The following is a 71,922-nucleotide window of genomic DNA, read 5'->3' on the forward strand; positions in this document are numbered from 1 at the left end:
TTTGAGAGTGTCAACAAGCATATAGATAGAGGTGATCCAGTGGACATAGTGTACTTAGACTTTCAAAAAGCGTTTGACAAGGTACCTCACCAAAGGCTTCTGAGGAAGCTTAGCAGTCATGGAATAAGAGGAGAGGTCCTCTTGTGGATAAGAAATTGGTTAAGAAGCAGAAAGCAGAGAGTAGGAATAAACGGACAGTTCTCCCAATGGAGGGCTGTATTTATTTATTTATTTATTTATTTTATTACATTTTTAGAGCGCCCTATAGCAATAAGCTCCCAGGGCTCCCAGGGCTGTAGAAAGTGGAGTCCCTCAAGGATCGGTATTGGGACCTGTACTTTTCAACTTGTTCATTAATGACCTAGAATTAGGAGTGAGCAGTGAAGTGGCCAAGTTTGCTGATGACACTAAATTGTTCAGGGTTGTTAAAACAAAAAGGGATTGCGAAGAGCTCCAAAAAGACCTCTCCAAACTGAGTGAATGGGCAGAAAAATGGCAAATGCAATTCAATATAAACAAGTGTAAAGTTATGCATATTGGAGCAAAAAATCTTAATTTCACATATACGCTCATGGGGTCTGAACTGGCGGTGACCGACCAGGAGAGAGACCTCGGGGTTGTAGTGGACAGCACGATGAAAATGTCGACCCAGTGTGCGGCAACTGTGAAAAAGGCAGATTCCATGCTAGCGATAATTAGGAAAGGTATTGAAAATAAAACAGCCAATATAATGCCATTGTATAAATCTATGGTGCGGCCGCATTTGGAATACTGTGTACAGTTCTGGTCGCCTCATCTCAAAAAGGATATTATAGAGTTGGAAAGGGTTCAGAGGAGGGCAACCGGAGTGATCGGGGGGATGGAGCGACTCCCTTATGAGGAAAGGTTGCAGCATTTGGGGCTTTTTAGTTTGGAGAAAAGGCGGGTCAGAGGAGACATGATAGAAGTGTATAAAATTATGCATGGCATTGAGAAAGTGAATAGAGAAAAGTTCTTCTCCCTCTCTCATAATACTAGAACTCGTGGACATTCAAAGAAGCTGAATGTTGGAAGATTCAGGACAGACAAAAGGAAGTACTTCTTTACTCAGCGCATAGTTAAACTATGGAATTTGCTCCCACAAGATGCAGTAACGGCCACCAGCTTGGACGGCTTTAAAAGATTAGACAAATTCATGGAGGACAGGGCTATCAATGGCTACTAGCCATGATGGCTGTGCTCTGCCACCCTAGTCAGAGGTAGCATGCTTCTGAAAACCAGTTGCCGGAAGCCTCAGGAGGGGAGAGTGTTCTTGCACTCGGGTCCTGCTTGCGGGCTTCCCCCAGGCACCTGGTTGGCCACTGTGAGAACAGGATGCTGGACTAGATGGGCCACTGGCCTGATCTAGCAGGCTCTTCTTATGTTCTTATGTTCTTAAATCAGATTAAATACAGTACACACCATCAGCACAAAAATAATGAATAATTAGTTAATTTAATGAAGTTATTTAATGAAATTATTGACGATTTTCTTCAAAATAAATTTAAATAATAAATGTTTATTTATTTTTAAAAGAATAATGATGACTATCTTTAAACCCCCCTTCGTCTACATCAATCGTTCCTACAATTAATATGCGGGAATAGGGGGAAACGCCCCCTCCACTCTTCTCCTAACAACGAGAAATCAACCGCGCACGCGCTCTGAGACGGGCTGGCAACTACCCAAACCCTTCCCCCTCCGCTTTCCTCCGTCCGTCCATCCATCCTTTTTCTTTTTTTGCCAACGCATGCGCACTCGTCCCTCTACCAGGCCGAAAGATGGTAGAACCATCTTCTTCTTTTCTTACTGCCCCTCCCCTTCTGCCCATGAAGGGCTTCCGTTCCTCACGCATGCGTAACAAGACGCTCAAACGCTTTACCCCCTCTTTCTCATCCTCCGCCCATCGGTTGGGAGGTCTCGTCGCTGGACAGTGACGTACAGGCGCTGGGCCGGTCGTGCTGTGTAGGTTGTGGGAGCCTGACCCACGTGAGGTGTCGCCGAGTGGGTGCCGTCGCCGTCGTGCTCGTTGAGTTGGGAGGGGGGGCTCGCGCGCGCCAGTGAGAGGGTGGGAAGGGGGAGAGGCCCCTTTTTGCGGCCGGGATGCGCCGAGCGATAAAGGTACGGGCTTCAAGGGAGGGAGAGAGGGACGGAAGGGGGGGCGGGGTTCGTGTGTTTTGTTTCCCTTCTTTTTTCCTCTTCGCCTCATGGGGTGGGCCTTATTGGTTCCGAGGGGGTCGTGCTGAGGGCAGTGCCTTGGGGAGCTTGTGGCCTAGTCAGCCCCCCTATCCTGACGGTGGGTGCCTGTCGGGTGGGTGCCTCCCGTGGAAACCTTGTTGCCTTGTTAAAATGTTTTTGGGGATTTTTTTTTTTACTTTGGAAAGAAGGCAGGCAAGGGAGGAGGACGTGATGATGGAAGTTTCTTACACTGTGCAAGGCGTGTGGAGAACGTGGGCAAGGAAGAAGCCTTTCTCTTATTGTTAATGCTAGAACTTGTGGGACATCCAATGAAGATGCCTGTCGGGAGATTCAGGACAGACAAAAGAAAGTATTTCTTCACACAGTGCATAGTTAAGACTGTGGAATCCGTTTACTCAAGAGGCAGCAATGGCCGCCAACATGGATGGCTTCAAAAAAAGGCAAATTCATGGAGGCTATCAGTGGCTACTAGCCACAATGACTATGTTCTGCCTGTGCTGTCAGAGAGGCAGTATGCATTCTGAATGCCAATTGCTTTCAATTGCAAGTGGGGAAAGTGCTGCTGTGCTCAAGCCCTGCTTGCCGGCTTCCCATAGGCATCTGATTGGCCCCTGTGAGAACAGGATGCTGGACTAGATGGGCCACTGGCCTGATCCAGCAGGCTCTTCTTATGTTCTTATGTTTTTATTATGCCTGTTCCTTCAACAGAGACTGATGCAAAGTAAGACCACTCTGAACACCATGAAGATCTGTAGAACGTCTCTTGATGATGTAGTTGAGGCAGTCATCAAAATAACAAGGCACTATGAGGAGTGTTCAATTATTTATGGTGGGGTGGTAACACGCAGCCCTCCTATGACTCAAAAAGGTTTCTGTGGCTATAAAGTAATGCCACCCCCCTTCTAAAAAAAGTAGGCTTTATGGTTGTGTACGAAAATGTGAAAATGATTCTGTTTGGTAAAGCCTTATCCCCTGCCCCCCATGTACGGTTAAATTTTTGGAGATGTTATGCTATCCAACCCATTTTGATTGTTTTTGGCTTGAATTAATCCAGAGTTTCTTGTGCTTAATTATATAGTGGCCATTGTAGAGTGAGGATAAAAATATCCAGGGGTGAAGGCCATATATGTGGAGAAGTGGTTAGAGTGTTGGTCTGTGACCTGGGAGACCAGGGTTCAAATCCCCACTTGGCCATGAACCCTCACTGGGTGACTTTGGGCCAGTCAACCTACCTCACAGGGTGGTTGTGAGGTTAAAACAGAGAGAGGAAGAAACATGTACACCAACCTTGAGCTCCTTGGAGGAAAGGCAGTATATAAATGTAATAAAATAAATAAATAGCACCCTCTTACCCATTGTTGCCTAAGAAACAATCAGTGTAGTTTTTAAATGTTCTGCCCGTCATCTTGATTCAAAATGGTGTCCAGTTGTATCCAATCATATATGAAAACCTGCTGCTTCATCTTAGGAACCATCAGGCAAAATTTGGGTATGACAACTTAAGAGAAAAGCATAGCGAACAAACAACTTTCCACAATACATAACAGTTTATAGTGATTAACTTCTCCAAAATGTTCTGCTGCAAGTATACATGTTTCAATACTTTCTCATTTTCCTGATGATTAAGCTGCTCTGTGTAGCAAAAATGCTTAGATTTTCAACTGTTTTCTGGGAACATTTTTTCCAGTATGCCTCCTGGCACTGAGTAAGCTGTCCACTTCTGCTTTTGGAGTTTGCCTATGTTGCTTTTGTTACTTGCCAATGATGTGGTCAGTCAGTAAATGTTAGTACTAGAATAAAACGTTTCATTTGCAAAAATGTGCTGTGTATCACATCTTCTAAAAAGAAATCACTAACGTAATATCGTTTAATGTTTAAATGTGTGAAATGAAGAAATTGTGCAATTCATGGTGTCAGCTAGACCTCCTAATGCTTTGCTCTTTTGTGGAAAGCGTACTACAGCTTTTATTGTCCTGAAAGCTTAAAAAATGTGGGTAAAACTTTAGGAAGGCTTCAACAGGCTGTGGAACATAATTTCCATGCGTAAGAATTTATGTTGCTTGCTTTTGTCTGGACAATGAAAGTAGAGGCTAATGAGTTGAACTTTCTGTTCTGTTTGTGCCACCATGTTCATGCTTTGATGTAGTTCTTGATAATGGGCATTTGGGAATGGTGAAAACAGTAACCATTTTAACATTAATAGCATGTGTGTACTTGAAACGTAATTGTTTGTTTGCTTAAAGCAGGGGTAGCCAATCCTGTCTCATTTCCAGATGACGTTGCCTATTGTCCCTGACCATTAGTTATACCAGCTGGGGCTGATGGGAGTTGGGAATCCAAAACAATTGGAGGGTACCAGGCAGACCCTGGGCTGAAGAATCTTGTCCTGCCAGCCTGCAGCACATTCTCTCTGCATTATTTGAACTATGTAGAAATAGTCCCATGGGTCAAATTGGAGGTCTTTATGGTCCAGGAACCTTGTCCACCCAAATTTTATTTATTAAAAATGATATGCTGCTTTTCAAGGCAGAGCCTTCCCCAAACCATTATGCATAGTAGTTAGGATCCAGACTTAGGCTGCAATCCAATACATACTTACCTGGGAGCAAGCAGTGGAGCTTACTCTTGAGTAGACATGTATTGGATTGCAGTCTTAGTCACACTTAGAGTAGACCCATTGAAGTAAGTAGGGCTCAACTAACTTAATTCCCATTGATTTTGGTGGTCCTACTCTTGAGTATGACTGACAGAGCAATCCTACATCAAGGAAGCCGGTGTAACTTAAGCTGGCTGAAGTTACGGCAGTTTAAAGTACGTCAGATCCTGACTCCATTCAGGAGCCCTTGGGAGGGGAGAGTGCTGGCTGAGCTGGCAGAACCCAGTGGAAAGAAAATAAAAGCAGCGAAAAAACAGCTATTGTTTGTTTTTACTTAGACCACCCTTTTCCCTGGCTTAATTTATGCTGAGACTGGAGGTCACATGACTTTGCTGAATGAGTGTATGCTACAGTGTAAGTTCCCCTCCCTTTGGTCCAGTCCCCACCACACCCCGTTTTTGGGAGTTACACTGGCCTAATTTACACTTGTCTCAGTTTAGCCTGGTTGAGCTGAGAGGGGCAAGGTTTTGCTGGCTGAGCCAACCTGAGGGACTTACGCCAGCATAACCTGGTTGATCCTGGACCCAGCTGGCTCAGCTGGATATTTGTTCCTTTTATTACATTTATACCCTGCCTTTCGTCAAGGAACCCAAGGTGGCATACAAACGATCTCCCATCCAGACACTGACCAGACCCAGACCTGCTTCGCTTCAGCAAGGTGGCGGCCTCATGTGCCTTCAGGTGTACCCTGTGGCCACCATATTGTAACTTCCCTCGCCCTGGCGTAAATACCTATAGCATTGGGCCCTTAGTTTGGACCCTACGAAATATAACAAAACCAGATTAGACAACAAAGTTCATTCAGTGTTCGTCATTCTCTTATTTTCTGATTTTTATCATTTTTTGATTTTATGCTTTTATGATGATTTAATGATTTTATTGTTCACTGTCTTGGTATTTCTTATGAGGTCATGGTTTATAAATATTCTATACAACATTAAAACGGCAGTCATTAAAACAAAATAATATTTATACAATAATAAAAAGTAGTTAAAATAAACACATTTCAAAAAGCGGTTTGAAATATTTTTCCAGGGTCCATTTTAAAAATGAGTTGTGTAGGGAGCCATTTATAACTCTGTAGAGAGGAATTTATTGGATCATGGAAATTTACATGGAGACGGGGACAGGAATTTAAAGGAAAGAAGAGGAGGTTTATTTTTAATAAAAAAAACCTTTTATCCTTCTGTTTAACCTGGTTATTGAAAATGGAAATGGACTGCCTTCAAGTCGATCCCGACATATGGCGACCCTATGAATGGGGTTTTCATGGTAAGCGGTGTTCAGAGGGGGTTTACCATTGCCTCCCTCTGAGGCTAGTCCTCCCCAGCTGGCTAGGGCCTGCTCAGCTTGCCACAGCTGCACAAGCCAGCCCCTTCCTTGTCCGCAACTGCCAGCTGGAGTGCATCTGGGCTCCTTGGGACTCTGCAGCTTGCCCACAGCTGCACAGGTGGCAGGGCACGTAACCCCTGAGCCGCTCACACCCAGGAGACACAAGCAGGGACTTGAACTTGCAGACTCTGGACTCCCAGCTAGGCTCTCTTCTCCACTGTGGTATACCAGTTTTTAACCTGGTTATTAAGAACTCTGAAATCCTGACTTGGCAGTCTTCGAACAGAAGCAAGGACTGTGTAGCAGTTGGAGATCTTCCTTATTCCCATGGGAATGGAAAATGCGGGGACGGGGAACCAGCTGAAGGAGTAGATAAGTTGTAAAACAGGCTTCGCTACAGTTGTGCTTCTAATTTGCCATATGAATCCAAATATACCCCCTTGTTTATACTAGTATTATAGAATAATGTCCAGGTGTGTCCTTTTAACTCTTCTTTGAATTAACTTTTTGTAAAAAAGTAAAAGTAAACAAAAAGGGCTCCTACTGGGAGAAATTGATTCAAGAGATGGATTGATTCCATAAAGGAAGCCACAGACCTGAACGTACAAGATCTGAACAGGGTGGTTCACGACAGATGCTCTTGGAGGTCGCTGATTCATAGGGTCGCCATAAGTCATGACCAACTTGAAGGCACATAACAACACTTGGAGGATGGGTGGGGTATAAATCAAATAATAAATAAATAAAATCTAGTTATATATTTAGTAGCTGCTACTATAAAGAGTTGTGTGACAAGACTGGTAATTTTATTTGGGATTGATTACAGTGTTATGAAGAGATGCTTCTGTTGGAATGGTTGCTTGTCTAACATGTATTGGCTTCTACTTTGTGCTGTAAAATACTTTACAGTGATATTTTTTTCTTCCCAATATTTTCTGCAGCTAGGGAAGCTCTCTTCTCTTTTGGTTTGTTCCCTACAAGAGGACTACGGTCTTCATATCTTCCATCTTGGGGTTCTTGTCTTCAGTTGAGTTCTGGAGCAATTTATAGTCATGACAGGTATATGCTATTTCCAGGCTTGAACAGTATACCTCTTATTACCTGTTGCTGGGGAAGAACAGTGGGAGGAGGCTCTTGTGTCCATGCCCTACTTGTGGGCTTCCCACAGGCACCTGGTTTGCCATTGTGGGAAACAGGATCGTGGACTAGATTAAGTGTTTGCTCTGATCCAGCATGGTTCCTATATTCTTGTTCATAATACTCCTAATATTGCTACAGCAACTCCTGAAGAGAGACCCTAGTCCCACTAAATAGTGAGTTTTAAGAGCACAGGTCGAGTAATGGATCACATTAAGTCTCATGGCAATCTTGTAAGGTAGCTTAATGGAGCCTGGGAAAATGTATCTAGCTGTGAGAGGGAAGAAGATGTTCAGGATTATTGGATGTTTCTTGTTTGGTCTGAAGGATGCTGCTGCTTCTTCCCTGGCTTTGTATTCTTTCCTTGCTTTCTCTTGCTCCCAACTATGTTCTCAAGTGTACAACAGAAACTACTTTTGATCCTCGGTTGCACTTTCATCATCAGCTGCACATTTTGGGAAGCACTGGTATTCTCCAAACATACTTTTCAACTCCCTTCAGAGATTTTAAAAGGAATATTTTTCACATTTTCTATTCATCAAGCCACCTGTTTGCCTACCAGTCCCACCTCTTCAGCAAGCAGGCATGGATGATTCCTGAAAGCATGACTCTTGCACTTTCTGTAGTCAGTTATGCTTCCCTTCCCTCATCCTTGCTTTTTTGTTATCTTCCCCTCCTTTTCTTCCACCCTTTACCTTCATTCTGTCTTGTCTTGTATTGTCAGCTGTCTGGGCAGGAGCTATGCACTGATTAAAAAATGCCCTCTTACTGTTTGCTGATTGCTCCTGTGTCTTAACTGTAACAAAAGAAGCCTTCATCTTTGCTCAGGCTCTTGCATTACACGTCTCCATGGTATCTGTACAGGTGGTTAGCAGGTAGTAGGATTGATTGAGGCTTGAGGGCAAGGTCTGTAATGACCCCAGATGGTTAAAGGCAAGGTAAACTAAAGTGGCAAGGAATGAACAATTTGGGATGCAGATTGTTGTAGGCACCCAGTTTGATATTATGATGGAAACTATTTACTTCCTGGCAGAACTGCTAGTTCTGCTTTTGTCTTCCTGATGGTGGGCAAAAGTGTGGCATTGTTCTTGAAAGCTCAGTACGTGGCCAGAAAGTGATGGCATGTTTGGAGATCCTTTCCAGGGTAGTGTAGCCCTTCAGGAGTTCTAATCTCTCATGCGATGAGGGAAAATAGGAGTGAGTGGGCTAGCTCACATCACATTGCTTTCCATTTCTTTGGAGACAATCACATTGCTCTCCGTTACTTGGGAGACAGAGAAGAGCCTTTTCTATTTGTGCAGCCTCCCTGTGCGACTTGGATTCCTGACTTTCTCAGAGTTCTAAATGGCACAAAGGGCCTGTGTGTCTATTCCTTGCTGCAGACATTTGCCTCCAACTTAAGTGATCTTGCAGGTCTATATGGGGGCAGGCGGTCTTTCAGGTAACCTGGTCCAGTATTGTTCAGGTCTTTGTTAATAAGAAGACTTGCAACCCGTTTCTAGTGATTTAACTTCCCCTAACAAAATTGGAATATTCTCTTTTGTGTTCTTTTCTGTTTCTTTCCCTCATTCTACTCAAGTGTACACAGATTAGGCCAGTGATTCTCAGTCCCCCACCCCCAGCCTACTTGAAAATTCCTGATGGTCTTGGGGGACCACTTCATGGTTTTTCTGCCTGTTGTAGCAATTGTAAGGTGCTGTGCTGGATGCCGGTATCGCTTTGTAATTGTATTTTGAATGTTTTTTATTTCTTATATTGTATTTTATTGTATTATAGTTTAAATTACATTCTATTTTATTGTGAATTCTAGGAAATAAAGGAAGCAATAAAAATACAATTAAAAATCAATATGAATAGTTCATGCCATGGACCACTGGTGGTCCACAGACAGGTTGGGGACCTCTGGATTAGGGCATCTTTCCTTTACGTTTCCTGTTCCCTCTGCTTCAGTTACTCTTTCTTCCTGCCTTCCGTCATGAAACTCAAGTTGGTGTATATGGGGTCCTTAGCTTAGGTCGTCTCCCATCCAGACACAGACCAGCCTCACAGCTACTTAGTTGGCTGCCTTGCGTGCCTTCAGACTATGCCATGGGACTTAATGTAGGACATCGAATATCCTGCCTTATTTGTGGGTGTTGGAGTAGTTTATGCATTTATCCATTGCATGCCACAGCTTTATGATTTAATGGTAGTCACTTCAGACTTATAGACTGGTAAGATGAGAGGACTGGGCCAAATCTCACATGTTTTTGTGTTGGTTTTGGAGGATGATTGTTAACAATCTCATTCCAGCCACAGTGTTTCCTCCATATAGCTCTTGATACTTTTGCATTGGAGAATGACCCAATTTTTTATTGACTGAAAGTCATTCAATTATTTTGGGGTGTGGCTGAGCAGTGTTGAAAAGGAAACTCAAGGATTAATTATAGTTAAAGCCGCTCCGTATGTGACTGGCCAAACTAACTAATTGGGCAGATTGTCTTTTGCTGAGTGTTTGTGACTGCATATGGGGTGAAAGTTCTCTTTATGGTTTGTATGGCCTTCCAAAACCTTTTGGAAATTGAAAAACTTCACAACTCCCCATTTATCTCTTATATGACCCGAGATCAGTGTAAAGAAAATTACAGTTGATTGAAAAGCTACCTTATCTGGTGCTGACATCTATAAATCTGACTTACTAATTATTTTAAAAAGCACTTTTTAATTTTAATTGGGTTATTTAACCAGACTGTAGATTTCAATTAAACCAATCCCATTATAGTTGATGCTTCCTAATTCTGTTTATATATTAGCTTGTTACTGAACCAACTACATAGTTTAATTTAAAAAACCTGGTCCAATGCAATCTCATACCCTATAATTCTTATTATTGAGCTCTTTTTTCCTTTTTGTATGTCCACAAATTGTCATGCCCACCACATATGATTTCCATTCTATTTCTGGCCACTAGTTCTGGTCGTCTTCTCTTACTTTAATAAAACTGGTCACAAGTGGACTTCAGTACTGTGCAATTTTTCATTACACTGAAAAAAAAAAGGCTGCTCAAACTGACTAGGAGTGAGATCATAAACTGACTAATAGATACTTGCATAATGTAGCCTGGTGCCCTTCAGAAATTTTGGACTGCAACTCCCAGTCATGCTTGTTGAGTCTGATGGGAGTTGTAGTCCAAAACATCTAGAGGGCATTATTATCATTATCATTATTTTATTATTATTATTTCAATTTGTATGCCTCTTTTCCACATAAACATGCCCAAAGGGGCTCACAACACAAGAGCAAAAAAAGCATATCAGTACATCATTACAGTTAAGCCTAATGCCAATTCATTTCAAAACAGAAAATGACAATCCAAATAAATAAGTTCATTTTGACAATATGGACATTTTAACATTTTAAATTAATTGTAAAATAAACATAATTAAAACCCATCAATTTGTACCAGTTGGTTAAAATATATAAAACCAAGTCAGATGTACTTTTTCTGTCAAGATTGTGTGTTGATCGTGGTGCGCTGATCTCCCCACGTAAAACAAAACCACGCACAGGCATCTTCCATAACAAAAGTCCCGTGGAAAGACTTTATTTTGGAAGACAATCTTAGTCACGAGTGATCGCCAAGCTATATGCCTTTGCAGTCGTCCACAAACCTGATCGAGCCATGACTGCTGTGGTTGGGGGTGTGAAGTTGTTCATATCTCCTAAGAAGTATGTGGAGAAGGATGGTATAATGCCTCAAGTGTTGACAGCATTTAACAAACACTACCTCAGTAATCCTTACAGTAACCCTATAAGGTAGGCCAATGTTGTTCCCATATTGCTGATGAGGCCATGACCCCGAGCATGGTGGCTTGTCTGTGGCTAAGATGGAAAATGAATGGTTTTGCATGAACTGGCTGAAAGGCTTGTCTGTGGCCACCCAGGAAGAAGAGTAGGCGGTTGCTTTTAGAAGCCTTTAATTGTTTTAAGAAAGTATTCTAAAGTTTTTTTTAAAGAAGTTTTAATTGCCTTGTTTTAGTATTGATATGTTTGCTGCCCTGGACTCCTTTGGTGGAAGGGTGGGATAGAAATTCAATAAAGAAATACCTACATAAATAATTGTACTGTTAATAACTTTGCTTCATCAGATCTTCAAAGTAAGGTTTATTTCCCAACATGCCTTTTTCAAATTGTCCTAGAATCCCTTTCCAGTGGGATGCTAGTAAGCATGCAGGACTGGAAGAGCACTGGTAGCTGCGTGAATAAAGAATGGGTCATCCAATTGGGGCAGAAATCAAACCTTAAATCTCCTCAAGTATAGTTAGGGTGAAACTGGGAATCTTTAACAGAAATCGGTGGAAAGGAAGATCCTGTGTTTTTCTGCATTGCACTGATAAATGAGGTTGAAGAGATACTGAAAGAACTGGGCATGTTTAGCCTTGAGAGAAGACAGAGGAGAGATATGATAGCACTCTATACGTCCTTGAAAGGTTGTCACACAGATCTCTTCTCAGATGTCCCAGAGTGCAGGACACGGAATAATGGACTCAAGTTGCAGGAAACCAGATTTTGACTGAACATCGGAAAAACTTCCTAATTGTTAGAGTAGAATGCCAGTGGAGCCAGTGACCTAGGGAAGTGGTGGGCTCTCCAACATTGGAGGCCTTCAAGAGGCAGCTAGACATCCACCATGCTTTTAAGTTGGATTTCTGCCTTGAGCAGGGGGTTGGACGTTGATGGCCTTACAGGCCTCTTCCAACTGGCATGATTCTATGATTATCTGGCCCAATTAAACAGCTGCCATTGAAATAGCATGATCAGGAAAGAAGCCGTAGATCCCCTAGTATCTGTCTGCAGCCTTCCTCAGGAAGCCCATCTCTGGCCTCATCTGCATTATACTTTTAGGCAGTATCATACCACTTTAAACTGTCATGGCTTCCCCCAATGAATCGTGGGCAATGTAGTTTCTTAGGGGTGCTGAGGGTTGTTAGGAGGCCCCCTATTCCTCTCACAGAGCTTCCAATTCCCTGGGATCCCTGGGATAAGGGATTGATTATATAAACTATTCTGAGAATTATAGCTCTGTGAGGGGAATAGGGGGGTCTCCTAAAAACTCTCTGCGCTCTTAACAAACTGCAATTCCCAGGTTTCTTTGGGGAAAGCTGTGTCTGTCTAAAGTGGTATGATACTGCATTTAATTGCATAGTGCAGATGGAGCCTCTCAGAAAGGTTCTAAACAGTTGTGTTACTGGAGAGCTGTAAACGGTAAAACTCTTTAAGTTTTCTGAGATGTAACTTATTTGTTTTTTCTGTTTCTTTTGCTGTTGCAGGTGCACTTCAAGATCATAATGCAGCAGAAAAATGAAAGAGCATAGGAGAAAAATACAACGGAGAAGTCGGTTGCTGGCCGGTTGTCGAAAATGGACTCTGGGATTTTGGGGGCTGAGGCAATACTGCTTCCAAAGGAAGCGCCTTTCTCTACTTAAAAGAGAGAGGAAAGGCACTTGGACATCTCTGAGCCTGAAACGAACTAAACCATGCAGAAGGAAGGTTCTTTGGCTCCAGAGGAAGTGGGTTCCCGAAGTATTCCTAAGTGCAAATCCCAAGCAAATTGTATCTTTTGATAGCAGCACTTCTCCACAAAAGATACCCAGAAGCTCTTTTCCTAGGTGCAGAAGTGGAGGACCTGCTACAGAGGCAGAGCAGCTGGGTGGCCCATCCTTTCGGAATGAAGAACTGCTGAATAAATTTTGCGGTTTAGCAGTTGACTCAACGGTTTGTCAAAGCAAACAGTACTGCACTGAGGCCAGCAATGCTGCCTTCCCAGTAAAAGAGGATGGTCTCGCTCGTAATAGGGGGGAGAGCTGTAACAGTGAATACAGTGGAATTATAGTTCTAAATAACTCTAGAAGGAATCTCTGCTGCCGAGATCTAAAGCAAAATGGAACTTCTGACCACTTGATGGTTAGGAGGCCTAGATTTAAAAGGTGTACTTTAAAACGCAGATCTTTATTTATGATGTATAAGAAACTTTCTATGGTTAAGTTTCGAATTAGAATTGCAAAATTTCGTCCCAAGTTTTGGAGAGGCAAAAAGTGTAAGTTGAGCAAAAGCAGGCCAAGTTGGGTGGAGAAAGTAACCAGAGATCAGCAGGAGGACTTCTACCAAGGAGTCTTCACGGATGGTTCCGAAACCTTGTTTTCCTGTTGGAAATTGAAAAGTAACTCTCTCCAGAACCTGTTCAGCTTGTCAGATATGAACAATCACCTGCCTGGACCATTGATTGAGGATAGTCAAACTGATGTACCTGATGCCTGCCTTACACAGGATGCGCTCTTGCAGTGTAGGGAGCGCCATTATAAGGACCTTGCATCCAGAGACCAAAATGGCATTGCTGAGACCTGCATGCCAGAGTTGCGTGGAACAGCTGCTTGTGGAGCACAGGCTGTGCACGAGGAGACGGGAGAGGCACCCACATTGGACAGCTGCCCTGATATTTTCATCTCTGTAATGGAAAAAGAAATCTCGGTTTCAGGTCGAGATGATGGCGAATCTAATCAGGTTATGGGTACTGAGAAATTAGTGCTGGTGCCCTGCAAGGTGGATTTGGGCATAAATGATGACTTTGCTAATGGGCCTATTCGTGGTGAGCTGGCACAGAATGAAGACGGTCGTAGTCAGATGGAAGTGGAAGGGCCCATAAGCATGGACGTCTTTGGTGTAGAGCTCTTAGATCACCCGTACTGTAAAAGCCCTCTTGATGAGCCTCTGAGAGGAAGCACAGGACAAAAATCAGGGACCCAAAAAAGTGGGAAAAGAAGCAGTCAGAGAGCTTCTTGCGTCAGTGATGAGCAGCTGGCTGTGTGGCTCTGTGGTAGATACATACACTTTTCATGCTTATTACCAGTTTTGCTTGAATATTCTATGAATTTGGGAATTCTGCCTGTCAGATTATGACGACATGATTGCAGTTGCATTGTCTTAGCTTCAACTATTGTACTCCTTGCTATGTTTGTTATGGGTAGAAATTGGGTTGTTGCCTATAGGAGCAGTTCAGCTGGCCTGTCCTCATTGTCCTTATGATCGATCTCTAGAAATTGTGATCAAGCTGTGTACTGTGGCCCACCAAGAAGGCAATAAAGCTCTGGCTTTTGCTTGCCTGCCTTGGATTTGCAAGTGCAGTCAAGCACCGGATGGACCATGATTGTGGCTGCTGGGCTGTCTTATACTTGATGGGTTACAGATTATACAGGCCTGCCCTTTGACAGTGCAAAGTGGGTTGCAATTGCATGATACATCAGTGCTGGTGTTTCATCTGGTGTGCTGTGTATGGGAAGAAATTGAGACTGGAGCAATTGAGGATTGGAACCAGAATCAAAAGGCAGTTCTCTTCAGAACGCTTTCTCTGCTTCTTGTGCCCCCAGATATTTAGGAGAACCTAGACTGGAGACGTATACTTCATGAGTGCTACAGTTGTCTGTCTTCATTCTGAAATAAGAAGCTGAGTGTATGAGATGGGTTATAAAAGGAATGAAGTGACCTTTCTGTCACTGTGAGCTTGCTCTTTTGAGCCTTCTGAAATGCATTGATGCATACAGGTTTGCTGACAAATGTGCAAAAATATGTCAGTGTCGTTGCAAGTCAGTTCTATGTAATCTTTTGCATTTATGGGATTTCTGTGGGCACAAGTGCACGAAAGTGTTCTTTCAGAGTGGGCCTGTTGAAGGAATGTTCCCCTAGCAGATGCTCCATTCCTACATAGATGTGGTTGGTAGTAAGCTGCATGGATGATCCATGTGCACTCCTAGGAATGTTGATGACCCTGCAAATTGTTATCTGTGATTTCACCTTAGTAGCACAGATGGGGAACCTGCAGCCTTTCAGATGTTGTTGGACAACTGCTCTCAACACCCCTGACCATGACCGTGCTGGCGAGAGCTGGAGTCCACCAACATCCGTAGGGCAACAGGTTCCCCATCCCTGCCTTATAGCATGGCTGCATTCTATATAAATCCAACAGTCCTAATGGAACACTCTGCATTACTTTATGTGGTGTAAGTGCTTCCAGCTTAACTTTTCCCTTGAAGTGTTGCCTTGCCTTGCCTTGATATTTCTACCCTGAAATAATATTCTTTAAAGCTAACAGTATTCCTGATGGTTGCAATCTTATGTGTTTGCTGGGTCATGCACATGCATCCCTATACAGCCATGTACATATCTTTGGGGACCCTGATTGATTTAGCTTTTCCAGAGTACACGGGACTGTTAGAAATGCAGCACACACATTTTCCTTCCACGTTTTTATATATTTGTTGTGGGAAGCACTAGTACAACAGAATATTTGGGGAAATGTCTTAAGAGTTAACACCACCCTAAGCACTGGGTAACAAGCACATGTGTGGGATCCCTTGTCCTCATATCTTCCTTGCCAATGAAGGAGGGGGAAATTTTGCAGGGGAGAAGTAGTGGGAGGGATGCATAACAGTGCCTGCCCGCCTGCTGCTTTCCCCCCTAGAATGCCCCCTACCTGTGGATAACTTCAATTCCAGGCACATGTTTGCCACTTCAGGTAGGGCATAGCAACAGGTACAGGAAGGATTTAAGACCCCCTGCTGCTTCTCTCTTGACTGTAGAATTGTCCCAAGTCTGTGTCTGCCAACAGATGCCTGGTTCAGCCCTGGTTTAAAACCTGTACTAGATCATTCCAAGTCTGATCATATGCTATGTTCATTCTTTAGAGATACCCTGCTGTGGCACTGATGTGTTTAGCTCATGGTTCAAAGCCCTGATTCTATGACTCACTTGCAAAAAAGGGCACAGATTTGCATAATATTTGTGTATGCTTTGTGCCATATGCAAATTTCTATCCTCTTCTGCAGGTGGAGTGGAGGGCCCAAAAATAACTCAGTGGCCACACATCTAATAAAAGTCTGACAGAGACAGTGCAAATGGGTAAAGCTTTAATTGTATATACATGCTAGAAGAGGCTTAACCTGTTGAAGTGTTGCCTGCCACATATCTGTTAAAAGGCACAGGAAACCTGCTTTCCTCCAGTGCCAACCCTAAACCAAAGCTGCAGTCCTGTACCTGCTTAACCTGGGAGTTAGCTTAATTAAATAGTTAATAAATAGTTAATAAATAGTTAATAAATAGTGAGCCCCGTGTGTGTGTGTTTATTTTTACTTATTAGGATATATGTTATTGTGATTAACCAGAGGTTTTTATTATATTAACAAAACGTTTCAGTTTCCGCCTTCATCAGCTGCTAACACACAAATGCTGTTACCAAGGTGGCAGTTATAGAGCTTTGAGGATGGAATGCTCAGAGGGGCTTCATTTGCAGAAGCTAAGTAGTGGTGGTACTGCCCTCCAGGTATATATGTATTGTATTCAACCAAGTACTACTCGGAGTAGGCTCACTGAAAACGAATGAACCTATGCAAGAAGACAATAAGGGATGCTAAAAAAGAATTTGAGGAGCACATTGCTAAGAACATAAAAACCAACAACAAAAAATTCTATAAATACATTCAAAGCAGAAGACCATCTAGGGAGACAATTGGACCCTTGGATGATAAGGGAGTCAAAGGTGTACTAAAGAACGATAAGGAGATTGCAGAGAAGCTAAATGAATTCTTTGCATCTGTCTTCACAGTGGAAGATATAGGGCAGATCCCTGAACCTGAACTAACATTTGCAGGAAGGGATTCTGAGGGACTGAGACAAATAGTGGTAACGAGAGAGGAAGTTCTAGGCTTAATGGACAATATAAAAACTGACAAATCACCGTGCCCGGATGGCATCCACCCGAGAGTTCTCAAAGAGAGCTATTGCTAGTCGGGCGGTATATAAATTTAATAAATAAATAAATAAATAAAGAACTCAAATGTGAAATTGCTGATCTGCTAACTAAAATATGTAACTTGTCCCTTGGGTCCTCCTCCGTGCCTGAGGACTGGAAAGTGGCAAATGTAACGCCAATCTTCAAAAAGGGATCCAGAGGGGATCCCGGAAATTACAGGCCAGTTAGCTTAACTTCTGTCCCTGGAAAACTGGTAGAAAGTATTATTAAAGCTAGATTAACTAAGCACATAGAAGAACAAGCCTTGCTGAAGCAGAGCCAGCATGGCTTCTGCAAGGGAAAGTCCTGTCTCAGTAACCTATTAGAATTCTTTGAGAGTGTCAACAAGCATATAGATAGAGGTGATCCAGTGGACATAGTGTACTTAGACTTTCAAAAAGCGTTTGACAAGGTACCTCACCAAAGACTTCTGAGGAAGCTTAGCAGTCATGGAATAAGAGGAGAGGTCCTCTTGTGGATAAGAAATTGGTTAAGAAGCAGAAAGCAGAGAGTAGGAATAAACGGACAGTTCCCCCAATGGAGGGCTGTAGAAAGTGGAGTCCCTCAAGGATCGGTATTGGGACCTGTACTTTTCAACTTGTTCATTAATGACCTAGAATTAGGAGTGAGCAGTGAAGTGGCCAAGTTTGCTGATGATACTAAATTGTTCAGGGTTGTTAAAACAAAAAGGGATTGCGAAGAGCTCCAAAAAGACCTCTCCAAACTGAGTGAATGGGCAGAAAAATGGCAAATGAAATTCAATATAAACAAGTGTAAAATTATGCATATTGGAGCAAAAAATCTGAATTTCACATATACGCTCATGGGGTCTGAACTGGCGGTGACCGACCAGGAGAGAGACCTCGGGGTTGTAGTGGACAGCACGATGAAAATGTCGACCCAGTGTGCGGCAGCTGTGAAAAAGGCAAATTCCATGCTAGCAATAATTAGGAAAGGTATTGAAAATAAAACAGCCGATATCATAATGCCGTTGTATAAATCTATGGTGCGGCCGCATTTGGAATACTGTGTACAGTTCTGGTCGCCTCATCTCAAAAAGGATATTATAGAGTTGGAAAAGGTTCAGAAGAGGGCTACCAGAATGATCAAGGGGATGGAGCGACTCCCTTACGAGGAAAGGTTGCAGCATTTGGGGCTTTTTAGTTTAGAGAAAAGGCGGGTCAGAGGAGACATGATAGAAGTGTATAAAATTATGCATGGCATTGAGAAAGTGGATAGAGAAAAGTTCTTCTCCCTCTCTCATAGTACTAGAACTCGTGGACATTCAAAGAAGCTGAATGTTGGAAGATTCAGGACAGACAAAAGGAAGTACTTCTTTACTCAGCGCATAGTTAAACTATGGAATTTGCTCCCACAAGATGCATAAATGGCCACCAGCTTGGATGGCTTTAAAAGAAAATTAGACAAATTCATGGAGGACAGGGCTATCAATGGCTACTAGCCATGATGGCTGTGCTCTGCCACCCTAGTCAGAGGCAGCATGCTTCTGAAAACCAGTTGCCGGAAGCCTCAGGAGGGGAGAGTGTTCTTGCACTCGGGTCCTGCTTGTGGGCTTCCCCCAGGCACCTGGTTGGCCACTGTGAGAACAGGATGCTGGACTAGATGGGCCACTGGCCTGATCCAGCAGGCTCTTCTTATGTTCTTATGTTCTTAAATACAAACTTACCTCTGAGTAGACATACTAACTTGCAATACAGTGGTATAGTTTTAAGTCAGTGCTTAATGACTGCCTAGTCTTTAGCTCCTGCACAGCAGGAGATGTGCCTAAGCCTCTTTGAAGTTTTCACATTGTGCGTTTGCTGTTTTGAAGGGGGGAGGGTTCTTTAACATTCACCCACACTAGTTGTGTAATAGTATTTGCAGTTAGTAATTTCCAGTGTGTACCCGATCCCAGATGGATCAGGAAAGATGCATTCTTCTTGCTAGGAAAAAAGGAAGGGCAAACTAGAGATATCAAGCACTAGAAAATCCTTAGGCTGAGTTCACATCTGTGTTGGAATTGTTTTTAAAGATGTTTTAAAAATAGGTTTTTTAAAGATGTTGTATAGATGTTTTTAGTGTTTTGTTGTTTGCTATCCTGGGATCCTTCTGAGAGGAAGTGTGGGATATAAATTTAATAAAAATAAATAAATAAAAAGTGAGGCAGAAGCAGGAAAAGTGCACTAAAGGGGAGGGAAGAGCAGCAGCTCTTTAGGACCTTGAGGATTCCCATTGCCTGGTGTCCAGTCAACTATGTTGTCAATCATAGCTCTGATTTCACTCATTGGTTACGAACACTGAAAGGCAGGAGCAGCTAGGTTGATTCATCAAACAGAAATTGCTTAGGAAGGTACCTACACATTTTGCTTCATACCTTTCTTTTTAGGAGGGCTAGGGACTTTTTTTTACGAAAGCTTAAAGTCTGGGGCCCCTGTTCACCATGGGCCCAGTACATCAGTACCTCCTCTACCCATCTCTCAGTAACCTGGTGTGACAGCACTAATAATTATTATTACTACCACCCACCTTCACCAGCAGGTCCCAGAGCAGGTTACAATTTAATATTAAAAACAATTTAAACAAATTACAACCACGGAAATAGGGTAGTTTAGGAATAACCTGTTAGATGCCACTTAGGAGACCATCTGGCATATACTAACTCCATTCAGGACTGGAGGGGTGGCTAAGCCCTTGTCTTACTACAATTCAGACTGAAAGCGTTCCATGGCATAGGTGGTGGTGATGATACAAGTGATATAAGCCAGTTAGTTGATGTGTACAATGGATTTAAGAATATTTTTGAGAGTTGAACTCTGAGTCAACTTTACCCAAGCATCTCAAATGGTTTTGGTGTACATTCTCATGGCTCCCTTCTTTGAACATCAAATTGAGTTGGCTTGACTGCTGTTGGGCCAGTGTAGCACCTGTCAGAAGGACCACATTCAGATACTGGAAGGTTCATTTTTGCACTTCTGTAGGCTTCTCCCCTCCCTGCAATTATCCCTGATTGGTCTTGCAGAATTAAGATGTCAATTTTTGAAAAAATGCAATCAGATTGCTATCGTCCCAAGTGTGTGTATGTATATTGAGTGTTTATTTCCTGTTCATCTCTGCTTCATCCTAACAGTGTGCAAATAGATCCTCAGTTTTATCCAGATGTTTGGGACATATATTTCTTCTCTCAAGCCATGTAAATTGATGTGCTGATTGGAAACACTTGCATCTGCCTGGAAATGCAGCATCCTCCAAACCCAATTAATTAAGAAATGCAGCCGTGTGACTCTTCTGTCTCTCTCCCTCCCCCTCAAATTCATTTCATTAGGGTTGTAGGAAGCCCTGTATCTGTATAGAGACTAGAGCATGCTAGTGAAAATGACTCCTGCCTCTTCAGAGCTTGGAAAAGTTACTTTTTTGAACTACAACTCCCATCAGCCCTAGGCAACATGGCCACCGGATTAGGCTGATGGGAGCTGTAGTTCAAAAAAGTAACTTTTCCAAGCTCTGCGTCTCTTTTAAATTTGGATTTAGAATTGAGTTTTAGATCACAAGTTTTTCCTTACTGGGTTCTTTTAGGCAAGCTCTAGAAGCTACGGGTGCCATTTGTATGTTTCTGACTTTTTAGGAGGAACTACGGTGGGTGTTAAGTCTGTCATGAGCGTGGGCACTTTCTCTCTTTCACGGTACCGAAGAGACTGCGTGGCTCAGGGACACCAAAGCTCATATCTGTGTTCATTTGAAGTCCAGTACTTCATTGCACTGGATGTCAACTTTGCTTGTTAATTTTGCACTTTCTGACTTGAAAATCGGTCATCAAAATGGTCATCCATAGAATTAAGTCATCTGGTTCCTGTGCAACTACGGCTTTTATGCCTGCTTTTTAAACAAAGCAACCTTTGTCTTTGTCTTTATTTAAAAGGATTCCTAGATGAAGTAATGAAGAAATATGGCAGTCTAGTTCCACTCTGTGAAAGGGATGTTATGGGAAGATTAAAGGAAGTCTATAACGAAGACTTTTCTCACAGGTTAGTAGCTCTCTCTAACTGTTACTTCTGCTAATTCATATTCCAGATTGTGCTTGCTGCCTGCAGCTATACACAGCTGCATATCAAATGTGCCGGGATAACTTCGCATTCACTGTCTCTTTTCTTGGCTGCCTTAATTCTGTTCCAGAAAGCCATTCATCACTAAGGAAATCATGAAATATCAGACAAGGCATCCCAAATCTTCCACTTGCAATTTCCGGGTCTTCTATAACAAGCACATGCTGGATATGGATGATCTGACAACGCTGGATGGTCAGAACTGGCTAAACGACCAGGTGAGAGCAGTTTGATACTCTTGTTTTAAATATTTTTATATATGCTACTTAAAATAGTGCTTTCAGTTGCACCTTTGTGGTGATTCTGTCTGGTTGTCAAGGTAGTTTCATGGCATCTTGGTTTTCTTTGGCCCGCTGATAGAGTTGGACCTGTCTATGCTGCCCTCTTTCAAAACATCACAAGCGGTGTACAAAAACATAAAAACATGTAAAAGCAATTATTAAAATGACTGGCTACTTGAGAACAATAATTAGTTATACATCTTTGAAGATAATAAAGGTTCATGTGTATATGTGGCCCATTTTGCACACTCACTGAATGAATTGGAAGCTATTTATCCAGCGCTCTATCTTGTGTCAACATCTCTGTAGAACCACTTGGGTGGGTATTTCAAATGGATCACCATTTCTCCCACCCAGTTGGCATACTGTTGGAAGAGTGTGCCATTTGGGTGGGAAAGAATCAATTGTGATTGGAGAATGTGTGTGTGTTTACACATGTTAGAGCTGTCACCTGTTTAAAGGAATTTTACTTGCTGCTGATTTTTTTAAACGGATCTGCGCATAGATCAAAACAATTCTGGAGGGGAAAATCTTAGAGGTATCCACCTTTCTCTCTTAGTGGGAATGCCTCTTCTAAGATGGCATCAACTATCCATACCAGCCTTTGCCAACTGGCACGCTCCAGATGTTCTGGATCCCAGCTTCCATCAGCCAAGCCACGCTGATGGGTGTTGCGTAGTCCAGAATATCTGGAGGGACCCCTATCTTCCTGTAGGAACTCAGGGCGACAAACATAACAAAACAATTTAGCAAGAAAAAGAACACACAAAAAACAGTTTACAAACATTCCAAAACACAATTATGGTTAAAAAGATGGCAAAACACAGCTTAAAAACATTCTTTCTTTAGTGACCTCCAAGTTGCCAGGAATGGTCCCCTTTAGCCATCAAATGCCTGGGCTAATAGGGATGTTTTCAAATTTCTCCTGAAAGTCAATAGTGATTGAGACAGATGTGCCTCACTGGGGAGGGCATTCCACAAATGGGGAGCCACCACTGAAGAGGCCCTGTCACGGATCAGCACTATCCAGACAGTGCTTGGTGGCAGCACCACCAGTAAGGCCTTGTTCTTGTATGTTTCCAGAATCTGTGTGGTCCAACTAATTGGATGGCATCTTTAATTTTTTTTTTAATCGGACACCCACAAATCTATCCCCTGGCCCTCTGTAGGGAAGGGCATTAAACAGCATGTACGCTCATCCCTGAACTTCTGCATGGCCTAAGGTTTGGCTAAGAGGATTATTTTTTTGTCTGGTGCATGGCTTTGCTGGAGTTATTACCGGGTTTTTTGTGTGCGGTTTCGTTACAGGGTTTACCTTAGCTCTAAAATGTGTGGAGGTACCATAAAAATTTTGTATCAGTAAAAAAAAAAGAAGATAAGGAACGGCAAGAGTTCCTTCTGGTTTGTTACTGTGTCTATATACTTGCTTATATGAGATAAATATTTGCCTTTGGATGTGCCAGAGGAATTGGGATAAGTGTGGGAGGGGAGAGGGGTGTCTAGCAGGCCAAGCCAGATTCTTTGGGTCCCGTTCTTAATTGCTTGATTAAATTAATCAACCAAGCTTTTCAGCATTAATGCATGTACATGTATTCCAGTTTCTGATGTATCATGATCTCAAAAGCATTCATCGAGGTTGTAATAAATCACATTGCTATTATAGTGAAGAAAAACAACAACCAAAATTCTGCTCCGGCTGCCAGTTGCCCTGGGGCTGCAGAGTTGAAGGGAAGTGCACTCTTCCAACAAGGGACTGACTATTGGATTGTGTGCATGTATTAAAGGCAGGGAGGCCTATCTGTCCCACTCAGATGATACCGCTGAAGTTATATAGCTTCAAGAATTGCTACCTAAATATCTCTTCCCTCCACATTCCTTGTTCCTTTTGTGTTGTCTCTATGGGATTGTGAGTCTGTCGGCAGGGATTCTGTTGCCTTTTTGCTCTTTTGCTTCTAGGTGGTGGTGATGTACACAATTGTACATACACATTAGAGCCATGGAGTTGCAGCGTCCACCCACAGTAATAGAAATAACTTTTTAATATATCATGGCTAATAGTTAACCAGTTATAAATTGTTTACATGAGTGTTAAGAGATGCCAAACTATAGTTGCATAGATTACACTTTATCGTGTACTTTCCTTTCATGGTTATGCTCTTTATTATGGTTGCAACCATCTTGATCTCAAATGCACTTGCATTAAATAATAAAATTTGAGTAGCCTTCCACCGGCTAGCTTGTTCTTGTCTCTCTAACACAACTATTTTAGGGGGTTACATAATACAATATGATACTAAAAATAATTAAACAGCTCTTAAACTTGATTAAAATAGTGGCTTAAACACATAACCAGAAACATTTCAATAAGTTTAGCATAAAATAAAATTTGGCAATTGCGAAAACCAACAGTAATTAAAGCTCTTAATAAAAAGCAATCTGTTGTTGATGATAATAATTGAATTTATATCCTGTCCTTTCTCCTGAAGAAGCCTGGGGCAGCAAACATATCAACAGAAAAATTTAACAACAAGAAAAAGAAAAATTCTAAATTAAGTTAAAAAACATTCTAAAACAATATTATAGTTAACAATGTGTTTGAGGCTTGTACAAAATGTTAATTTTGCACAGAGATCTAGAAACATGTTACTTTAAGAAAAGACAAATCAAGATGCTTGCACAGCTGGCACAATTACCTTGTGTCTTCTGTCATCTTCTATTGGGTTACTTAGCAGATGACTGATACAAAGGATGAGTGTCAGCTCACATTCATTGCACTGGCTACTTAAACTGGACATGAGTTCAGATTGTCATGGTGTGAGAAGATGGCTTGCTCTGTACAAAATCAGACTGTCTAATTAGATGGTGAAAATAGGAGTTCTAGACCTGAAACATATAATGCATGCTAGGATTAGTACATACTTTATAAGATGACATTCTTAGTGGAATGAGAAAATGAAGCTTGCAAATATGATTGATTGCAACAATAAAAAAAGACAAAACAGTAAAGCAAATGACCATGACAGCTTTTAAAAAAATCTTGTTTACTACATTCAGCAGTGATCTGCATCACTGCCTAAAAATGAGATTTGAAAATTCTCTAAAACAAGACATGAACATGGAACTTGCTGTGTCTAGAAAAAAATGTGTTGGCAAGTCTAGATTCTTGTTGCAGCAAATGCTTTTGATTCTTTCTGGAAGTCTGTATACAGCGTAGTAGCATTTTTCTGTGTTGAGAAAAGAATTTCTGCTTCAGAAGGGTTGCAATCCATTTGCTCTACAGCAAGCCAGTAAGTAATGTGTCAGATCTCCTCCATTAAACTCATGAAAGCAGGGCACTTTGCTCAATACCCGTAAGAAGCCTGTGGGTAACTGCAGGTAAAAAGAAAACCATCGTTCTGAATCTTCTTGGATACATGCAAATATGTTAAACTTCAGATGGGTTACTTGGCTCTAGTAAGGAAGACCCAGTTAGGTCACATTTCACTCAAGTCTAGCTATCTAAGCTTGAACTTGATGGAGGTAAGACTGCATATTCTGTCTGGTCATTAAAAGAGTTACCATTTAACTTTAAGAATAGCTTTGTGGGTTTCCTTTTTTTTTTTTGTCTCCCATCCCCACCCCCATCCTTTTTCCCTTTTCTGTTGTTTTTTAGATTGTAAGCCTGTGGACAGGGACTGTCTTGTTTGTATTGATCATTTGTAAGCCGCTCTGGGGGCCTTTTTTGGCTGCAAATCAGGGTAAAAATGCTTGAATGAAGGTAGCAGCAGTGTAGATTCCATTTGAGACAAATTGTGAACTCCTATTCCTGAAGAGTTTGTCCATGCAAATATAATCAGAGAGAGCTCTGTCATAAAGAGTAGAAGCATATCCTGCCCCACCTTGTTATTGCATGGCCTCCTTGGGTGGAAAAAAAGTTATGAGTTCACTGGTACAAAATGGGCATGTGTAGTATTTTTAAAGAAACCCACAAACCACACATCCTGCAAGATGAATGTGCTGCTATTTGGAGCAGTCTTGATTAAAAGTCTACAATTTGTTGAGAGTAGCCTGTGCTTGAGGGGTGTGTGTATACCTCAGTTCCATGGAAATGCAGGAAAAAGAAGTGTAGTGGTATCGGGCACAGAATTCAGCTGCCTGACTAGTTCAGCATTTTGTGTGTGTGAGAGAGAGAGCATGACGGCGGGTTCCTAGTCTTCATGGTTGCATGAAGACCATTTTGTGTGTCCGTGAAGAATACCTGCTGAAATCCCAGAAGCTGAAGAACTAGCTGCATAAGACCTCCAGTGACTGGGATGGGGATTCAGCATCCAGCAGGACATGTTGCTGTTAGTAAAACCAAAATAAATTAATGGATCTTTTTTCACTTCGTGCTAACTTGTTCAGGTTGCAGAATTTGGCTTTCCTTGGTGCTGGATTGTTCAAAGTCTTATTTTTAGTTGCAGAATATATGTATTCTGGCTTCTAGTAATGCACTCAAAGAATGACCAGATCATTGAATTTTATGTCACTCACTGTGGAGGAGCAAGTCACAAAAATAAGATTGTGGTTTTCCTCCCTAATAAAGCTTAAGCGTACCTGTCTAAACTCTTTTCAGATTATCAATATGTATGGCGAGCTAATAATGGATGCAGTCCCTGACAAGGTAAGCTTCTTTCGCTTTGTTTTGTGTTATGCAAAAGTAGCTCAGTAGGATAGGAAAAGAGGTGGCATAAAAGTATTTGTCCTAACAAAAATGGACAGGCTACTATGGAGGCAATTATTCTATGTTTTTGGGGGGTGGGTGGGTGGGGGAAGTATCCAAAAACTTGACTCAGCTGGGTGTTTACATATGAATTCTGCTCCAGAGCACATTCTGTCTATGTGTGGACATTTATCTGTAGCTTCATAAACCATGGATTTAAAAAAAAAATTAGTTGTTTATTTGATCAAAAACATGTAATTCAATAACATGTAAGAAAAAAGGATAGAGAGTAAAAATTAAACATAAAAAGAAAAAGGAGGTACAAGTTAGGGTTATTGCATTCGCAGTCTGTAGGAAGAATAATAATTATTGGCATTGGAGGTGATAGGCTCCTTTTTTCTTTGTAACTGTCAGAGTATTGTCCTCAGGGTCTTGTGTTATTTTCTCTTTGAAGCTGGAGAGTTGCTAATAATTCCAAATAGTGGTTTCACTGGAGGTATTTGAATATTGTTGCCATCATTTATACATAAAGTAAATCTTTGCCACATGGTTCAAAAAATCTTTGTTTGTCCAGTACTATGCCTTAATGTTTTAGTTAATTTTTCAGCAATAACTGTGGACCAGATTTCAGCAATAGATACGGACCGTAAATCCTTGTTTTACCCCTCTTTTTCCATTTTCTTACAGTAACCATTCTGGCAGCTAAACATTGTTTATCAAGTGCTCCCCTCCTTTGCGAATTGGAGGTTTTTGTTATATTAAATGGTATAAAAATGTTGTGAATAAAATAAATACTCCAGAGCTGGTGAACGACAGGTCTTGGTTTGTGTTAAGCCAGAGTTCATTGTATTAGTACTGGAGGTGCCGCTTGTATTTGCTCAGTCGAGTCATTGACCACTTTTGTCTCTTGTAGGTGCATTTCTTCAACAGCTTTTTTCATAGACAGCTGGTAACCAAAGGATATAATGGGGTAAAACGATGGACTAAAAAGGTATGCTATGTGCTAAAACGGGAAGCCCTTAAAACAGCTGAGAAATGTTGGAACTATTTTTGAGAATGAATGTGAAATGAATGCCTTCTTTCTTAAAGTAACAGTCCAGGTGCATTCTTGAGTGAGGTGTTACTTCTCAGAGAAAATATTCTGACTGTGGGATGTTGAGAACTACTTATTTATTTAAAAAATTTCTATCCCGCCCTTCTGCCCTATAATAGGGCACTCAGGGCTGCTTACAAAAATAAAATCAAACATTTACATAATAAAATTGTAAACAATAAAATCACAAAAACATTAAAATAAATTAAAATACATAAAATACTATACACGCACATATATATACATATAAATAGGGAGTGGTACTAAAGGGGACTACAAGGGTAAAATTTAATGTAGAAGGCATAAAATCATAAAATCACTGTTGGGATCTACCTTCAGTCCCTCCCAAAGGCTTTCCGGAACAAGATCGTTTTCAGGAGTCTCTGGAAAACCATCAGGGAGGGAGCAGAGCGGACTTCTTGGGGTAGGGTGTTCCAAAGCTTGAGGGCCACATCTGAAAAAGCTCTCTCCCGCGTGCCTGTCCATCTAACGTCTTTCACTCCAGGCATGCAGAGGAGACCAGAGGCAGATGATCTTAAATCCCGGGCAGGTACATATGGGCGTGAATGTCAACTCCTTGCTTCATTGGCAACTCAACATTCTTGTTCGGTCATAGAAGCAAGGCTGGAAGAGGACATGAGATCTGTAGATGTGGCCCTCTGGGTCTCTCTGTCTGGCCTTCATAACTCTTTCCAGGCCATGCCCGTCTTTCTGTTGCTGGGCATTCTGCCCTGAGTAGTTCTGCTTAGCTGGAATGTGTTCCTGAACTGTGATAATGCCTCTTTCTTTCTGACTTTTGCATGGCTGGAATGTTGCTTACTGTAGAACAGTAGTGTGGTAGCAAATTTAGAAGTGCAGGGTGCCTTCATGATAGTCACAGCCACACATACCCTTTTTGACTACTGAGTTGTAGCCTTCTCCCACAACAGGAGCCAATCAGCATGAAATGGGATAGTGTGAGCTGCTGAAAAGAGTCTTCTTGGTGGTTGACCTTTCATTCTCATTGGCTCCAATCAGCAGGAAAGGACATGGAAACATATTGGAAGACTCTTTTCAGTGACCAACACACTCCCCTTTTCATGCCGATTGGCTTGTAGAATGCTGGAATCGTAGGGACCCTGCTCTCAAAAAAGTAAAGGGTCTAAGATCCCTGAGACCCTGGACAACTACACCCTTGCTGTAGAAAGATAAGTGATGCAACCCCCAGAAGGTTGCCCATGGAGGAATGTGGCTCTTGGCTGAAAAAGATTCCCCACCCCTGATATAGTACAATCCTCCTCTCCCAAGTTGAGATTATGTGTAAAGCACAGACTTACAGGGTTAAGCCATGCTCAGTGGCAAGCACAATGGAATGCGGCACCCCTTATACACATTGTAAAATTAGGGAGCTTGCTTGCTTTTGCATGTGTCTTCCACTGTGTACATGGGATCTGAGGGTGGTGACAAGACAGTCCTAGGTTCAATGGCAGACTAACGTACCAGAAGCGGAAGTGAACAAAGCATCTTTGTGCTTGAAGTGCTTCTGCAAGTGGTTCAAGAATCTTAAGCAGTGTTGCACACCACAGGCAAAGTAAGTTCCAGCATCACTGACCTAGTGAAAATATCCTTCCAAGCTACAAACAGCAAATGTTAATAACTTGATAATGCAGAATAAACCCGCCCACAAGACTTTTGCTGGAGAAAATGGTCTTATCATCATATGGAGCACCTTCTGGGTAATGGGAGATATTTCCTGTTACCAGCTGACATTAAAATACACCTGTGTGTGTCTGTGTGAGAGAGATGGGGTGGGTGGGATGGAGAGAGGATCTAGCAAGCTTTAAAATGGGAGAAGATGGCCTCCTTGGAAAATACAGTCTTAGCTGTTGTTGTTTTTCAACCTGTGAAAAACTCAGCAGCCCAGCACCATGAATTATATATGGTACTATGTAGGGAAGTGTTTGGATTGAAACTCTCCAGTGTATGTTAGGTGAACACTGAAATAGCCTTTGTTTGTGGAGAGGGTTGAAGGAGACTGAGGTGCTTCTTAAATGCATCTGAATTTCCCATTTCTAATGCATTGTTTTATGGCATATCCTGAAATTTTAGAAATACTGCAAGGTGAATAAAAAGATGGGCTCCTTTAAAAAAGATTTTTTATCTTATGTTTAAATACTAAATCTCTTGAAGAATAACTGTCTTATGTTCAGATTAATATTAACAATGTTAGCCCTGCTGTTAATCTCTGAAACAAGGCAGTGCACTTACCAGAAGAGTAGTGTTCATGTGTAAATGAAGAACAAATCTGATCCCTTCTCAAAGGGATGTACTAAGTCACATGGAGAATTGTGTTCACTATCTTTTAGGTAGCCAAAATGGCGTCATCAACAAGCAAGCTTGGGGAAACGTAAGGCTTGTAAATGTACACGGTCTTTAGGAAGAAAGACCTGAAAAGGGGTGTGTGTGGGAAGAGACCCCAAAATATCCAGCAAGGACTGAGCATGCTCAATAGATGTGGAATGCTCACCGCTGCAAAGGGAAGAAATGGAAGAGGGGGAATGAAATGGTTGGCTGACAATATGAACAAGAGCGTTCAATGTTCTTTATTGGCAGGTCCCACTTCTCGAATATGTTGCAGCCATAGGAAGCTGCCTTATATTGAGTCAGGCCATCGGTCCATCCAGCTCAGTATTGTCTGCACTGACTGGCAGCAACTCTCCAGGGTTTCAGGCAGGAGTCTCTTAAAGCCCTACCTGGAGATGCTGCCAGGAATTGAACCTAGAGCCTTCTGCATGAAGGCAGAAGCTCTACCACTAAGCTATAGTCCTTCCCTTTCTTCCAAGCACAGGTGCTTTATTTTAACCTTATGAAAGTAAGGCTGCTCTAATCTGCCCTGTAGCTCTTAGGCCATACTTCAACCTATCGACCATGGGCAATAATAATAATAATAATCCCAAGGTGGATTATATAGATTTTAAAATACAAAATATACATAAAACCATACATAAACGAATACATAAAATCCTGAAAAATATCAGTACCATGGCATAAAGAGGTAGAAATTTAACCAAATGCTTGCATAAAAAAGATGAGTCTTCAGAAGCCATCATTTCTGTTTGGCACTTTGTGTGTGTGTGTGGGGGGGGCTGGTCCAAGGCCGAGTGAAGCAGAAAGGGTCAACCCTGGAAAGGAAAGGCAAAACTGTTGTGTGTTCAGGGTTCTTGTATTCCCATACTTAGCCTCATAGCTGTCATGGCTTCTGTTCATTGAAAATGGAAATGGACTGCCTTCAAGTAGATCCCAACTTATGGCGACCCTGTGAATAGGGTTTTCATGGTAAGCGGTGTTCAGAGGGTTTACCATTGGCTCCCTCTGAGGCTGAGAGGCAGTGACTGCCCAAGGTCACCCCGTCAGCTTCATGGCTGTGTGGGGATTCAAACCCTGGTCTCCCAGCACCGTAACCACTATACCATACTGGCTGTCTCTGTTCATTAGAAAGGCCCTATATGAGAATATTTTAAAAGCAATTCCCTCTATAGGTAAAAGTGGAATGAGTTCAAAATGTATATAGAGTGCAACAGAGGCAAGGCTTAGTTGTAAAAATGAAGTGCTGTACATGATATTCTTTTTACTTATTAATGAAAATGGCCTCGTTATCCTTGTTTAGGAAATACATGAAGTATAATTTGGAATCTTGATTTAAATCAGCCTTTTTGTTTTTATCTGACTTGAAATCACCTTGATTTTAAAAACATTGCACTCTGCAATGCAATTATGACTGAGTCCACAAACATTTTTTGAGGTTCAGCTGATTTTTGCCAAAAGCAGAGGTGCTACAATGCGATCTCAGTAGCTTGTGTGGGCCATCCTTACTCAAATTCTTTTGGAGATTAAAAAGCTCAATCCTCTTTTGTAAGTATTCATTTAAAACGGGGCTTCATAAATTGAAGTCTACTGTTCTGTTACTTGGAATGGGAAGCTAAATTGGATTTTGTTACTTAGCTTGCATACTAGATCTCTGGTTTTGTTTTGTTCATGCTTTGTGCAGCATTTTGAAGTCTGCTGCAAACATCTGTTTCACCTGACTGAATTTTAATTAAACTTTGGGGTGCATTTGCTTTCCTCTTTTACCCCAGCATAAGAGTATCTGATTTTGACTCTCATGATAAAATTACTCTCGATTGCTGCTCATAACAAAATGTTAAGCTCCTTGTCTAGCAAAGTGGCTAAGACCTGAGCTATGAATCGGGAAGCCCCCAATTGAAATTTCATCTCTGCAGTAAATTTGCTACCTAGCCTTCGGCAACCCGCTGTCTCTCAACCCATGCGACCCATTTGCAGTATGAAGATAATATTGACCCGCCCTACAGAGTGGTTGTAAGGACTGCGCAAAATAATGCATGTGAACTTTTGAAATCACTAAATAAGTACTAAAATATTACTCTGTTTCTCCTACAAGGAGCACAGGTAATCTTTTAGCTTAACCCTCTAGAGGTGGATTAAGTACAGTGTGAGAATGAGCATGCAAGGCTTATCCGGGTTTTGAATTAAGGCTTCCTATATCCAAGCCCAGAACTTTATAGTCATTGCATCTCTCTAGTTTGTATCTGATTTTTTCCTCCTCTTAAACCTCATTGTGGGAAAGGCCGTCTTAATTGATTGATGTGAATAGCACCTCTGTTATTTTAACTGAAGTAGGTTCTCTAAAAGTAGAGAAGTGACAACTTGCCTATGGCAGTCCACTGAGGATGTCACTGGATGGTATATCAGGCACTGGGCTGCTGCTGCATGAGATGATATGTGCATTGGGGGTGGAGGGGGTTGCTTGGCTCCTCCCATCAAATTTATCAATCTGTTTTTGAACTTATATCCTGCCCCTTCCTCCTGCCAGGAACAGTCTCCTTCAGTCATCAAATGCCTGGGTAAACAGGAATGTTTTCAGATTCCTCCTAAAAGTCAATGATGACAGAGGCAGATGCAACTTACCAGGGAGGGCATTCCACAAATGGGGAACCACCACTGAAAAAGCCCTGTCACAGGTTACTGCCAACTGGAAGCAGGCCCTGGAGACAGAACTATCAACAAGTCCTCTGAGATGGTTGATACTGGGGAAGGTGCTCTTTTAGGTACTTGGCTCCCAAACAAATACAGAAAAAAGTTCCATTGTCTTTCATAGAATATAGCTTCAAACAACAACAACAAAAACAGAGTTAAGGTAAAATGTGAGTTTACAAACATGTTTTTTTAAATATCTGTTAAGATAAAATATAAACCACAAATAAATGTTTAGAAATGCATTCCTACATTCTTATTATAGGCCAAATGCCAATTAAATGTGAACGCTCCTTAAATGAATTGGCCAGACGTATTTCAACATAAAGTCCTCTTCAATGGCCAAACATTTGTAATGTAACACAAAAATGCAAACTAATGGGAGCGGTTAGTACTCAGATCAGGGTGGTGGTAAAAATCTCTTTGGAAACAGTATGTTGAACAATCTTATCACTTCGCTGACAGGCTTCAGGATAAAATCTTCATAACTGGAGGAAGTATAAAACTTATCCAAATGCAATATATTTAAATCCTGCACAGGAAATGAAAAAGATAAATTCCTTGAACTGTAAAAAGAATATACAACAATATACAAAGCCAGTCTTACCCAACGGCTAGATAGTACTTACTCCTTTCATGTCTAGCTCCAGTGCAAAATCCAAATGAGAATAATAATCGTGAAAAATCATTAAGAAGCCTTAGGGCAGCATAACTGCATGCACCTACCATTTTTGTTACGGTGTTATCAGCCACAAGTTAACATAGCGCTATAGTTCATTGTGAACACAATGGAAAATCCTCCCACAGTTGTACAACATCTAGGTGAAAATTAACTGCTTCTGAGGTAGTTGTGCACTAGACAAAGAAACAAATTCACTAATAGGCAAAAACAGCCTTGAGGTTTAAGAACGTACCTATAGGCAACAGATATTTCTATCAACCTTTAAAAAGCAGGGAAATTGGGCAACTGTAGTCAATGCACCAGGGGAGCAGGAGAGCTGACCTCCTTTCTGAGATATTGTACTGCCCTACAAATTTATAAAAATGCAAACACAATTTGGGCTGGTCTTTCACAGTCCAATCCACTTCCTGTATAGCTTGGAAGAATGTGGTAATATGTGCCTCTGAGCATATGGGGAGTGGTGGCAACACCTGCAATCAACCCAAACAACAGAAGCAAGAAATGTGCTGATACTGTTTTAGCAGGGAGGAAGCAACAATATTAAGACAGTTGATATAGTTCAGATAGTCACTTTAAATAATGTTTGATTTACTTTGCAATTTTAGTGACGTTTTCTATTGTAAATCATTTTGTTTTGCTTCTGTTTCTGTGAATATGTGAACTACAGCAACACTTTGCATAATTTTCACTAAAAAAACCCCTCCAAAAACAATTGTGCAATAATGGCACTGATATTTGCATTTTTACAAATTTGTAGGGCAGTACAATATCTCAGAGAGGATGTTAAGTCTCCTGCTCACCTGGTGCATTCACTGTAGTTGCCCATTTCCCTGCTTTTTAAAGTTTGATAGAATTTGTGGTTGCATTTTTGTGTTAGATGACAAAGGTTTGGGCCATTGAACAGGGCTTGCCATGTCTAGCTGATTCATTTAAGGAGCACTGAGTTTTAATTGGCATTTGGTGTATAGGCAGAATATAGCAGTGCATTTCTTAATGTTTGCTTGTTGTGCATATTTTACCTTATGGAGTATTAAAATTTTGTTTTCATGTTGGTAAACTCACTGTTGACTATTCTACCGTAATTGGGTTTTTTTAAAAAAAAATTAAACTCTATTCCCAAGCCATTTACAGTTTAATATACTAGTGCTGACACCTTGAATTGGTCTTGGTAGCTCACTGGCAGCCAGTGCAGTGCTTTCATGTTCCCATTGCCTGCCCTGAAATCTTATGAACTGAGGCTTCCTGTTCACTAGATCCTGCTCTTCCTTGTTTGAGGCTTCATTCTGCAGGCTTGAGAGCTAGTAACCCACTTACAAGTACACTGCTGAGTACCAGATTCTGCTTGTACACCTTTTGGGTTTGATATAACTGGTCTTCTGCATACAATTATAACCTAGATACTGGGTCCTAGTCATCCCGTTTGCATTCCTTAGCAACTTCTGCTCACAGTATTAAGTATTAAACACATGCAGCCTGCCACGCAAAAATGTTTGTCCTATCCATTAAGCTGCCATCCTCATCGCTTGCCTGAGGCTGTTTCTATCTCTCCATCTGCCTTCCAGATCTTTGCTCGTGGGTTAGATGCAGAATGCAGAACTACTTCGTTGCCTTTTGACTGTATTGTGCTGCTGTGTTTGCGTGTTGAAGGCTGTCTTTTTAGAAATGCTAATTTCATGCTTAAAACCCAGCGCCGATCTCATAGCACACTTGTCAAAAAATATTGATTTTGAATAATTCAACGTGAAGGGATGTAGGGCAGGAACCGTTGTGCTTCTTAAAAAAAATAATTAAGCATCTGTTTAAATAAGCAAATGGCATTGAATAAATTGCATCTAAGAAGAAAAACGGAACCCAAAGTGAATGCCTAAGCTCCAAGGCTTAATCTACATAAGGAGCAAACCGAGGCAGTAGAATGGACTGCCCCACCTTATATTGCAGGCAGGGGGAAATCATATTTTTTCAATACTTATTGCAAAAAGAAAACGAACAGAGCAGAAAGAGGGCTGAGTGAAAAAGTTTTTCCCCGATGTGCTAGTAGATTTTTTTTAACTACGTAGGCATTGTTTTAGGTGGGAAAACATTAAAAATGGCACTCTCTTCCACTTGCCATCCTGTGAAGACCAGGACTAATCCAGTGGTAGGATTGGAGCTGGCTTGCAAGCGGTGGGAGAAAGGAGTGAAGTGAACCAGGTGCCTTTGCTTGTCTCTCAAGTGCTTGGAGCAGTCTTTGGAAGCAAAGCACTACCCAAGAGATCCGGTTGGAGTGTCCTATGCTGTTACATTGTTCTCAAAGGGGGTTGTAGTCCATGGGTCAGCCTTTATGCTCCAAGCAGAACTCCTGAGTGCATCAGACTCCTGCAGAAAGCAGCAAGATTTAGATTTGCCGTCAGCTGCAGAGTGCTGAATGCAGTCCCCACTGCAAATAAATAATTGGGAGTGTATCAAGCACTCTAACTTGTTCCCTGACAGTTGTGTTTTTATCTGCCCCATGTTCACGATGGATGAACATGGCTGGCTGAAAACAGCCGCATGGGCCTAATTTGGCTTGCAGGCCAGAGGTTCCCCACCCTAGCTTTTTTGTGTAATCTACCTGTGTGGCTACCACCTGGGCTGTACATAATTATGTCCAGGTGTTTCCATAGGGTAAGAACCTCTCAAACTCCAGGGATGGGAAATCTTCATGGAAGATAAGGCTGTCAATGTATACTCTCTGCCTCCACAGTCAGAGGCAGTATGCTTCTGAAAACCAATTGCTGGAAACTGCAGGAGGGGAGAATGTTCTTGCCCTCAGGTTCTGCTTGCAGGCATTTGGTTGGCCACTGTGTGAACAGGATGCTGGACTAGAGGGATTGCTGGACTAGATGGTCCACTGGCCTGATCCATCAGGCTCTTCTTATGTTCTGCGCTGCAAGATGTTGTTGGACTGCAACTCTCATCAGCCCTGACAATTGGCCATGCTGGCTAGGGCCAATGGGAGTTGGAGTTGCACAACAACTGGAGGGCTGCAGGTTCCCCATCCCTGTCCTCAACATTATGGCTTACTCTGTTTGGTAGTTGCAGCTGGTACAGAACATGGCTGCCCTGGGCGGGATATAAATTGAGTTGTTGTTGTCAATAATGGCAGCTCATGTAAGGGGGGGCTAAGCAAGGGGACATGTGAATCCTGTTCTTGTCCTATTGCACTGCCTGCCTCTTTGGTTCTGGGCCTGATAAAGGAGTTATCTGTGGAAGCTCTAAGCAGACTGCAGCTACTATCTGCAGGAATGCCTCTATCTCTATGAAGCTGACACAAGCTTGGGATATCTGGGGAGGCCTTGCTGCATTGCTCCCCCCCCCGGCTGTGGCACTGCTTAACTAACCAAAATCTGAGCCATTTTTCTCCTGCCCTGGCTTGCTGCTATAAACCTTTTCATGTTTTGTGCTTTGTGTTCTGTGGTGGTGTTGGGATGCAACCCTTTACCGTAAGCTGCGTTTGAGTAAAGTGCTTTTAGGAAGGCACGTAAACGTCGTGTGTATAAATAGCAACTGTTTATGTGGAGCAGGTAAGCACTTCCAAGCACTACTGCACATAGGAGACCTCATGTTTTCCTCCTGCCCTTTGCTTCTGCTGCCTCATGTTTTCTCTGGCATCATGTTAACACCCATTGCCTCTAAAGCACATACCACGTGTGGCAGGAAGGGGGCATAGCACATGTTGAAACTTGGGGAGCAGCAGCGTTGACTAGGCAAGCACCACACAGGTATTGATCCAGGCAAACTTGATCCAGGTGGCAAACTTGTTCCATGGCTGGCCGTGCCTATGCTACCCAAGCACCAGTCTGAAGCCTGCTCTGCTTCTGTTCCTCCCCTCTCCCCCGGTCTCTCTCACATTTTTGCATGGGCTGTTCTCTGACTTCCTTTCCCTTCAACCCCAGCCCTTTGAGATCATCTCTGACTCTTATTTGTTTCTGGGCCTCCAGCTATGCTAATACCTATGCCTGGAGCAGCTGCTTCCTCCCACTTTCGAACTCCATTGAGGCTTGACAGCTTCTCTGAATAGCCTCGGCCTTGCCTTAACCTCCCCTTCTCTGGTCCCATTACTCCTCGGGTATCAATTGCATCCTCCCTCCCTCTCTGTCTCATAGCTCGGCCAGGTGCACTGCTAGTTTCTAGGTTCTGTTATAGCGCTTGGCACAAGGTTATTTTCATGGATGTTGAATCTGTAGTCAAAGGGTACTCAAAGCAGCAGTTGCCTTTGGCAAAACGCACACTCCGCAGTGAGGAACTCGTGTCTGAGGTTTCATTTGGGTGGGGCCAGAGGGCTTGTTTCCAACACTTGGAAAGTGTTGCCTGGATCAATATCTGTGTGGTGCTTGCCTAGTCAACGTTGCTGTCTCAAGAGCTAGTGGGAATCTTAATTTGTGTTTGTTGGAAACCAGGATCTGCCACCATTTTGTGTACTATACCACATTTTGTTTACTATCTTTCCTTTTGTATACTATTTTTGTCTCTGTAATTTACAACAGTCGAGTAAAGTAAGGTATGGTGACTGATCCAAGATTGCCCAGGTGGGGATTTAAACTTAGATGCCTGACAGTCTGTCTGACACTGGTCTTACAAGTCTCCTACAGGTGGAGTAAATGACTGTGACTCAGAGTAATGCAACTTGCACACTTTTACATCCTGACAACATCACATTTTAATTTGGCAAGACATGTGCATGAGAAAGTGTGACAACTATTTTGGGACTGTTATTACCCCCTGTATTGCTAGGTTCTCGTTTTATGATTTCCAAATGATTTCCCCTAAAACAAGGGAATGAAGAATGTGGCTCATAAGAAACAGGCTGCGAATCCCTCAGGGAGAAATATTTCCAGGCCACTCCTTACTATGATTGGGTGAGATTATTCTGTGTTGGGCTTTATCAGACCATAATTTAATTGCTCATGGTTCTGCACTTTTTAGTGATGGATATTCTTTATTCTTTATTAGGTGGACCTCTTCAAAAAGACCCTCTTGTTAATTCCTATTCATCTGGAAGTCCACTGGTCCCTAATTACTGTGAATCTCCCTAACCGAATTATTTCATTTTATGACTCCCAAGGCATTCATTTTAAGTTCTGCGTAGAGGTAAGAGGAACTTGGTATAATTCTTCTAATGAAATGCTTCATCCTTAAAACAAGACCTGGTCCCTCCTTTCATTGGGATCTGATTTTTCGGTCAACCTTTGGACTTTGCGATTTACAAATTTCAGGACTCTTTGGCCAGAAAGAAAGAGGATCTTTTTCTCTCTCACACACACACTTTTGGTATTGTGGAAACTATCCACAATTTTGTTTTGAAATTGTCAACTAGATTAGACTGTGATCTTTGGGCAGGTAATGAGACATTCCAGTCTTTAGGATCCCAGGCCAGACACCATATGGTTTGTTTGTTTAGGATTTCCTTGTCTTGAAGCTTATCCAAACAAGGCCACCTGCTTCCTTGGCGCTACCAAAAAAAAATTTCTTCTTGCAACCCAGCTGCAGCCACAAACTCTAGACACTTACATAGCTTAAGCCTACTCCTCCCACAGTACATTCTATGCAAGAAAAGTGCAATCAGTGTTAATCCACATCCTCATCATGGAGCCCATGTTCTAGCTCCAATTCAGAAATCCTTTGCGTGGTCATAGTCATTGAGACCCTATATTCATAGATAGATAGGTAGATAAAGCAACAGTTCCTGTCCATTCTATCTAAATGCACCCTAAAGAGGTACCAAACAGAACAGTTTGTGTCTTTTATCTACCCCACATTTTATTCTCTTCCTTTCTATAAAGGCCACAGGGCACTGTGCATAAGGTTGATTTCATTTTACCTTTTATTGGGTAGATTTGGCTGAGAACTAGTGACTCTTGGGGCCTCCCCATTGTTTTTAGGAACTTGTCTCCTTAGCTCAAATCATGGCCAGTTAGGGAATTAATCCCTGGCTCCTCTTCGCTATACCCCACACGTATCCTCTGCAGGGATGCACTTAGTTGTGAGGTTTCCATAGAAGAATTCAAATGACTGATTCATATTTTCCCCCTCTTTAAAGAACATACGGAAATACTTGCTGACAGAAGCTAGAGAGAAGAATCATCCTGATTTCCTTCAGGGTTGGCAGACTGCTGTTACAAAAGTAAGAAGCATGTGTGTGTTTTTAGAATAATGGCTTTGTAAAAGAAGATAAAAAATGCAATATCCCCAGGAAGTCATAGTGAACATGAGTAATTCCACCTTTTCCCAGAAAGCCCTGAGAACGTTTGCTACAAAGACTCTTCACGTGCATCATGTACCTCAAACTCATAATACAGTGATGGGGGAACCTCTGGCCTGCTAGATGTTTGGGTCTCCCAACTCTCTTCAGCCCCAGCCAGCACGGCCAATGATCAGGAATTATGGGAGATGGAGTCCAGCAACAATGGGGAGGCCACAGATTTCTCCATCCCAGTCATAATGGGATGCATGAAAGATATTGTGCTGTGTTGGAGTGGGGCAGGATTTCGGTACAGTGATGTCTCTTGTTTCTGTGTGAGAAGGTTCTCTGACAGTAGATGAGGCTTCCTGGGGCTTTAGCAGTTGCCAAGCTAGTTGCCTCTGTGGACATGATTCTGCAAGTGTTTTGGGGCTGGCACAGAAAAGTGGGTAGACCTCAAGCTAATGCAACCTGGCCTAGATTCTTCCAGATTGGCAAATATAAAAGGAATGTGTTAGAAGTTTATTCTCCTTGCCAATTCAGATTTTGGGATCAATGTGTATACGTTTCCCTTTCAGTAACAGTGTCTTAGGAGTATCCATCCTGTTCTAATATTTCTGTTTCCAAACATGAATGGCATTTGCAATAGTACGCATTTAAAGGAGAGGGTTGAGTTGTGATGGAACCATGTTGCATGCTCATCTAAGGCCAGATTAATCTATGCTAATTCATAGCAGATTGCAACATTGTTTTATGGTCATTTATCATACACAGACCTGTTGACAGAAGGATGCAATTCTCCATTGGAAAGTTAAGGCCTGATTTAAAAACATAGTGTCTGAGCCAGGATTCTATGAAATCATCAGGCAACAAATAACATAGGAAGCTGCCTTCTACGGAGTCAAACCATTGGTCCATCTAGCTGAGTATTGTTTACACTGACCAGCAGCAATTCTCCAGCATTTCAGACAAGGGTTCTCTTGCCATCCCTACCTGGGAGATGTCAGGGACTGAATCTAGGACCTTCTGCATGCAAAACAGATGCTCTACCACTAAGCTGTGGCCTCCTCCTTGCAAAAAAATCTTTCTGCTGTCACACTAAACTATCATGCAAACAAGAGTGCTGATGTCTAGACTTCAAAAACAACTAGTACAAAATGGCCAGACAGCTGTTGAACATTAATATACCTCTTTACTCTGGCTGTTGACACCTGAGATTTTTAGGACCCACCCTATTTTCTGTTTAGGTTGTTTTTAACTGTTGCAATTACATGTTTTAACATTGTTGTAGCCCGCCCTGCAATCTCTGGGCGAAGGGCGGGTAGTAAATTGTGGTGGTGGTGATGATGATGATAATTGTTCTTAACCTACTTCAGTCAAATACATGAGGTGGTGGTGGAGTTGGGGGACAAGAGTTGGACAGTATTCTTTGTTCAGGACCTCTCTGGATTCGTGGCTTAGCCAGGGTTGAGTTAGTAGCCAACAGTGTATAGTATGACTAATAAAGGGACACCTTCTTGAGGAGGCTGGGTGGATCGGGGAATCCTACATTGAACGGATGGTTTTAAAAGCGGGGGAAACTGCCCACCCCTTCCAAGAGCTCTCAAGATGGCCACATTACTCCAGCACGACAGCCATTTACAATCAGGTGTTGTCTGGCAGTGATTTATTTATTTATTTATTTTTAAAACGTATATACCGCCTGACTAGCAATAGCTCTCTGGGCGGTGAACATAAATACAATAAAATACAGGAAAATACAAAAGCATCACAATCTAAAATCAAATTTCACAATCTAAAAACTGCATAACTAAGATCAAATTACAAACATTACCATCATTAACAAAAAATTAAAATGCCTCGGAGAAGAGAAAGGTTTTAACTTGGCGCCGAAAGGATGATAGGGTCGGCGCCAAGTGCACCTCCTTGGGGAGACTATTCCATAGTTCGGGGGCCACCACTGAGAAGGCCCTTGATCTTGTCACCACCCTCCGGGCCTCCCTATGGGTCGGGACCCGGAGGAGGGCCTTCGTAGCAGACCGTAGTGTACGAGCCGGTTCATAACGGGAGAGGCGTGTCAGCTCTACACTGCATCAGCAGTGTCAGGGGGGGCTGGAAATTCCTGGGTCTTTGGCAGGGAAGGAAAGTCCTTAGCCAGCAGTCGGGTTGTAAATCTGCCAGGCCTATCCGAAGCGTACTTGCCGAGTCAGAAGTCCAGAAGCGAGGTCAGTGGAGGTCCGGGATCAATTGCCAAGGAGGTCAGTCAAAGAGATGCTGCAGGGAAACTAGGTCTACACAAAGCCACGCCTGACGTTGCAGTCAGCAACAAGCTGCAGCCAAGGTGTGCCTTATAAAGAGCAGGATGGACAGCAGGTGTGAGCCCTCAGCGTTTGGGCCTTAAGGAGACAGGCCTGCCTCTCTTCTGCCTGACCTTCTGCTGTCTACGTTCTGCAGGTGAGGGGGGAGTATCCTGTTCACTGTCTGTGTCTGGCTGCAGGGCCTCTGCTGTCCCTGGGGTGCTCTGCAGCTGAGGGGCAGAAGGAGCTGGATTCTCAGGAGGCTCCTCCGTGTCTCCTGCTGCTCCTGGGTCTGCTGCTGTTACTCCCGAGTCGTCCTCATCTGAGGAGTCCTCTGACGGGGCCATGACAAGGCGTTCTGACAGGTATCGTGGTCCCGCGCCGTATAAGGCTTTGTAGGTTAATACCAACACTTTGAATCTGGCCCGGAAGTGTATTGGAAGCCAGTGCAAGCGGGCCAGAACAGGTGTTATATGGTCCGATCGCTTCGTTCTTGTTAGCAGTCTGGCCGCCGCATTTTGCACCAGCTGTAGCTTCCGAACCGTCTTCAGAGGTAGCCCTACGTAGAGCGCATTCCAGTAATCCAAACGTGAGGTTACCAGAGCATGTACTACTGATGTAAGATCCTCCTTAGTCAGGTAGGGACATAGCTGGGCTACCAACCGAAGTTGGTAGAACGCATTCCGTGCCACCGAGGCTACATGAGCCTCAAGTGACAGGGAAGAGTCTAGAACGACTCCCAGACTACGAACCTGTTCCTTTAGGGGGAGTGTAACCCCATCCAGGACAGGATATGTATCCACCATCTGATTGGAGAAACCATCCACCAACAGCATCTCAGTCTTATCAGGATTGAGTCTCAGTTTGTTAGTTCTCATCCAGTCCATTGTTGCGTCCAGGCAATGGTTCAGCACATTGACCGCCTCACCTGAAGAGGATGAAAAGGAGAAGTAGAGCTGCGTGTCATCAGCGTACTGGTGACAACGCACTCCAAAACTCCTTATGACCGCACCCAACGGCTTCATGTAGATGTTAAAAAGCATGGGAGACAAAACCGAACCCTGTGGGACCCCACATTGGGGTGCCCATGGTGTCGAGCAATGTTCCCCAAGCACTATCTTCTGGAGACGGCCCGCCAAGTAGGAGCAGAACCACTGCCACGCAGTGCCTCCAACTCCCAACTCCGCAAGCCTCTCCAGAAGGATACCATGGTCGATGGTATCAAAAGCTGCTGAGAGGTCAAGGAGAATCAACAGCGTTACACTCCCTCTGTCTCTCTCCCGGCATAGGTCATCAAACAGGGCAACCAAGGCCGTCTCAGTGCCAAAACCAGGCCTGAAACCCGATTGAAATGGATCTAGATAATCGGTTTCATCCAATAGCGCCTGGAGCTGGTCAGCAACCACTCGTTCCAAGATCTTGCCTAGGAATGGAACGTTCACCACTGGTCTGTAGCTGCTGAAATCCTCTGGGTCCAGGGAAGGCTTTTTCAGGAGTGGTCTCACTGCTGCCTCTTTCAGACAACCGGGGACCACTCCCTCTCGCAAGGAGGCATTTATCACTTCCTTGGCCCAGCCAACTGTTCCCTCCTTGCTAGTTTTTATTAGCCAAGAGGGGCAAGGATCTAGTACCGAAGTGGTTGCACGTACCTGTCCAAGCACCTTGTCCACGTCCTCGAACTGAACCGACTGAAACTCATCCAACAAAACATGATAAGACTGTGCTCCAGACACCTCACTAGGGTTAACTGCTATAAAATGAGAGTCTAGGTCCCGACGGATGCGTAAGATCTTATGCTGGAAGTGCTCAGCAAACTCATTGCAGCAGGCCACCGATGTATCTACAGTGTCCTGCAGGCCTAGATGGAGTAGCCCCCGGACGACTCTAAAAAGCTCCGCTGGGCGGGAGAGAGATGCCTTAATAGTGGCGGCGAAGTGTTGTTTTTTCGCCGCCCTCACCGCTCCTACATACCGCTTGGTGGAAGCACAGACAAGCGTATAATTGCATTCGTCGGGAGTTCGTCTCCATCTCTGCTCAAGCCGTCTCCTATCTTGCTTCATAGCTCTCAACTCTGGAGTATACCAAGGAGCTGAATGAGCTCTGCAAAGGAGAGGGCACGCAGGAGCGATCGTGTCGACAGCCCGGGCCATCTCCACATTCCACAGATTAGCCAGGGCTTCGACAGGAGTGCCGGTCCTATCAGCTGGAAAAACCCCCAGAGCCCTTTGAAAACCTTCAGGATTCATTAGTCTCTGGGGGCGGACCAATTTAATAGGGCCCCCACCCTTGCGGAGGGAAAAGGTCACTGAAAGTCTAAACTTCAGCAAGCAGTGATCTGTCCATGACAAAGGGAGAGATGTAAAACTCCCCACGTCCAGATCACTATCCCCATGTCCAGTAACAAAAATAAGGTTGAGAGTATGCCCCGATATATGTGTTGGGCCACTAACATATTGGGACAGCCCCATGGTTGTCATGGAGTCCACAAAGTCCTGAGCCGCCACAGACAAAGTAGCCTCGACATGAAATTGCTGATCTGCTAACTAAAATATGTAACTTGTCCCTTGGGTCCTCCTCCGTGCCTGAGGACTGGAAAGTGGCAAATGTAACACCAATCTTCAAAAAGGGATCCAGAGGGGATCCCGGAAATTACAGGCCAGTTAGCTTAACTTCTGTCCCTGGAAAACTGGTAGAAAGTATTATTAAAGCTAGATTAACTAAGCACATAGAAGAACAAGCCTTGCTGAAGCAGAGCCAGCATGGCTTCTGCAAGGGAAAGTCCTGTCTCAGTAACCTATTAGAATTCTTTGAGAGTGTCAACAAGCATATAGATAGAGGTGATCCAGTGGACATAGTGTACTTAGACTTTCAAAAAGCGTTTGACAAGGTACCTCACCAAAGGCTTCTGAGGAAGCTTAGCAGTCATGGAATAAGAGGAGAGGTCCTCTTGTGGATAAGGAATTGGTTAAGAAGCAGAAAGCAGAGAGTAGGAATAAACGGACAGTTCTCCCAATGGAGGGCTGTAGAAAGTGGAGTCCCTCAAGGATCAGTATTGGGACCTGTACTTTTCAACTTGTTCATTAATGACCTAGAATTAGGAGTGAGCAGTGAAGTGGCCAAGTTTGCTGATGACACTAAATTGTTCAGGGTTGTTAAAACAAAAAGGGATTGCGAAGAGCTCCAAAAAGACCTCTCCAAACTGAGTGAATGGGCGGAAAAATGGCAAATGCAATTCAATATAAACAAGTGTAAAATTATGCATATTGGAGCAAAAAATCTGAATTTCACATATACGCTCATGGGGTCTGAACTGGCGGTGACCGACCAGGAGAGAGACCTCGGGGTTGTAGTGGACAGCACGATGAAAATGTCGACCCAGTGTGCGGCAGCTGTGAAAAAGGCAAATTCCATGCTAGCAATAATTAGGAAAGGTATTGAAAATAAAACAGCCGATATCATAATGCCGTTGTATAAATCTATGGTGCGGCCACATTTGGAATAGTTCTGGTCGCCTCATCTCAAAAAGGATATTATAGAGTTGGAAAAGGTTCAGAAGAGGGCAACCAGAATGATCAAGGGGATGGAGCGACTCCCTTACGAGGAAAGGTTGCAGCATTTGGGGCTTTTTAGTTTAGAGAAAAGGCGGGTCAGAGGAGACATGATAGAAGTGTATAAAATTATGCATGACATTGAGAAAGTGGATAGAGAAAAGTTCTTCTCCCTCTCTCATAATACTAGAACTCGTGGACATTCAAAGAAGCTGAATGTTGGAAGATTCAGGACAGACAAAAGGAAGTACTTCTTTACTCAGCGCATAGTTAAACTATGGAATTTGCTCCCACAAGATGCAGTAATGGCCACCAGCTTGGATGGCTTTAAAAGAAGATTAGACAAATTCATGGAGGACAGGGCTATCAATGGCTACTAGCTGTGATGGCTGTGCTCTGCCACCCTAGTCAGAGGCAGCATGCTTCTGAAAACCAGTTGCTGGAAGCCTCAGGAGGGGAGAGTGTTCTTGCACTCGGGTCCTGCTTGCGGGCTTCCCTCAGGCACCTGGTTGGCCACTGTGAGAACAGGATGCTGGACTAGATGGGCCACTGGCCTGATCCAGCAGGCTCTTCTTATGTTCTTATGTTCTTATGAATGTTGACATCTCCCAGTACTAATAGTCTGGGGGATCTCAACAATACCTCCGAGACCACTTCCGTCAACTCAGCTAGGGAAGCCATTGGGCAGCAAGGTGGGCAGTACACCAAAAGGATTCCCAGTCTGTCCCTCTGGCCCAACACAAGGTGCAAACACTCCAGACCAGTAGTTGTATGGACATGGTGCTTGGTGAGTGAGATGGAACTCTTATAGACCACAGCAACCCCACCTCCCCGACTCTCAGATCTACCATGATGCTGAACCGAATACCCTGGTGGGGAGATCTGGGAGAGACTAACTCCTCCCTGTTCGCCCACCCAGGTCTTGGTTATGCATGCCAGATCGGCTGCCTTGTCCATAATCAAATCATGGACGAGGGGGATTTTATTCTGTACCAATCTGGCATTAAAAAGCAGCAGCTGGAGATCTGAGAGTTGGCTGAGAGGACAACCAACAACCCTGCGGGTATGAGAAGGACCAGAACAAGGCACAGCCACAACATGTCTGGGCCGCGTTCCCCTTACCTGGCACGTCCTTCTCATAACACCATACCTCCCTCTGCCCGTCACTACGGCGATTTGGGCTCCCTCATGTCTCCCCACTAGGTGGAAAGATCTCTTCCCCAGGCACATTGTAAACTATAAATACAGAAAGAAAAATACAAAAGACTCAAATACATAAAATACACACTCACTCACAACGTACATTCATACAGACTCCTACACATCCAGTTCAAATCCATACAACATGCATAGAAAGCGCAGCAGCAGCAGCAGCAGCAGCAGCCGCCGCCTCTCCTTCCCTTGGCAGTGATGGTCTTTTCCTCCTGCAGGCACTGGGTCTCCCAGGCCACCTCAGCCAGCCGGCTTATGTATCCCTCCAAAGAGGGACAGGTGGTGAAAATCAGTCCTAGCTGGCTGGGTACCTGGGGCCTGGTCCTGCCAGGCAGAAGTCCTACAGGGAAGGGCGGTGGAGGTGGTGGTCCCACAGCAGCAGCAGCAGCAGCCTCTCCTTTCCTTGGCAGTGATGGTCTTTTCTTCCTGCAGGCACTGATAAAAGGGAACAAGCGTGAAGTGCAAATGGGGGGATTTGTGACTTGCATAACCGTATCCTGTAAATAGGTCTGAAGATATAAGATGGGTCATTGAACATTAGAGTATCTCTCAGCAGCTTCCTGCTCACAATGAGGCATCTCAAAGCTTTATTCCTGTATGAGGAAGTTCTCCAACTTCTCTCTTTCCTCCTCCCCCTCCCCCCCAAAAAACAAGCAGCCACAGTTCTGGGAGGGGAGATGCCAAATAGGGTATCAGGTACGCTTGGCTGAAAGCTGACTGCAGTTCCCCATAGTGTGTTCATTTGGTTGCAGATCCAGACCTGTTGCTGCATAATACATGAAACTGCCATCAAGTAGACTCTCTGGGATATGATTGCTCCTGAGTGTGTGCAGAGTTCCCCTTGCAGTCTGTCTTCAGCTGACGCGTTTGCAAGAGTGACTGTTGAATGTGAGCGCCATTTCCTAGATAGTGCCAGAGCTCATCTTCCTCCTTTCCAGCACTTGTGGCAGTGGTGATGAGGCTTCGATCCACAACACTGAGCTGCTTTATGGGTCTCTTGGGCACCTGCTACAGATCACCCTGAAACATACTTACTTGGTACCCATAAAAGCAATGATCAAAAATGCCCGTAACTCGCCTCCCACCACCAAGTCTGCAATTCACTAAGGCCCCATCTGCATTATACATTTAGAGCAGTATTATACCACTTCAGACAGAGTGGTTTAACAATCAGTTTCCAGGGAACTCTGGGAATTGTAGCTATGTAATGGAAACGGGTCTCCTAACAACTCTCAGCACCCTTAACTAACTACAGTTCCCAGGAGTCTTTGGGGGAAGCCATGACTGTTTAAAATAGTATGATACTGTACATATGGGATCTAACATAAGAATATGTGGGCTAGTAACTCTTAAGGACTTATTTGCAAACTTTAAGAACATAAGAAGAGTCTGCTGGATCAGACTATCTGCCCGTCTAGTCTAGCATTCACACAGTGGCCAGCCAGATGCCTATGAGAAGCCTGTAAGCAGGACCTGAGTGCAAAGAGCACTTTTCTCCTCGTTCCATTTCTAGCAACTGGTATTTGGAAGCATTTTGCCTCCAACTATGGAGGCAGAGCATAGCCATCATGCCTGGTAGCCATTGATAGCTATATCCTCTGTGAATTTGCTTAATCATCTTTTAAAGCCATCCAAGTTGGTGGCCGTCACTGCCTCTTGTGGGAAGGAATTCCATAGTTGCTGTAGAATGAATGCCTTTGTAGCTTTCTAAAGGAGGAGAGCTGTAGAAATCTGTATTCCACAGCATGATGCCTAGAAACAAATGCTTCTCTGAGCTGGCACATTTTGACTTGTGCATGTGCTTGTGTGCAAGCACGAAATAAATTTGTTCCTGTGTAAAGCAGATAGCAATGTTCAAATATTTACTTAAAATAATTGGGGAGAAACTATCCTGCCGAAGTCATTAAAAATTTGGTATTGGGTTGGGAGATGTAATTTGTTTTCTATTATAAAATATGTATTGGTGTTAAATTACTTAGCCTGATCCATACAAGGTTCTGAGCTCCTCTTGAGCACCGAGTACATAACGCTATGTGACACAGCCCAATCTGTCATGACAGCTCTTGGCTCTGATTTATTTCAGAGTAGTTTCCCCTAAGATGAGCTATTTTATACTGTTGCAATCTCTCTCTTTCTTTTAAACTAGGGATAGGGAATCTGGGGGTCCTGCATTTTGGGGGGGGGGGTTCCAACTAGTCTCGCCTCCAGCCAGCGTGGCCAGTGGTCAGGGATGATGAGAGTTGTACTTCAATAACATCTGGAGGGCCACAGGTTCCTCATCCCTGAGGTAAACTTTTTCCCTTTTAAAATGAAAGCTTTAAACTGTCTTGCTCCTGAATTGTGCCTGAATCTCTGGTTGAGAGGTGGATGTCATACATACATGAACTTTATTGCACATAGCCATAGGCCTTTGCAAAATACAGAGAGAGAAAAATTAAAACAAAACAAAACATCCAAGTGCAAATAAAGCAACAGGAGGACTAGTTATACCCCATTTAAAAACTGATTATACTTCAGTGGTGGATGTACATTTCACCCTCAAAGCCCTGAGTCGGCAGTTGCTGCTGCCACAACATTCCTCCACTGGCACCGTGGAGAAGTGGCAATGCGTTGGCTGCTCTCTGTCCCCATTGTTCCTAGGAGCCCTCTTTGCTGGCTCTAGATGAAAATGAAGATGGGAGACAGTGCCGAAAAGCGCTCAGGCAGTTGCTCAGCCACTATTGGGTACTCTCACTTAACTACTACCAGATCATTGTGGAAACAGCTAAAGAGTGTGAGTGTTTATCTGAGTGTGAGTGTGTGTAGTCTGGAGAACTGGCCGTGGTATGTTGGCTGGCAAGCCTCCTGGCAAGCCAACAAAGGGGCTGTGCAGGGCTCCTTCCCCACGTTCCTTCTCTGAGCCTCTAATCCCCTTTGTTTTCGGTGTGGTTTGGTGACGTAGAGTCGAGGAATCATTTGAGTAAGGACCTCCCGGCTTTTATTTGGAGGGGAGTCTTGAACGGGAGCCCAGTGTCCATGCCTGTTTACACCGTTGTGTGTTTTTCTCTCTCCCCTTCTAGTGCATTCCACAACAGAAAAATGACAGTGACTGTGGAGTTTTTGTGCTCCAGGTAAGGATGCTTAAAAAAAAAAAAAAAAAGCACAGACTTTCTCCCTCTTCAGAATCATTTTTGTAATAATTTTTGGTTCTGGTGGCTAAGGTTTTTGTCTCTCATACTTTTCCTCCCCACAGTACTGCAAGTGCCTCGCCTTAGACCAGCCTTTTCAGTTCTCCCAGGAAGACATGCCTAGAGTGCGAAAAAGGATTTACAAGGAGCTCTGCGAATGCCGGCTAATAGACTAATAAAAAGGGGAGGGGGGAAGGCTATTGCTTTTGGCATTTCTGAAGAGCCCAGACTGGTATTTTATGTACTTGAATTTTCTGAGAAACTTCCATGGATTTCAAACGAGTCTTGGCGGAGCAGTTGTGGCCAACATAATTACCTCAGACTTTTTTCTGATGTGCTCCTTAACCGGTGGACCTGTCACAAAATATTCCCAATGTCAGTTGTTGGTTTTTTTTCTAATGTTCTTTCCTGTATTTAATATTTATTATCTTAAAACGCATGTGCATAGGCAAAGCATGCGACTAAACGAGAAGTATAAATCTGTAGAATCGGTGCACTTTTTGAAACGTAGCTAGAAATGAAGAGAAATAATACAGGTTAAACTTTTTTGTCTGAAAACATTTTTAAAAAAGTGCATGTTCCATTTTTTCCTCTGATGCAATAATGCTTTGAATGTACAAAGAAACCCAAGGCCATAACAAGAGCAGTTAGGACCTTTTTTTCCTTCTAAAATGTGGAACTATTCCTCCTCCCTGCCTTTTTGTTCTAAATTCCCATTAAATTGGGAAGAAGAAAGATGTGTTGGAAACTGGCCGACATAATTGATTTGTGGAAGTCCATTACTGTTTTTAAGTCACTGTAACTTTGAAAAAAAACCCTTCTGTTAGATGGCTACTAGATCAGCCTACAGTTCAAAAACAATCCCTTGTACACGAGACTCTTTAGTCCTAATAAAATACGGAGATGCTCGTTCAGCTGGATTTGGTGGTGTTGCTCCAAGGCTTGCTCTGGAAACTTTAATGGTTCTATTCTCAGGATGATTTGTAAACCACATCTGGGCCCACTGAGCTTCTTTGCCCTCCTCTGTGTCTTCCCCCTCTCCCTTTTATTGACCCTTGTGTGTGTTGTGGTGACAGTGTCGGAGACAGGGTCAAGAGGACAACTCTTTATCTATCTGTAGGGCTTTTTTTTTTTGCTTCCCAGGGCCTGTCTTGCTGAGAGCCTTGGATGCACCCTGTGTGCATGAGTGTAATCCTGCCCCCTCTTTCTGTGTGGTCTGCCCGTCCCCAGGCTTAGGACCAGCGTGATCATTTTCTCCCAGGCTAAACTCTCTGTGTGTGCGTGCACGCCTGGAATAAAACTTGTAAATGTGGATAAAGTTACTTTGTGTACTTGAAGAATGTCTGATTTTCTGTTCAAATGTTCTAGGAAGGAAAGGCTGAGAACTTAATGTCCTTGAGGGAGGGAGGTGGTTTTTTTGGTGGGCAAAAATATGCAAGAGAATGACATCTACATGGAAAGTTCCACTGTCCTCTTAGTAATGTTTGTGTGTATGTCCTGAGATCTAGTAACTTGGATTCAATATGTTTGTGTTTAAATGAAATTTGGTTTTGTGGGATCCTGCATTAGCAACAAAATTCCATTCACACTGTTTCACACTGTCTAGCGCAACTATGACCATCCTGATCTTGAAACCTCCAGACAGCACTTTCTCGGAAGCAGCTGTTTGAAGATGGATGCTGTTAGAAGGTCAAAGGAGAGTGATTTGTCCAGTATTCTGGCATAGCTCAGAGCAATAGCATTCAGCCTTCCTTTACATTTAGGGGAACTCTTCCTACCATGTCTTTATTTGCTGAGAAACCCTTGCATGCTTTTCTCAGGACCCCTGCATTCCCTTTTCATATTGTATTAAATGTATTTTTACACTGTTCCTCAGATGAAAAGGCTTTCCAGATCAATAAAAAACAAGCCAGTCCCTGCTTGCATGCTTACAAAAAGAAAAGACTCAACACAGCAGGAAAAAGGGTGGAGGAAGGAGAGAGAGGAAGAGAGAGAAACAAACTCAGGTACCAGTTAAAAGTTAGCAGCTAAAATGAGAATGTCTCAGACAGGAGGAGGAGCCAAATGGAGCTGGCCTCTTAGCAGGGCTGATGGAGTGGCTCAGCTTCCTGTCTCTCCCTCTGTTGCAGCCTGATTGAATGGCTGCTGGCAGGTGACAGCTGAGGGAGGGAGGAGCCCAGTAGATTGGATAGTGCTTTGGCCTGGGAACAGCCTGCTGCAGTGGTCACTCTAATTGCACAAGGGCCCCTTGCTTAGTACAGGCTTATTTGACTGCAGTGCATGTTCTGTCAACCAGGATGGCTACAGCACTCCTAAACAATGCAGCCATGGCATCACATTTCTGGCTCCTGTGAGAAAATAATATCATGTCGTTTCTCAGCATTCTGTACAAATGTAATTGCCAATGATGCACGAAGTCCTGGAGACATGTAGAACTCTTATTACAGAAGCATGTGCAAAGATTCTCAACAAACCCCTTAGTAAAGAGCGTGAGAGAGGATTTTTTTTAACTAGCTTTACTTGCTACCTGCTGAAATTTCCATTAATTTAAGCACCCAAGGCTTGCAAACCTTTTGGCAAAACAGGAACGGTTTCTTGCTGATACTGCCTTCAAGCGATGTATCATGAAACTGTTCTGGTAACATCCTTGTCTTTATTGCATTCGTAACTTTTTTTTCTTTTTAAAAAAAACTGTCTTGGAGGGGAAATTGTGTGTGGTTGTTAAATATTTCTTACAGGGGCTGAGTGCTAAGAAACCAGATGATTAAAATACAAAATTGTAAAGAGAAAATTTGAAGCCCTTGCCAGGAACAATAATTGCTATTTATGTGTAATGGCGATCAGCTGTAAAAGCAACAACTGACACTTGTGCTGAAGATTAATGGGTTTTGCAAGCAACAATCTAGAGGAATCTTGGCCTTGAATGTCATCTTTTGAATTTGTAGTGCAACAGTTCATGCAGGGTTGTTGTTTTTTTTAAATCCCTATGAGGTTAGAGCACAACACTTGTTTTTCTTGATGAACAATCTCACTGTTCCCTTTTGAAATTCAGCAGTTGCCTAATCCGTACATGTTTGTGTCACTTGAAAGAATTTATGATAAAAAGTTAGTGGCTGCTTTTTTAAAACAGGATTTTTCTCATATCCTTCCTCCAAGAAGCTTAGGGCTATACAAATGGTGTGAAGCCCCACCCCCTCAATATCCTCACAGCAACTCTTTTGAGATAGGTGAAACTGAGCAAGAATGATGAACCCAGGTCAGCTTTATGTGTATTTGAATCACTTGGGGGGCTTCTCATAGACATCTGGTTGCCCACTGTGAGAACAGGGTGGAGGACTAGATGAGCCACTGGCCTGATCCAGCAGGCTCTTAGGTTCTCAGCTAGGGGCTTCCCACCTAGCATCTAACCCTCTATCCATTGTACACACTGCCTGAGTACAAATAACATAATTCTGCTCCCATGCCATCTAAATTCTGTGGACATCCAGAAAAGCTAAATTATGTGACTGTCTATATTATGCAAATTGGCATGATTATTTCATGTTTCAAATCAGCGTTTCCACTATTGTAGTTATGAGGCAGATCATTAGAAATGTGAATGCACAAATATCTTGAATAAATCAAAGCAACCAAGGAGCTATGGGGCATTGAAGCGCTGCAGACTTCATTTAGCCACCCTTAAAATTTCAGCATGTGCTGCCAACACTTTGCCCCCCTGCTCAAAGAGCACCTTCATAATCTTAAGAGAGCTAGCTTGTGTTTTTTTTTAATGGCTGCGATTTTCAAAACAATGCTGGTGATGGTACTCAATTTCTCTCTTCTACCCCCTCCCCTGCAATTCTGGAAATCGCTTTGGAATGTACTTGTGTTTACAGCTATGATTCTGAACATGTGAGGCTACTGTAAGTTGATCTGAACAGACTGTAAGACTCAGACAAATTGTGACGCAAGTATTCATGTTGCAGGGTGTTGCCTCCCTAGCTAGCATGTGTTTAACTTGCTTAAAGAGGTTAAAACCACCTGGATCGTATCACTTCATATGGAATAGCATGCTTTAGTACTTCCATATGAAAAACAGAGAATAGAGGGTATCCACACTAATATATCAAAAGTATTAGGCTAGGATTAGTCTTCCTGGCATCTGTCTCTCTAGCTACATGGAGTCCTTTTACATTTTATTTTAAATAGGGTGTTTATGCTTGCCTGCGGCCTGGAAATGTTTTGGATCCCTTCAGTTTTACCACCTCATCTACTGTTTTGTATGAAATGTGAGTTTCTGGAGATGGTAGAACTGCAGCCTTGCCTGTTGCTTGTGACATCTTTGAGCTATGTTTCCCAAGTTCACTCCCCCACTCCTCCCAAATTAGAGGCACACTTGGATATACTCTTGCATACTCCTAACCCCCTTTTAGAGTATATAAGTACCATGAACCATAAGATAAGCCCACTCCTCTGTTACTGTTCGGAGGAGGTAATTCTGCTTTTATCTCTGCAGTGGGAGTGATGGAATGGTTCCATCGCACCCAGAAAAAGCCAGTACAGTGGATTATGCAGGGGGGCATCAGGCAGCCTCCAAAGAGTCCGAAACAAATGCATTCCTTCCATCTGTTGGCAGTTCTCTTGCACCATACTTTTTAGTAAAATCATGGTACATGTGGCCTTAACTTCCGTACTTTAAAATTTATTTATTCATTCATACAAGGCCAAATGTCAAGACTAAGGATAACAACAGAGACCCAATAATAACAGAACCACCAAGAAATAAATAATTAAAGCAGTCAAGTGATAAAACAGTTAAAGACGTCTGTAAATATATAGTTACAATTGTAGTTTTCATTAGAATTAGTAGGAGGGGAATGTTTGAAACAATTTTATACATTTGTTTATCCTAGTTTGGGTTTATCATTTGATTTGATATTTGAGAGACCACAGGCATATCTTCCCATATGACCGAAAAAGATTGTAGCTAGTCACCCTCTGCTTGCTATTCCAAAGTTCTTTAAATATTGACCTATTTGTTTATTCCCCCCCCTTGTCAGACCAATAAGATCCAGGTGATTTTGCTCAAAATTGCCAGTTAACCATCCCTGCCTAAGGGAACGGTGGATTTGCCCCTTACTGTCAGGCCTGGGCTGGGGGAGTCCTCATCAGAGGAAGATCGTGAGCCTCTGGCCTTAGACCCAACGAGGTGAGGAGCCAGGGTCCTGCGATGAGGCTGGGACGTCTGCACCAAGGGTGAGTTAGGTGTCACCTTAAATGCCAGCTAGAGACCTGGTCTGTCTGGAGAAGTGCCCACCTTCAGGCAAGGTCTCCTCAGGAGTAAAGGTCTGGCGGATAGGAGTCAGCTGAGGTTAGGGGTGTGGTTTCAGCAGCTCCAGCTCAAAACCCACTGCTAGGCCGGAAGAGCGGCTGGAACAATGCCTATGCACCAACCCTGTTACCTAGCTTGTTTGCTGATCTCCTGTTGACTCCAGACCTGACCACGGACTACCCTGGACCTGCCTCTTGGTTTTCCCTTGCCCTGGTTTGCCCATGCACTGCTTGGACCCTCAGCTTTCGATGGCTGTGATCTTGCCTGACTCCTTTGCTGTGGACTCTGCTTATTTGGACTCTAGAGTTTGGACTGGTCCTGGATACTGCGTTGCTGTTGCCCACATTAGTGTCGTTGCTGAGAAGTCTCTTGCTTCCTCAGGAACTTCGTGAGAACAGGACACCTACACGGTATTTTGCATGCAAGGTCGCTGCTGCTAAAATTATGTGAAATAATAGTTTCTCCCTATCCTTAGGGGCCGTGTCTTTCAGGTAAGATAATAGAAATATTTTTGGATCTAGTTGAACAGAGTGTTTCAAAATGTTTCTTACACTAGGTATGATTTCCTGCCTATATTTTTCAGCTTCAGGGCAATTCCACGAACAATGAACGAAATCTGTCCTAACTGCTTCACATTTTCAGCAGTTATCATGACTGGTATTATATTATTCTAGCTGTTCTGAGTTGGGTTAAATAGCACATTATCCTTAATTTCACTGAATTGTCTATCAAAGATGCTATATAACTGTTAATGTTACTCCAAATTATATCCAGATATCTCTTGAGGTGAGTGTTCTACTTGTTAATTCCCATTTTGTAGCAGAACTCACCTGAGTATCCATCTTCTCTCATATGAGTAATAATTTGATATATTTGAGGCAACATTTTGGGGTTTTTGTCATACTAATTTTCCAAAGTTATTTATCTGCCTCAATCCTTGTCTGAGTTCTCAACCAGTATAAGAAATCTCTAATTTGAAAATATTCATATAATGAATTCTGTGCCCCTCAAACTTTTCCACATTTGAATAAAGGACTTAATTTGGTTATTTGTAACGCAGTCAGCAAATTCCTCAATTTCTCAGTTGTGCTTTCTGCTGGTTAGAAAATTGGTCTATGATATGATTAAACTGAAGATGAGTTAAAATGGAAGCAATCTGGTAGGCTGATGGGCACAATTTGTTTTTAAATTTGACCTACATCTTCCATAAAACCAAAAAAATGCTAGAAGATCCCATGTCTTTAGTCTTCATCCATAGCCGTTCATTTGGTGGAATTCTTACAAAACGTTTTTCTAGTTCCCTTATATAATTTTGTCCTGATTTATAGTAGTAGTTGCAAACTGTTTAGCTTGGATTGTCTTAGTAATATTTTTTCCATATTTTATTCTATATTTTTTGAATAGGGCAACAGATCTTCTGGCTTCAACAACCTTGAATGGACTTTTTCTAATTTGATTATACATATAATCACTATACAGTATGCCAGTGTAGTGCAGTGATGAGAGTATTGGACCAGAACTTCACTAACCAAGAGTTCAAATCCTGACAGCCATGAAACTCACTGGGGGCATTGGACCAGCCATTGTCTCTCTGTCTATCCTACCTCACAGGGGCGTGAAGGTAAAACGAGGAGGGGGAGAACCTATTCTTATTATATTAAATTTATATCCCACTCTTCTTCCTAAAGCAGCCTGGGACAGCAAACAAGCAATAAAAATCTCTTAAGAACAATTCCAATACAAATGCAGACTGGGAAAGATCTCTACTTAAAAGCTTGTTGGAGTGTATGCCACCTTAAGCTCTTGGGAGGAGAGGTGGAATATAAATGTAATGATTAAATAATAAAAAATTAGGATCTCCAATTGAAATTACGTGGATCAAGAATTGAAGCGCCATATCAGTTTATTTGGCTACTTCCCTTAAATTTGCAGTTTCACTAAGGTATTGCTTATAGGAAGCTATAGGACAAAGCACTGATTGGAAATGAAGCAGTATTTCCGCCCCCAAACTTTTGCAGGTGTAAACAGTATTGAAAGTGGGATTGCGTGTAGCCACTTTGATACCATCATGAGCACAAATGATGAGTGCAAAACAAAAGATGTCTGGAGGAGCTGGACTTCTCATTATATGCAGGTCAATCTTTTGGCCAGTCATTTTTCTGATACTGGTGCTATTTTACGTAACTCCTTTTCATTGGTCAGAGCAATTTAGACAGCCTCACACAGGGGAAGTCACAAGTAAGTTTAGATAAGTTGGCCGAAAGCTTTGAGAATTCCCCAACCATCAAAAGGGTTGGCTTCCATCATTCACAGAGCAAACTGTAGCCAATACTGTCCAACCTTCCAAATCCTGTGAAATAAATGTGGGTGTCTCTTGTCAAACTTATGTGTCTTTTTATTGGTGGATTGAGATTTCATGTCTTCCTTATAGAAGCACAGACTATGGAAATGGGTGGGCTATGGATTTTTTTTTTAGAACACAATACTACCTGACCAATACTTACGGCTGATAACCTCTGTTGACAATTTCATACTAAATTCCCCCACTTCAAGCTACAAGAAGCAAGAGACTACCCCGATACTTTCAAATGCCATTTTACTTCATATAATTTGAGGTTTGTGCTGTGGGACATCATTTGTTTAGGTTTGTAACAGAGCGATGTTTTTTTTTTTAAGTGGAAGATCGTGACACCTGTGAAAATGACACTTCTTGAATGGATTCTGACATAACAGAACAAATGGGTGATATCTAGCTAAGTCATACTCCAAGTAGACCCATTAAAATAAATATAGTAATAGGCAGAGTAGATCCATTAACACTGAATATTTTCTAGTGTATCCAAGTCTATGTTAAAACAAGGACTGGTCTGTGATTTCACTGTTCCACTTTCAGGGGTGTGGGAGGGGAGAGGAGGAAGAATCCAGCATGTTTTGCCTCTATGACTTGGAAGCTACCCCTTGATCTGTAGTCTACATCATATCGCATGGTCCAAATGCTGTGATATTACATGGAAGTCTGGTGGAAATATACCTCCTTGAAACGAATTGGAGGAAAGCAAGGAAAAGAATAATGCAGCTCAACACTTCTCAATAATGTCAGAAGTTCTAGGAAGACAGGGAGGTGCCTTATACAGAGTCAGACCATTCGTCATAAGAACATGAGAGAAGAGCCTGCTGGATCAGGCCAACGGCCATCTAGTCCAGCATCCTGTTCTCACACTGGCCAACCAGATGCCTGTGGCAAGCCCACAAACAGGACCTGAGGGCAACAACCTTCTTGCCCATCTGGGATTCCTAGCAACTGGCATTCAGAGGCGTACTTGGAATAGAACAGAGCCGTGATGGTTAGTAACTAATGATAGCCTTACCCTCCTTGAATTTGTCTAAACCTCCTTCAAAGCCATCCAAGTGGGCAGCCATTGCTGCCTCTTGTGGGAGGAAATTTAATAGCTTAACAATGCTCTGTATGAAGTACTTTATTTTGTCAGTCCTGAATCTTCCAGCATTCACCTTCCTTGAATGTCCCTGAGTTCTAGTGTGGTTAGATAGGGAGAAAAACTTTTTCTCTCTCCACTTTCTCCACAACATGCATAATTGTATGCACTTCTCTCATGTTTCCTCATACTTGCCTTTTCTCTAAACTACAGAGCCCCAAAACTCTACAGCATCCTTTTTGAGCTGAGGTGACCAGAACCGTGCACATAATGATGTGGTTGCACTATAGATTTGTATAATGGCATTATGATTTTGGGTTTTATTTTCAGTTCCTTTCCTAGTAGTCCATCTAGCTCAGTATTGTCTACACTGACTGGCAGTGGCTCTTCAGGTTTTCAGACAGGATTCTCTCCTAGCCCTACCTGGAGATGCCGGGGATTGAACCTGAGATCTTCTGCATCAAAGCTGGTGCTTTGCTGCTGAGCTACGGTTCGTTTGTTCTACTCCCTGATTCATATTATACTCCACTGGCGGCATAGAGAGGCACCTTTTCCAGCTGGGAAACTCTTTGGGAGAGCCTGGTATGGAAACAAGCCCATATTCATACCCAAACATTTACTCCAGAGTCCCCTAGGAAGAGGGGCTAACTGCTAAGCCACTCTGGCAATTGTAGCTCTGTGAGGAGGAGTCTCTTAGCATCTCTCAGCATCCTTCACAAACTACACTTCTTGGGATTTTGGGGGGGAAGCCATGACTGTTTAAAGTGGAATAATAGTGGGATAAATATATGGTATGAATGCTGCCCGGGTGTCAACTGCATGATTGGATCTTCCTCAAAGAGGGTTGTGTTAGTGTGGCTGAAATGGGAAGATACATATTGAATGCTGCTTGTCTGTGTTCAAGCCAGTTCTGTAGGCCTTTACAACTTGTGATCTGCTAACTTTAGTGCTTTGCACCAGCCATGCTGTTGCGGCCTGCTCTGTACTGAAGTACTGTGGTGTGTGCACCCACCATTTTATTTCATTTCACAGATCTGGGCACGCTGCCATGAAAGTTCCACAGGATTGCAGTTTGTAACGCACAAATTGGGCCTCTGACCTTTTTTTTTTTCAAAAAAAGTACAAACGTATTGCCAGCTGCTTTGAGTCCTCAATATGTACGTTGCTTTACAATCTTGCTGTTTAAAGCTCAGAACGACTGAAAGGATTTAAATATATACATGTATATGTTAAGACAAATGCAAATTCAGTTTTTCATATGAAACAAGGATGGCAAGACCTGTAAGAGAAAATAGTAACTTTTAACAAATTGCACCTATTTCTTGCAAGTCAAGCTGTCCAAATAATCTGAGAACTTGCTTCCTTCTATGCAAGGAGAGGAGGGGAAAAATTAAGATCTTATCTGTTCTCTTTCTAGTACTATCTGGGAAAGAAATCAAATGGCAGCAGGCCTGCAGAAATACATATTCATTGAGAGACTATTTGATCTTGGCAGATATTTCATCTCTTCCCCCTCTAGTGAGCTATATTTCATATAACCATAATTCTATTTTTTTTTATGGAGTGGTTTTACAGAGCATCTTGAGTTGCTGAGTTGTGCTAATTGTTTGGTTGCTACAATCAAACATTTGTTTGGGTTCAGGAAAGGTGAACAAGTGGTTCTGTGGTAGGAACAGATGAATCTGTCAGTTTTGGTTCTCTGTCTCATTTTTTCCAATCTTAAATTCAGTTCTTCACATTTCTGCAGCATTTTCTTTTTTAAAAAAGATCCTCATGAAAATTCTTCAGTGTTTTAGTGTGAATTTCTCCTAATCAACACATTTTTCTTTGCAGTTTTGACTTATGTACAATTTTCCAAGCAATTTCTCCTAATATAAGAACATAAGAAGAGCCTGCTGGATCAGGCCAGTGGCCCATCTAGTCCAGCATCCTGTTCTCACAGTGGCCAACCAGGTGCCTGGGGGAAGCCCGCAAGCAGGACCCGAGTGCAAGAACACTCTCCCCTCCTGAGGCTTCCGGCAACTGGTTTTCAGAAGCATGCTGCCTCTGACTAGGGTGGCAGAGCACAGCCATCATGGCTAGTAGCCATTGATAGCCCTGTCCTCCATGAATTTGTCTAATCTTCTTTTAAAGCCATCCAAGCTGGTGGCCATTACTGCATCTTGTGGGAGCAAATTCCATAGTTTAACTATGCGCTGAGTAAAGAAGTACTTCCTTTTGTCTGTCCTGAATCTTCCAACATTCAGCTTCTTTGAATGTCCATGAGTTCTAGTATTATGAGAGAGGGAGAAGAACTTTTCTCTATCCACTTTCTCAATGCCATGCATAATTTTATACACTTCTATCATGTCTCCTCTGACCCGCCTTTTCTCTAAACTAAAAAGCCCCAAATGCTGCAACCTTTCCTCGTAAGGGAGTCGCTCCATCCCCTGGATCATTCTGGTTGCCCTCTTCTGAACCTTTTCCAACTCTATAATATCCTTTTTGAGATGAGGCGACCAGAACGGTACACAGTATTCCAAATGCGGCCGCACCATAGATTTATACAACGGCATGATGATATCGGCTGTTTTATTTTCAATACCTTTCCTAATTATTGCTAGCATGGAATTTGCCTTTTTCACAGCTGCCGCACACTGGGTCGACATTTTCATCGTGCTGTCCATTACAACCCCGAGGTCTCTCTCCTGGTCGGTCACCGCCAGTTCAGACCCCATGAGCGTATATGTGAAATTCAGATTTTTTGCTCCAATATGCATAATTTTACACTTGTTTATATTGAATTGCATTTGCCATTTTTCCACCCATTCACTCAGTTTGGAGAGGTCTTTTTGGAGCTCTTCGCAATCCCTTTTTGTTTTAACAACCCTGAACAATTTAGTGTCGTCAGCAAACTTGGCCACTTCACTGCTCACTCCTAATTCTAGGTCATTAATGAACAAGTTGAAAAGTACAGGTCCCAATACCGATCCTTGAGGTACTCCACTTTCTACAGCCCTCCATTGGGAGAACTGTCCGTTTATTCCTACTCTCTGCTTTCTGCTTCTTAACCAATTCCTTATCCACAAGAGGACCTCTCCTCTTATTCCATGACTGCTAAGCTTCCTCAGAAGCCTTTGGTGAGGTACCTTGTCAAACGCTTTTTGAAAGTCTAAGTACACTATGTCCACTGGATCACCTCTATCTATATGCTTGTTGACACTCTCAAAGAATTCTAATAGGTTACTGAGACAGGACTTTCCCTTGCAGAAGCCATGCTGGCTCTGCTTCAGCAAGGCTTGTTCTTCTATGTGCTTAGTTAATCTAGCTTTAATAATACTTTCTACCAGTTTTCCAGGGACGGAAGTTAAGCTAACTGGCCTGTAATTTCCAGGATCCCCTCTGGATCCCTTTTTGAAGATTGGCGTTACATTTGCCACTTTCCAGTCCTCAGGCACGGAGGAGGACCCGAGGGACAAGTTACATATTTTAGTTAGCAGATCAGCAATTTCACCTTTGAGTTCTTTGAGAACTCTCGGGTGGATGCCATCCGGGCCCGGTGATTTGTCAGTTTTTATATTGTCCATTAAGCTTAGAACTTCCTCTCTCGTTACCACTATTTGTCTTAGTTCCTCAGAATCCCTTCCTGCAAATGTTAGTTCAGGTTCAGGGATCTGCCCTATATTTTCCACTGTGAAGACAGATGCAAAGAATTCATTTAGCTTCTCTGCAATCTCCTTATCGTTCTTTAGTACACCTTTGACTCCCTTATCATCCAAGGGTCCAATCGTCTCCCTAGATGGTCTCCTGCTTTGAATGTATTTATAGAATTTGTTGTTGTTGGTTTTTATGTTCTTAGCAATGTGCTCCTCAAATTCTTTTTTAGCGTCCCTTATTGTCTTCTTGCATTTCTTTTGCCAGAGTTTGTGTTCTTTTTTATTTTCTTCATTCGGACAAGACTTCCATTTTCTGAAGGAAGACTTTTTGCCTCTAAGAGCTTCCTTGACTTTGCTCGTTAACCATGCTGGCATCTTCTTGGCCCTGGCGGTACCTTTTCTGATCTGCGGTATGCACTCCAGTTGAGCTTCTAATATAGTGTTTTTAAACAACTTCCAAGTATTTTCGAGTGATGTGACCCTCTGGACTTTGTTTTTCAGCTTTCTTTTTACCAATCCTCTCATTTTTGTGAAGTTTCCTCTTTTGAAGTCAAATGTGACCGTGTTGGATTTTCTTGGCAATTGGCCATTTACATGTATGTTTAATTTAATAGCACTGTGGTCACTGCTCCCAATCGGTTCAACAACACTTACATCTCGCACCAGGTCCCGGTCCCCACTGAGGATTAAGTCCAGGGTTGCCGTCCCTCTGGTCGGTTCCATGACCAACTGATCTAGGGAATAGTCATTTAGAATATCTAGAAACTTTGCTTCTTTGTCATGACTGGAACACATATGCAGCCAGTCTATGTCCGGGTAGTTGAAGTCACCCATTACTACCACATTTCCTAGTTTGGATGGTTCCTCAATTTCATATCTCATCTCAAGGTCTCCCTGAGCATTTTGATCAGGGGGACGATAGATCGTTCCCAGTATTAAGTCCCTCCTGGGGCACGGTATCACCACCCACAACGATTCTGTGGAGGAGTCTGCCTCTTTTGGGGTTTCGAGCTTGCTGGATTCAATGCCTTCTTTCACGTTTAGAGCGACTCCGCCACCAATACGTCCTTCCCTGTCCTTCTGATATAGTTTATATCCAGGGATAACCGTATCCCACTGGTTTTCTCCATTCCACCAGGTCTCGGTTATGCTCACTATATCAATGCTCTCCTCTAAGACCAAGCACTCCAGTTCTCCCATCTTGGTTCGGAGGCTCCTAGCATTAGCGTACAGGCACTTGTAAGCAGTGTCTCTCTTCAAGTGTCTTTGGCACTTGTGGTTAGGCCTGTGGTAATTTTGCTCTTCTGAATTTATATCCTGTGCCCCTGCTCTCACAATGCCTACTTCTAGGCCTACCCCTTTTAAAATTTCATCATTTCTTTGGTTTTTATCCCAGGGGGGAGGTTTATTCCGAACCGGACCTTTCTCAGCTCCTGTCGGGTTTCCCCCCTCAGTCAGTTTAATGCCTTTTTGTCTGTTGTTTTCATATATTCATTTTAATGCACTCTTCCCCCTAATATAATGCATTTTTGTACACATTGTTTGAAGAATTGCATTGCAAAGTTCATTTTGGTGCGAACTTTGAAGGATAACACTCTTTCAATTCTCGTAGTGTTTCAAATTTGATAGATTAGGCTTTGAATGTGAGCTGAATTGAATTTCTCCATCTCTGTTGTGTGGTCTAGATTCATCCCAAAAAACCTCCTCCCCTAAAGTGGGGTGTTAAAAGTTGCATATAGTTAGCTTCACTGCTAAAAAGAAAATGTTTTTACCCTATTTTTTTTGTTAGAGACAGAATTGCACATGGTCGTCCAGCTCTCTATCTCTATATAAGGTTGTGAGCATATCTAGGCACATTTGTCCTTAAACAGCGGCCTTATACCAGGTCAGGCGACTTGCCCAGAAGTCTAGGCTGCCTGGCTAAGATCCACTCCCAATTCCCACAAAGCCATAGATGAAAGCTGGAAAAGGCAGTGGATTTTAAGAGCATTGGCTGTGGCTACTTTAAAAAACAACACTACCTTCCATAATTATAGCAATGTTATCAGCATAGGTTAACAAATCACCCTTTTTTTATCAAGCAAAGGGATGTGTGTCTTTTGGCATGCAATTCCTAGTACGTAAGTCCTTTACATTCTTTATGATAACAGTTACTCAAAGTGTTTTGGAACCATTGAATGGGTCAGAAAACTATGTGCCTTTGAGTAATAGCCTAAACCTCACAGGGCTAGCCCAAGACATTTTGCTCCATCCTGCTCCAGAAGCAGAAAATACCACATGTCTCTTCTCCGTTGATGGCAGTAGAAATACAATTTTAATAAATACCTTAGAATTTGCTACCCTTTTGTAACATCCTAAATCAGTTTCTTGAGGCAGCTGCCTCACTCTGCCTAATGATTGGGCTGTCCCGGCAAAGCCCTTCAATTTAACCTTTTCTACCAACTCCCCCCACCCCAGGAGAAGTCTAACTGAGCTGTTGTCAAGTGTGGATGACTGTTGGGGACAGGGGGATGGGGACGACCAGCCATCACAAGGACAGATAGACTCTCATTTGACCAGAGATAGCAGTCCCAGGACAAATAGCATACCTGGCTCAGGAAAGATCCTGATAGTACTTCACTAGGTAAATTGAACAAAAAAGTATGTATAACTTGAGGAGAAACAAACAGAGGTTTTGTCTTTCTTTGTTCAAGCCTTTCATAGCAGGGAGACATATAACCAAACATACAGGGGGAGAAACTCCTTCAGAACTACACAGCCAATCAGAGCAGGTGCTACCTCAGCAAGGATCATGCCACTCAGTCTGGTTGCTACGCATCACTTCCACCCCCCCATTGGCTGAAATGTTACAGAATTAACCCTTAAGTTACAAACTGAATGATCCCTGCTGTTGCACTTCCCACAGTGTGATGGAGACCAGTCCCACTACAGCAGGGATAAAGAGCAGAAGAAGCTGCCTTATATCAAGTCAGACCATTGGTACATCTAGCTCAGTACTGTCTACACTCCCTGGCAGCAGCTCTTAAGCGTTTCAGACTGGGAACATTCCCAGCACTACCAGTAGATGCCAGGGATTGAGACTGGGACTCTCTGCATGCAAGGCAGATGCTCTACCACTGAGCTATGGCCCCTTCCCTAACCTGTGGCCCTCCAGATGCTGCTGGACTGCAACTCCCATCACCCATGACCATTGACCATGGTGGCTGGGGTTGATAGGAGCTGGGAGTCCAAAGACATTCCCTATCCCTACACTACAGGATTGTAGGCTGTGTTTTTCATGCATTCTCTCCAAGCCCACTGAATCAGAAGAGCTTAGCAACTCACGAATGGCAACTCGGAGACAAAATTGGAGTCACGCAAGACCTCGCTTAACTCTTGTAATGGGTTCTGTTGTGTCTCACCTTCAGAGACCTCTCTTAGCCTGCTCTTTTGGGAAACTGTTCTCTTTATTTTTTAAAATTAGACTTTATGTTACAAAATGGGGAGTGAGTGAAGGAATCCTAGTTTGGCCACCAGATGTCGCCTAAGTGCTATAAAAAGTATTCTGAGATTTTAAGACGTGGTATTTGTCAAATGGCTAATTAACAGCAAAATCTTCTGATGTTTGTAACCTGTCATATTAGCAGCCAGTATGTTCACTCCTGAAACCTGAAATATGCAAGTCTGTTTTTAAAAGCCTCTTACCATCTGTCAAATCCACCAAACAGGCCTTTGTCTTAAATATACAAAAAGCGCACTTGGTTTGTTTTTTGGGGGGAGGGAGAAGAAGGAGGAATGGAAAACTATGCCAGAGTTGTGCTTCTTGCATTATTAACCCCCCCTCCAACAAGGACTCCCTGTTGCATTCTTTCTCAGTCAGATTCTTTCATGCAAGTGCTTTGTCTGGAATAATCTGGGCTTCATGTAGTCTGAGATTCCCTATATGTGCACAATGTTGTACTGGCTGCAGAATTCAGCATTTTAATTATTTCACCTCTTTAAAGAAATAAAAAAAAATTAAACCAAGTTTCTAGCCAATATGGCATTGAACATGGGTTTGAAAATGTGTGCAGGCAATGTCTGGCAAAATGTCAGACATGGGGATGAATATAGCACACTGGCAGAGCCCTGGTTCAGTCTCTTGCGTTTACAGTTTTTAAAAATATCAGCCATAAAGAAGCTGTTGGTGTTTTAAATTCCTTTTCCTCCTAGTGACACAGCAAAGTATGACTCTGAAAGTGTCTCTCTTTCTTACTGCCCAAGAAGGCAGAGCACCTGTTCTGCATGTAGAAGGTCCCAGGTCCAATCCTTAGCACATCCCGGTAGAGCTGGCAGAGATTCCCTACTTGAAACCCTGGAGAGCTGCTGCCACTGAGCAGCGTGGAGCAGTGGTCTGCCTCCATATGTTCCTGTTAAGTGCTTTCGGTGTGGGTATATCTATTTTATTTGATTTATATCCCACTCTTCCAGTAGGAGCCCAGGGTGGGAAACGAAAGCACTAAAAACACATTAAAACATCATAAAAACAGACCCTAAAATACATTAAAACAAAACATTTTTTAAAAAGCTTTAAAAAACATGTTTTCTTAAAAAAATATTTAAAAACATTTTTTTAAAAAGAAGGTTTAAAAACTCCTTAAAAAGCAATTCAAACACATATGCAGACTGGGATAAGGTGTCTGCTTAAAAGGCTTGTTGAAAGGAAGGTTTTCAGTAGGCGCTGAGAAGATTAACAGAGATGACGCCTGTCTAATATTTAAGGGGAGGGAATCCCAAAGGGTAGGTGCCACAACATTAAAGGTCTGTTTACTATGTTGTGCAAAACATAACTCCTGATAAGATGGTATCTGCAGGAGGCCCTCACCTGCAGAGTGTAGTAGTTGAGTGGGTATGTAAGGGATAAGATGGTCTTTCTGGTCCCAAGCTGTGTTGGGCTTTGTACTAGAACCTTGAACTTGGCCTGGTAGCTAATGAGCAGCCAGTGCAATTCTTTCAGCAGCGGGGTGACATGTTGGCAATACCCTGCCCCAGTGAGCAGTCTCTCCACCGCATTTTGCACCAGCTGCAGCTTCTGGACCAACTTAATGGCAGCCCCACATAGAGTGCATTACAGTAATCCAGCCTGGAGGTTACCAGTACGTGGACAACAGTGGTCAGGCTATCCCAGTTCAGAAACGGCTGCAGCTGTCTTACCAGCCAAAGCTGATAAAAGGCACTCCTAGCCACTGAGGTCACCTGGGTCTCTAGTGACAAAGATGGGTCCAGGAGTACCCCCAGACTACGAACCTGCTCTTTCAGAGGGAGTACGACCCCATCCAAAGCAGGCAACTGACAAATTATCTGAACTCAGGAACCACCAACTCACAGAGTCTCTGGCTAGGATTAAGTTTATTGGCCCTTGCTAGGATTAAGTTTATTATCCAGTCCACCACCAAGTCCAGGCAGTGGTCCAGGGCTTGCACGGCCTCTCCTGATTCTGATGTTACAGAGAAACAGAGCTGGGTATTGTCACCTTGCCCCAAATCTCCTGATGACTATTCCCAAGGGCTTCATATAGATGTTAAACAGCATGGGGGACAAGATGGTACCCTACGGCACCCCACAGCACAACTTTCGGGGGGCCGAAAAACAATTATCCAATGCTATTCTCTGAAAACAACCTTGGAGATAGGATTGGAATCACAGTAAAACAGTACCTCCGATACTCACCTTACCAAGTCGGCCCAGAAGGATACCATGGTCAATGGTATCAAAAGCTGCTGAGAGATCTAGCGTAGGAGTAATGAGGTCACACTCCCCCTATCCTTCTTCTGATAACTGTCATACATCAGGGCTGATTCAGTTGCATAACCAGGCCTGAACCCAGCCTGGAATGGGTGGAGATATTCTGTTTCATCCAAGAGTACTTGCAACTGCTGTGCCACAACCTTCTTAATCACCTTCCCTAAAAAGGGAATATTTGCAATTGGTCGGTATCTGTCACAAACCAGTGGGTCCAGGGTGGGCTTTTTCAGGAGCGGTCGGATCACTGCCTCTTTAAAGAGAGCTGGAACGACTCCCTCCCACAACAATGCTTTGACCACACCCTGGATCCCCTCCGACAACCCCCCTCGGCAAGCTTTAATAAGCCAAGAAAGGAAGGGTCGAGAGGCCACGTTGCTGGCTGCATCATCATAAGCACCTTGTCTACGTCATCAGGCCACATCAACTGAAACTGTTCCCAAGAGGTTGCAGCAGACGTTGCACTGGACCCCTCATTGGGGACTACAGTAGATGTGGATGGGGCATCAAGATTGCTATGGAGATGAGTAACTTTACCCTCAAAGTGCCTTGCAAACAACTCACAGTGGGCCTCCAAATGGAGTTGATGTCAACAGACCCCTGACAATACGAGAAAGCTGCACTGGACAGCTACTTGAGGATGTGATGGTGCCCAAGAAGTGGGCCTTCTTTGCCGCCCTCACCACCACACAGTAGGCACAGTTATGATGTTTTACTTGTGCCCGATCAGCTTCACAGCATGTCTTTCACCACTTGCACTCTAGCTGTCGTCCAGCCTGTTTCATTGCCGTTAGCTCACTGGTGTATGAAGGTGCAGACCAGGCTCCACAATGCCAGAGAGGGCACTCAGGGGCAACCAGGTCAAGAGCTCGACATGCCTTGCTCTTCCACAGTGTGACAAGGGCTTCAACAGGGTCACCTGCTCTATCTAATGGGAACTCCCCCAGGGCACTCAGGAATCCAGTGGATCCCATTAGTCTCCAGGTGCAGACCATCTTAATCTGTCCACCATCCCTGCAGGGGAGGATCAGAGCCATAAGTCTAAACTTCGCCAGGAAGTGGTCTGACCATGACAATGGGGTGACATCCACCCCCTATCTCTAGACCACCCCTTCCTCCATCTGGAGCAAAAACCAAGTTGAGGGTGTGCCCTGCCCTATATGTCTGGCTGGTGACAACTTGAGACAGCCCCATGGTCGTCATGGAGGCCATGAAGTCCTGAGCAGGAACACTAGAGGCAGTCTCAGCATGGACATTGAAATCACCCAGGACTATTGTTCTGGGCTCCTCCAATACCACAGCTGAGATGGCCTCTGCCAGCTCAGTCAGAGAAACTGCTGGGCAGCAGGGTGGACGGTGACAGAGATGGAAGTTCTGTAGACCACAGCAACTCCTCCCCCCTGTCCCTGCAACCTGTGCTGGTATTGCACAGGTGGGCAAAGCTGGGTCAGATCAACTCCTCCCAGCTCACCCATCCAGGTCTCTGTAATGCACACCAAATCGGCACCTTCATCCACAATCAAATCATGGATGAGTGTGGTCTTATTGTGTACTGATCTGGCGTTAAACAACACCACACACAGGCCAGTGGGCACAGCAGATGAGCAATGAGGAACCCATCCATGAGGGGAGTGGGAGGGAGGAACAAGATGTAGATAGCCTTGCCCTTGTTTTCTATGGTAGTTTACTATCTCCCCATGGCTATACTTCTCTCTAACCGTGATCACTGAAAGTAGGGTGGCATCACCCACGTTCCTCCTTACTACGAATCCTCCTAAACACCTGATATGGACCCAATAAGAGCCCACCAACAAAACCTACCTGAACCAATTATCCCAGAAAGCCTCTTTGAGAATTGGGAACAGTCAGACCCACTCAATATCTTTCACACAGGGCACATCTACTCTCCCATCTCACATCCAGAGAGGGCCAGCCTTCTGCCGGTTGCAGGCTCTCACTCTGAAGGCATCTGGTGACTTTCTCCTATAGTTCAGTTCACTGCACAGGCTCTTCCCCTGCACAGGAACTACACATATGCCATATGCCCTCCGCACTACCAATCTCCTCCAGATTAGTTTTTAAAAAAGAAATAGAAGGGGATAGCACCCTTGCCATTGGGCCTTCCCAAGAGGTGACCCCTTTGATATCGCCCCTTCGGTGGCAACCCTGCCAGCGGCAGAACTGCTGCCCAAGGGTAGCTGGGCTTTTATGCCTCCTGACCCAGCCAGGAGCTGATGCAAGAGACTGCATGGTTAACTGCAGCCTCTCTCTGGAGTCAGGGTCAGGCAAGGGGTCCCAGTTCTTGCAGCACTTACCAGGGACTTCAGCTGTTTCAAGAGACAGCAACCCAGAGGAGCGAGCAGCAAGCACCCAGATGCTCAGATACTCCCAGGGTAGGTCTTCTCCAGTCCCCCAGCGCTGCAGCTATTGTATCTAGACCAACCTTCCTCAACATGGCACCTTCTAGATGTGTTACACTACAACTCCCATTAGGCCCAGCCAGCATGGCCAGCGTTGATCGGAGTTGTAATCCAGGAAAGAGATGCATGGGCACTACATTGGCTACCCCGATCTAGGTGTTAAACTTGACACTGTGCTGCTGATTTGAAAATGGCGTCCCTGTGCTAGCTTTTTTTTTTTTTTAAACCCTCTAAGCCATTACTTAATGCATTTATATCCCACCCGGTCATACATGCCAAAGCAACTTCTTGTTCGTGTTGACACAGCTTTACCTGCCTCGTTACGTGACCCTCCCCTGCGTGGAAAGAATGTGTGCCAGTGTCTCGGGGCCACACTGGCTAGTTCTGCAGCTACACCAGCTGTCCCCCCCTAGCTGCCTGCAGTGGAAATGCTTCTGCATCTCTTGGAGTGGGGAAGAGGTCTCTGTGTGTGCTGCTCACCTTGCATAGAGCCTGATCAGAGTGCCGCCTCCTGCGGATGTGGAGCTCTTTCTCATATCGACCAAGCACCTGGATGAAGTAGAAGTGTTTTCCCCTGTAGGTGGCAGCAGGAGGCGAGGCTGTGGGGTGTGTTTGAGGAGTGGGGCTGGCTATCCCCCTCGCCCGTTATGTCAATGTGTGTGGGGTTGGTTGTGTAAGTCTCCCTATTGTCCTGTGCATTTTCCAGAGCTTGGAAGTAATTAGTTACAAAAAGACGAATTACTTGTAATTTATTACTTTTTTGAGGAACGAGTGGGTAATTTCTTTACATTTTGATTGTAATAGTACGAGGAGTAATTTTATTACTTTTGTGGACTAATTGTAATGTTTCCAGAATTTGGGCATTACTTGCAGGGGGGAGCAGGGGAAGTCTTCTGCTCCTCTGATTTGTGGATGAAAATCATGTGCCTCAAACGGGGCTTCTCTGCAGCATTGCTCTTCCCTCATGGTCTGTGGGTGGGTAGGAGGCGACAAGGGAGGAGGTGGAGATTGAGACAGGGGCGGAGTGGAGAAAACAATTGTTTAAAAATGGACGGTGGTGGTGAAGTATGAAGTGGAGAGAGAAAGGAGATGGAGGGCAAGAACAGATAAAGGAGGAGAAGGAGGCAGCAGCAGAACAGAGATAAAGAACTGTGGAAGTGAAAGATGACAACATGTGTGTGTGTGTTTGCACTTGGCACGCAAAGCGAGCTCCATCGCCCTCCCTGGCTACTTTACTGCATTTGCAGTGGTTTAACTTTTTTGCATCTCAGGGGAAAATGTTTGCTTGGGTGGGTCTCCCTTAATTGGTGGCAGGGCAGGGTCCAGGAGGTTAAGTGACAGAGATTATGCATGCTTGCTCGCTGGGTGGGTGGGTGGTTGCACTTGGTTTGACGTGCAAAGATCTGAGTAGTGGCCTCTGCCTACCTCCTTGCCTCCCTTCCCAGCGGAGATACTACTATTGCTATCTTATGGGTAAAAAGAATTATTCTACTATCTCAGTGAAATTGTAGTGATTGCCCCTGAGTAATGGTAAAGTGATCAATTCCTTTCAGAACAATTGTAATTGTAATGATATGTTATTCCTTTTTGGGGCCATGTAACAGTAATTTCCTCCTGCTGGGAGGAAGGGCGGGATACAAATTAAATAAATAAATAAATAATTGTGATTTATTCCTTTTTAAAATGCTCTGGCATTTCCCAGTTCCTCCCAGGCAATGTTGTGTAGCAAGGGGTCATGGAAAGCCCTGTGTAATGATATCTTGATAAAGGTGAGTGTAACTTAGGGTTGCCATATTGCCTGGATAGCCGGGTTTTACCCGGATTCTATGCATGCCACCCGGCGCCCGGCTAGCCCCTTACGTGGCCCGGATTCTCAGCTTTAATTTTTTTAAAAAAATAAGTTTCTAGG

General features: G+C 43.3%; 1 protein-coding gene across 4 annotated transcripts; it reads left to right on the top strand.

The window, feature by feature from the left end:
- Positions 1-1,787: 1,787 nt before the first annotated feature.
- SENP5 (SUMO specific peptidase 5) lies at positions 1,788-50,367 on the top strand. 4 transcript variants are annotated; one of them, XM_061637425.1, is made up of 11 exons: positions 1,788-1,983; positions 7,147-7,264; positions 12,652-14,195; positions 21,079-21,184; positions 21,333-21,480; positions 26,138-26,185; positions 27,138-27,215; positions 38,002-38,139; positions 39,089-39,172; positions 49,346-49,396; positions 49,519-50,367. In XM_061637425.1, the coding sequence occupies exons 3-11, from the start codon at positions 12,683-12,685 to the stop codon at positions 49,627-49,629; spliced, it is 2,277 nt and encodes a 758-aa protein (XP_061493409.1). In that variant the 5' UTR covers positions 1,788-1,983; positions 7,147-7,264; positions 12,652-12,682; the 3' UTR covers positions 49,630-50,367. The 4 variants fall into 4 exon arrangements, with proteins under 4 accessions (XP_061493409.1, XP_061493410.1, XP_061493408.1 ...); XM_061637423.1 differs by lacking the exon at positions 1,788-1,983 and adding an exon at positions 2,039-2,139; XM_061637426.1 differs by lacking the exon at positions 7,147-7,264.
- The last annotated feature ends 21,555 nt before the right edge of the window (positions 50,368-71,922 follow it).

This window comes from Rhineura floridana, chromosome 7 (assembly GCF_030035675.1).
Source record: "Rhineura floridana isolate rRhiFlo1 chromosome 7, rRhiFlo1.hap2, whole genome shotgun sequence".
Lineage (NCBI taxonomy): Eukaryota > Metazoa > Chordata > Lepidosauria > Squamata > Rhineuridae > Rhineura > Rhineura floridana.

What these genes read in the sequence shown, in the direction of transcription:
- SENP5 (XM_061637425.1), top strand. Translation starts at nt 12,683, where the DNA reads ATGAAAGAGCATAGGAGAAAAATACAACGGAGAAGTCGGTTGCTGGCC. An exon ending in ATTTTAAGTTCTGCGTAGAG is followed by an intron (nt 38,140 to 39,088) that starts GTAAGAGGAACT and finishes CCCTCTTTAAAG; the next exon opens with AACATACGGAAATACTTGCT. An exon ending in GGCAGACTGCTGTTACAAAA is followed by an intron (nt 39,173 to 49,345) that starts GTAAGAAGCATG and finishes CTCCCCTTCTAG; the next exon opens with TGCATTCCACAACAGAAAAA.